Consider the following 72,089-nt stretch of genomic DNA (forward strand, 5'->3'; position numbering starts at 1 on the left):
CTCATTTAGTCTTAATTCTTACTAGTATGTAAATATCTATGTTTACATTTGCATATTTCCACCAGTGTAAGTTGATGGCATGCTACACCATTAGATAAAAGTAATTTCATTTTTATTCACTCAAAATTCTGTGATTTCATTGTAACTTACATTTAAATAATGAATGTTGCTGAGGTTTTCCTTATGACCCAGTATGTGTTCTACTTGTGATTTTCCTATGTACTTGAATGTAATGTGGCATCTCAGTTTGTTTCCTTGGTTTTACCCTACCTTTCTGGCATTCTTATGGATATTGGCATGTTTATTTCTTTGTCTATATCTTTTAACTTGTCTTTCATATTCATTAAACTCTTTGCTATTTGATGATTTCTGGGGGAGTCCCTCAACCTGATCTTTCAGTTTACTAATTGGGCTTTTATATGCATTCTGTTCTTGCACCAGACTATTACTTTCAGGTATTATTTATTTCAGACTGAGAATCTTTAACTGGCTCTTTTTTTATGACTGCTTGTTTCTGCTTTACAGTGAGATAATAAGTATCTCCCCTTTTCCCTCTCTAATGATGCGATAAACCTAATTCTTGTTTATCTTTTTTTCCCTTTCTTATGTAAAGGTTGTGTCTTCAGATGTCTCATTTTTCCTGTGATGTCACATTTCTTGGAGATTATCTGTTACTATCAACAGTAATATCTCCCTAGGAGAATAAGCCAAATTCTAAGCTGTAGCTTGTGCCCTTGGTGTGGCGAGTTTACAGAGATTCTTAGAAGGGTTCTTGAGGGCTAAGAGCCTATTTTGATATATCCTTCCCAATTTCCCGTCTGTCCCACAGACATAATGTGACAGTGATCTCAAGTGACATTGCTGTACCTCCACCCAAGCACAGTTTTTCCCAAGATCTCTCATCTTCTTGTGATCTAATCCTCTAAATCACAGCTTCTCAACCAAAAATGGTATTTGGAAATCTGTGAAGGAAATTTAGGGGTTTCTGTAATGACACCACGTTGCTAAAGCATTTAGGGCAAGGGGTTGGGAATACTAAACACGCTATACGCGTGAAGAAGTGCCACACAATAAAGTACTGTCCCAAATAAAACGATAATAGCATTCCCATGTGTGGCAGTAGGGGAGGAGTTAAAGTCTAGGACTAACTGATTCATTTGCCCGTGTAGGTTTCTCCTCTCTACCCTCAGGTTTCTCTACTGGTAACTGATGGTATTATACTACAAGTTAGGTAGTGAAAAATGCTGCTGCTTCTCCTCTGCAGTCGCAAGATAGCAATCACTGTTTAACCAGGGCATTAGAAGGAAATTCAAAGGATGCAGAATGCTTGCCTCAATCTTTTCCCTGTTGATGGCTACCAGCTTTCTCCTGTCCCGGCTTGGCTTCCTCTTCCTAAACCCTAACCTCCATCAGGTACATCAGAAGGCAATTATCTTGGACTTCCTAGGAATTTCTTAGAGCTTTTACTATTACCTGAAAGGTACCATCTTGTCACTTCCGGGGTATACCCAGTGTTGGGTCAAATGAAGGAACCAGCATCTTGTTAGTATTCCATCTTTCTGCCTTACTCTAGGCACACTGATTCCTAACAACATGTGAACAAAAAAGGCCATTGGGTAGCTAATTTGGAAAATTTAGAGCAACAAAAGTAGATGTACCACCCACTCCCCAGAAAATAAGATATACCAAGACATGTTATTTAAAAAAAAAAAAAAAGCAGTGTAGCTTTTATAGATGAAAAACATACCAAGCAAGATGAAGAGCCCTGAACTATACCATGTATAGATGGCAACTTGAAATGATGAAAGTGGTGGCACCAATCTGTGTGGACATGTTCAATTATTTGCTACATTTGTTTGGTAGATGATAGGGGGAAAATGAAACATTTCACAGAGAAATATATTACTTCTACCATTTAAGACAGTTTATAAATTTTTTTATTTGAAATAATTTTATAAGTATAGAAAGTTTCTAACATAGAGAGTTCTTATATAGGCCTCAGCCAACTTTACATAATAACAACTTGTATAATTTTTTTAAATTTTTTTAATGTTTATTTTTGAGAGAGAGAGAGCAAGAGAGCACAGTGAGGGAGGGACAGAGAGAGAGAGAGAGACAGAATCCAAAGTAGGCTCTAAGCTCTGAGCTGTGAGCACAGAGCCTGTCGCAGGGCTCAAACTCACGAACTGTGAGACCATGACCTGAGCCGAAGTCAGACAAACGACTGAGCCACCCAGGCACCCCACATCTTGTATAATTATTGTACAATGTACAAAACCAAGAAATTAACATTGGTACTTTAGTGACTATTACCTAAAGTGCAGACTTTATTTGAATTTCACCATTTTTTCCACTAATGTCCTTTTTCTGTTGCAGAACCCAAGACAGGATCCCACATTAAATTTAGTAATCATCTCTGTAATCTCTTCCAATCTCTGAAAGTTGCTTAGTCCTGCCCTGTTTTTCAGGATCACGTTTTTTTTTTTTTTTAATTCAAGTATAGTTGACATATACTGTTATATAAGTTTCAGATGTACAACATGGTGATTCAACAATTCTGTACATCACGCAAAGCTCACCATAATAGGTGTAGTCCCCATATGTTATTATTACAGTGTTATTGCCTATATTCTGTGTCGTGTACTTTCCATCTCTGACTTATATACTTCACACCTATTAAGTGTGTACTTCTTCATCTCCTTTACATATTTCACCTGTCTTCCCCTTTCCCTCTGGCAAACACCAGTTTGTTCTCTGTATTTATGAGTCTGTTTCTCTTTTTGGTTGGTCTGGTTGGTTGGTTGGGTTTTTAGACTCCACATATAAGTAAAATCCTAACACTTTGTCTTTCTGACTTATTTCACTTCTTGTAGTACCTCTATGTTCATCCATATTGATGCAAATGGCAAGAACTCATTCGTTTTATGGCTAATATTCTTCTGTGTGTGTGTGTGTGTATGTATGTCCATCCCATGTTCTTTATACATTCATCTCTTAATGGACACTTTGGTTGCTTCCTTATCTTGGCTATTATAAAGCTTCAATAAACATAGAGTTGCCTATCTCTTTTTGAAATAGTGTTTTTATTTTATTTTCTTTGGTTATTTACCCAGTAGTGGAATTACCAGATCATATGGTATTTCTGTTTTTAATTTTTTGAGGAGCCTCCATACTCTTTTACACAGAGATTATACCAATCACCTTCCCACTAACAGTACATATGTGTTTCCTTTTCTCCACATCCTCTCCAACATTTGTTATTCCTTGTCTTTTTGATACAACCATTCCCACTGCTATGAGGTGATATTTCATTGTATTTTGTTTTGCATTTCCCTGATGATTAGTAACGTGGGGCATGGGTTTGGCTTTTGGCTTTGTCCAGCAAAACTGAGGACAGCATAAAGGATTACTCAAGACTCCATTCAAGTCAAGAGAGGTGAGAGGAAGGCTGAGGGAAGTCTCTCAGAGCTGCTCTCAAGCTCCCATATTTATTAGGCATACATTAAAGGGAAAACATTGGACAATATGTCAGTGGCGATATGCCAGTAAGAACATACAGAAAGCATGAAAAAAAAAAAAAAAAAGAAAAACAAGGTGTTCCCAAGATTACAAAAGAGCAGATGCTGAAAGCAGGGTGGAGGACAAGATAAGATATTCCATAGATAACATGGTTTAAGGAATTAATGAGCACAGGCAGGACCCAACCCCTAAATATGCATTAATTAGATACCGGTCAGCTGTTTTCAGAAGGTTCAGAAAGCAGTGTAATAGGTTCCCTGTAATCTTCTTAACCAGGACATAACTATTTGATTTCCCACAGTTGAGCATGTTTTCATGTTCCTGTTGGCCATCTGTATGTCATCTTTGGAAAAATGTCTATTTAGGTCCTATGCCCATTTTTTTTATATTTTTAATTTTTTACAATTTTTTGGCATTGAGCTATATAAGTTCCTTATATATTTTAGATATTAATCCCTTATCAGATACATCATTTGCAAATAACTCCTCCAATCCAGTAGGTTACCTTTTCATTTTGTTAATTATTTCCTTTGCTGTGCAAAAGCTTTTTATTTTGATGTAGTAACAATAGTTCATTTGGGCTTTTGTTTTCCAGCCTGGGGAGATACATCTATAAATATGTTGTGAAGGCTAGTGTCCAAGAGGTTACTGCCCGTGTTTCCTTTTAAGAGTTTTATGGCTCTATGCCTCGCATTTAAGTCTTTAATCCATTTTAAGTTTATTTTTTCATAGAGTGTAAGAAAGTTGTCCAGTTTAATTCTTTTGCATATAGCTGTCCATGCAGCTACACTTATTGAAGAGATAGTTATTTCCCTATTGCATATTCTTGCCTCCATTGTCATAGATTAATTGACCATATAAGTATGGGCTCATTACTGGGCTCTCTATCTGTTCTGTTGATCTATGTATCTATTGTGCCAGTACCATACTGTTTTGATTACTTTAGCTTTGGAGTATATCATGAAATCTGGGATTGTGATACTTGCAGCTTTATTCCTCCTCTCCAGATTGCTTTGGCTATTCAGAATCTTTTGGTTCCATATAAATTCTAGGATTCTTTACTTTCATGTTTAGAAAAATACTACTGGTATTTTATAAGGATTGCATTGAATCAGTAGATTGCTTTTAGTTGCATAGATGTTTTAATAATATCAGTTCTTCTGATCCATGAGCATGGAATATTTTTCCACTTGTATCATCTTCCATTTCTTTCATCAATGTTCTCTAGTTTTCAGAGTAAACATCTTGGTTAAATTTACTCCTAGGAATTTACCCAAGGGATACAGGAGTACTGATGCATAGGGGCACTTGTACCCCAATGTTTATAGCAGCACTCTCAACAATAGCCAAATTGTGGAAAGAGCCTAAATGTCCATCAACTGATGAATGGATAAAGAAATTGTGGTTGTTTTTTTTTTTTTTGCAAAACTATTGTAGTTTATTTTTTTTTTAATATATGAAATTTATTGTCAAATTGGTTTCCATATAACACCCAGTGCTCATCCCAAAAGGTGCCCTCCTCAATACCCATCACCCACCCTCCCCTCCCTCCCACCCCCCACCAACCCTCAGTTTGTTCTCAGTTTTTAACAGTCTCTTATGCTTTGGCTCTCTCCCACTCTAACCTCTTTTTTTTTTTTTTTCCTTCCCCTCCCCCGTGGGTTTCTGTTACGTTTCTCAGGATCCACATAAGAGTGAAACCATATGGTATCTGTCTTTCTCTGTATGGCTTATTTCACTTAGCATCACACTCTCCAGTTCCATCCACGTTGCTACAAAAGGCCATATTTCATTTTTTCTCATTGCCACGTAGTATTCCATCGTGTATATAAACCACAATTTCTTTATCCATTCATCAGTTGATGGACATTTAGGCTTTCCATAATTTGGCTATTGTTGAGAGTGCTGCTATAAACATTGGGGTACAAGTGCCCCTATGCATCAGTACTCCTGTATCCCTTGGATAAATTCCTAGCAGTGCTATTGCTGGGTCATAGGGTAGGTCTATTTTTAATTTTCTGAGGAACCTCCACACTGCTTTCCAGAGCGGCTGCCCCAATTTGCATTCCCACCAACAGTGCAAGAGGGTTCCCGTTTCTCCACATCCTCTCCAGCATCTATAGTTTCCCGATTTGTTCATTTTGGCCACTCTGACTGGCGTGAGGTGATATCTGAGTGTGGTTTTGATTTGTATTTCCCTGATAAGGAGCGACGTTGAACATCTTTTCATGTGCCTGTTGGCCATCCGGATGTCTTCTTTAGAGAAGTGTCTATTCATGTCTTCTGCCCATTTCTTCACTGGGTTATTTGTTTTTCGGGTGTGGAGTTTGGTGAGCTCTTTATAGATTTTGGATACTAGCCCTTTGTCCGATATGTCATTTGCAAATATCTTTTCCCATTCCATTGGTTGCCTTTTAGTTTTGTTGGTTGTTTCCTTTGCTGTGCAGAAGCTTTTTATCTTCATAAGGTCCCAGTAGTTCATTTTTGCTTTTAGTTCCCTTGCCTTTGGGGATGTGTCAAGTAAGAAATTGCTACGGCTGAGGTCAGAGAGGTCTTTTCCTGCTTTCTCCTCTAGGGTTTTGATGGTTTCCTGTCTCACATTCAGGTCCTTTATCCATTTTGAGTTTATTTTTGTGAATGGTGTGAGAAAGTGGTCTAGTTTCAACCTTCTGCATGTTGCTGTCCAGTTCTCCCAGCACCATTTGTTAAAGAGACTGTCTTTTTTCCATTGGATGTTCTTTCCTGCTTTGTCAAAGATGAGTTGGCCATACGTTTGTGGGTCTAGTTCTGGGGTTTCTATTCTATTCCATTGGTCTATGTGTCTGTTTTTGTGCCAATACCATGCTGTCTTGATGATGACAGCTTTGTAGTAGAGGCTAAAGTCTGGGATTGTGATGCCTCCTGCTTTGGTCTTCTTCAAAATTACTTTGGCTATTCGGGGCCTTTTGTGGTTCCATATGAATTTTAGGATTGCTTGTTCTAGTTTCGAGAAGAATGCCGGTGCAATTTTGATTGGGATTGCATTGAATGTGTAGATAGCTTTGGGTAGTATTGACATTTTGACAATATTTATTCTTCCAATCCATGAGCAGGGAATGTCTTTCCATTTCTTTGTATCTTCTTCAATTACCTTCATAAGCTTTCTATAGTTTTCAGTATACAGATCTTTTACATCTTTGGTTAGATTTATTCCTAGGTATTTTATGCTTCTTGGTGCAATTGTGAATGGGATCAGTTTCTTTATTTGTCTTTCTGTTGCTTCATTGTTAGTGTATAAGAATGCAACTGATTTCTGTACATTGATTTTGTATCCTGCAACTTTGCTGAATTCATGTATCAGTTCTAGCAGACTTTTGGTGGAGTCTATCAGATTTTCCATGTATAATATCATGTCATCTGCAAAAAGCGAAAGCTTGACTTCATCTTTGCCAATTTTGATGCCTTTGATTTCCTTTTGTTGTCTGATTGCTGATGCTAGAACTTCCAGCACTATGTTAAACAACAGCGGTGAGAGTGGGCATCCCTGTCGTGTTCCTGATCTCAGGGAAAAAGCTCTCAGTTTTTCCCCATTGAGGATGATGTTAGCTGTGGGCTTTTCATAAATGGCTTTTATGATCTTTAAGTATGTTCCTTCTATCCCGACTTTCTCAAGGGTTTTTATTAAGAAAGGGTGCTGGATTTTGTCAAAGGCCTTTTCTACATCGATTGACAGGATCATATGGTTCTTCTCTTTTTTTTTGTTAATGTGATGTATCACGTTGATTGATTTGCGAATGTTGAACCAGCCCTGCATCCCAGGAATGAATCCCACTTGATCATGGTGAATAATTCTTTTTATATGCCATTGAATTCGATTTGCTAGTATCTTATTGAGAATTTTTGCATCCATATTCATCAGGGATATTGGCCTGTAGTTCTCTTTTTTTACTGGGTCTCTGTCTGGTTTAGGAATCAAAGTAATACTGGCTTCATAGAATGAGTCTGGAAGTTTTCCTTCCCTTTCTATTTCTTGGAATAGCTTGAGAAGGATAGGTATTATGTCTGCTTTAAACGTCTGGTAGAACTCCCCTGGGAAGCCATCTGGTCCTGGACTCTTATTTGTTGGGAGATTTTTGATAACCGATTCAACTTCTTCGCTGGTTATGGGTCTGTTCAAGCTTTCTATTTCCTCCTGATTGAGTTTTGGAAGAGTGTGGGTGTTTAGGAATTTGTCCATTTCTTCCAGGTTGTCCAATTTGTTGGCATATAATTTTTCATAGTATTCCCTGATAATTGTTTGTATCTCTGAGGGATTGGTTGTAATAATTCCATTTTCATTCATGATTTTATCTATTTGGGTCATCTCCCATCTCAGCCCAACTGGCTGCAATGACCCACTTCACCTGCTGTGGGTGTACAGGGCATGGGTTGTTCGTAACTGCTGAGTTGCCTGGCTGTAACTGCCATGGGCTTGCTGGTGGGTGCAACCAACCCTCAGCCTGGCTCTCTGTGTGCTGAAAGGCAGGGCTTGCACTCTGCACAGCCAGCTCAGAGCCAAGGCTGCAGGAACTACAGGTGTGCTGGTGTGTGGAGTTATTGCCATCCCTTCCCAGGGCAGGAGTCATTTTTGAGGGGTGCTGGTCCTAGATAGGGCTTCCTGCTGGGTGTGGCAGGGTAGTAATCACTTTGGATGAGTATGTACTAAGATGAGGGACTTGGGCAAGCAGGTCCATAAGGGAATCACCAGGGCAGGACACATGGTGAAAGCAAAGTAGATGGAGAGTGTTATTATGGTCTCCTAGAAGCATCCAGCATTCTGGGCTAGCAGAAGGCAAGAAAAAAGTACCTGCTAGCCCTTTTGTTCCTGGACAAATCACCTACAAATCCCTGCCCCTCTTGCACATGTCCTAAAATTAGTCAGTAAATCTCCTTCATGTACGCCCCCCTTTTCAACTGCTGCTTTTGTGTGGTGTCTCAGGCAAGGCTTTTTCACATGCTGACTCTTGAAGGGTGAGGACTCCACTTCTGTCACCCTCTGGCTCTCCTAATGTTAAGTCCCACTAATTTCTAAAGCTTCCAGATTTAAAGCTTACTGATTTTTAAAATATATGGCCAATAATCTTCAACAAAACAGGATAGAGTATCCAATAGAAAAAAGACAGTCTCTTCAACAAGTAGCGCTGGGAAAACTGGACAGAGACATGCAGAAGAATGAAACTGGACCACTTTCTTAAACCATACACAAAAATAAATTCGAAATGGATGAAAGACCTAACTATGAGAGGAAATCATCAAAATCCTAGAGAATAAAACAGGCAGCAACCTCTTTGACCTCAGCCGCAGAAACTTCTTTCTAGACATGTCTGTGGAGGTAAGGGAAATAAAAGCAAAAATGAACTATTGGGACCTCATCAAGATAAAAACCTTCTGCTGAGCAAAGGAAACATTGGATAAAACTAAAAGACAACTGACAGAATGGGAAAAGATATTTGCAAATGACATATTAGATATATTCAAAATCTATAAATAACTAATCACACTCAACCCCCCAAAAACAAATAATCCAGTGAAGAAATGGACAGAAGACATGAGCAGACAGTTTTCAAAAGAAGATAGATCTCCATAAGGCACTAGAACATGTTAGGGGGTCTGGGAGGGTTTTATCTTACCCCTAAAATTCTCAGACAGGATTCTAAAATGTGAGAAAGTGTCAAAATTTCATGAAGCTGGATTACACGTATTGCAAACACAAATGATTATATTGTTATTTACTAGCAGTGTGAAAGATGTTTCCTATGAAGGTAAAAGGAATTCTGAGTCTTTTTTTGCATTTTCTCTCATCCTTCCATGGATACTCAGATCCCACAGACAGGATCCCTCCTACTATCAGCACTGACACCTTGGCAATGAGGCACATCTTGTTTGATTGCTGGAGCCACAGCAGCCATTTCCCTGACTTGTGGCTCAGGCTCCAGTGACCGTTCCCTGGACATCTGTTCTTCACTTGGCTGATGCTGGCAATGTGCCCATTTTCCTTGGGCTCTTTTAGATCCTGGCCAGCACTACTCTTACCCTACTCATACCCCCCCCCCCCCCAAGAACTGATGATCTCCTTGCTTGTATTTTACTGTGCAAATACATGGCCCTTTTTTCCCCTGGCTGAGCTCTCATGTTTATATCCCTCATTTAGACCCATAAACATAGGGGAAAGGAAGCTACTCAATCAAAGATAATGACCAAGATACACACTAACTGCAAGGAGAGCACACATAAGGACCATTTATCTTGCTCACATGAGGCTTTTGAGTGGTTAAAGGGGGTGGGAGTCTTTTAAGCATAATGGACAATAAATATATGAACAACAAGGATCTACATGAACTTGGTTATACCATTCGTGTTGGAGTAATGCTGAGTGCTGGCAAGTGCTCTAAATCAGAGGTCAGAGTGACAGGAATCCTGATCTCAGCTCTGTTTGCAAGCATACTAGATAATCGGGACAAACCATTTAAATTCTCTTCTGTGCTCTCAGTTAAGTCCAGCATATCTGTTATTCTTGCTTCAAGAAGAAATGTCAGGTTGACACTAAATGTCAACATCAATATAACTAGAGCAAATTAAAATGCATAAATCTGTGTGTTAGAGTGGGTGGTAAACTTGGATGATTGCTAACATTAGTCTCCTAAGGAGCAACCAAACCAGAACTGTAAATCTTTATCTCTTAAAGGGTCCCTAGGGCAGAATTGAGCAATCCTGGACCCAGTCATACACATTAAGTTCAAACAGCTTCTCCAACTGTCCTCATGTGAAGACCTAAAGAAGTATTGTTAACGCCGGTTCAGTAAAGCATAATCAAAGATGTTGAAAGGATTATTATGTGCTTATGAAACAGATCTTGATTCTTAAATAGACAAACAGACATGTTTAAATATGCTTAACTTCCTGTGTGGGACAGCACAAATGAGACTGTGGAGGGATCCACAGTGTAATCAGCTACTGCTTTCTATGGGCACTGGTACAATTGCCTCGGGTACCTGCTCTTTCTGGCACCATTTCTATAAATTTAAGAATCCAAATCCCAGATGGATTCAAACTCATGACTGTAAGCTATTACGCTGTTGTTCTGAGAGTTAATATCATTATCTTGCCTACATTGTATTTGAGGTTCCATCAGTTCAATTCAAATTTTATTGAGTACCTACAATGTACAAGATAATATGCACTTGAATCCTGGCAACTGGGTCTTGATGACAAGGCTCAGATGGAAACTAGGCAGTTACAGTTTTTCAGGTGAAGAATCATTGAGTTAAATCCATTCTTTACTTCATCAGGTGTTTATTGTGTATGTACTATAACTAGACTAATAAAGTCTAAAGACATTAAAATTATTCGAAGAATTTCATTTTTCCTCCCCCATTCTGCATGAACTGATAACCACAGCTTGTGATTCAGACACCCCCTTAAGGTGGAGTTGGCATGCCTGATAGCTTTGCTGAAATAAGCAGAAGATTGTGTTTCCAAATTAAAAGCATGCAGGCAACTTTGCCTGTGTTTTCTTTTGGCACAGAGGAGATGCACCCCAGTTGTACTCTTGTGGCTTCAGAACAAAGCCTCAACACTCAGCTTATGGTAGTTCCTATGTATATTAAACACAATCTTTAAAGGTATGAAAACATTTTCACAACTGTGCAGGTGAGGGAAAAGGTAACATTTTTTCTTGGGTATCCAAACTTCTAATGTCTATGTATAAACTGGGAATCTGGGATAGGAGGTGTTTCTAGGGGAGAGTCATTTAAAAGATGGAAAATTTTAGAAAGGAAGCACTCGAGCAATCTTTTTTTTAATGCTTATTTATTTTTTAGAGAGCAAGAGCAGGAGTGGGGGAAGGGCAGAGGGAGATGGGAACAGAGGATCCGAAGTGAGTTCTGTGTTGACAGCAGAGAGCCCAGTGCAGGGCTCAAACTCATCAACCATGATATCATGACCTGAGCCAAAGTCAGCCGCCTAACCAAATGAGCTACCCAAGAACCACTAAGCAATATGCTTTTAAAATACAACTTGAAGTTCTTGCACAAAGACAGAAATTAAGATTTAACAATGGAAAAACATTGAAGTTTTTAAATAGAAGTTTTAAAATCTTTTCAATCTTCAGTGATACTAAAAAGGCTAATTAAGAATAAGGAACATAATAAAAATTATAATAAAGATGCTGGGAAAATCAAGTGATATTAAAAGGGCCCGGGGATAATGTGACGATCACGGTCAACATTTGCCGAGGTGTTCTGTGTCTACATTTTGTGTTTAAGGGAAGAGTATAATAAACCTGTTAGGTGAAAAACTAGCCAGGAGACTTGACCTCAACATTAGCAATCCTGCATCTTACCGGCCGTTAACAGCTCAGTTTCATAGAGTCCATGGTGGGCTCTCATGTCTCAGAATAGCGCTTCAGTTGAAGGGACAAGTTGATAGCCAAAGGTGGCCGTTGGTGGGATAGTAAGAGATGCTGGGGTGGGAGGGAGGCAGGGTTCTGTGCTGGTAGAAACTTAGGACAAAGGAATCAGGAGTTAGACATTTTTTATGTGTTTCTGCATTTCTTTTCTGCTGTGTGTGTGTTTGTTTTGTATTCTCTCTTGTGGGATCCTAATCATGACAAGTATGAAAAATCCTAAGTTACTGTTAGTACTGTTTATATTTGCCTCCTGGATCACGTTTACAGTTTTCCAACACTCCACAAAGGAATCTCTTTCTGTGTCTTACAGAAGTATGATTTTACTTCCTACCTCACTTGTTCTAGGAAAGTCCAAACAACCAGAGTTATACATCGTAGTACGGGAATTTGAAAAGCTTACACAACCTTGAAGAACTAACATGTTTGATAACCATTACGGAGCACAGGAGAGGATAATAGAGTGTGTGTGTGTGTGTGTGTGTGTGTGCGCGCGCGCACGCGTGCACACATTCTTCCTCTGTCACTTACATACACATCTGTGATGATTTTCTCCCCATGTGTAGCTTGTTTGTTCATTTCTTTAATGACATTTCTGCACAACACCTTTTCATGTTGATATAGTAAAATCCACCTTTTTAAACAGTTGATTCTTTTTGAGTATTAAGAAACCCTTCCCTATTTCGGTGTCAGATTATTTATCTAAATATTCTACTTAAACCTTTAAAGGTTGCTTTAGACATTTAATCCTGTGACGGATCTGAGTTTTTTCTTGCTGATTTTTGTTTCCTTATGGATGATCACCTTTTCCGTTCTTATTTTGTAGTAGTTTTCTTCACTGCTGATTTGTCATGACGTTTTTTGTCATATATCAAAATTTCTGATAAGTACAGATCCTCCTCCATTTGTACTGCTCCACTGACGAATGTATCTTCCCCATATCAATGCTGCATTGCTATAATTAATATAATAATAATTTGCTTCATAGTTACTCTTAAAAACTTGTAGGTCAAGTTACCTTTGCTTAACCTACTTCACAATGTTCCTGGCTGGTCTCAACCCTTTACTCTTTATATGTTTTACAGTCGGTCTGCCAAATTTGCTGGAAAAAATCTTACTTAAATTTTATGTGCATTATATTAACCATGTAGATCAACTTGGGAAAACTGACATGTTCATAACATTATTTTGGTCTTTAGCACCATGTAATCTCTCTCCATTTATTTAGGTCTTTAAGATCATTCAGTAAATTTTAATAAATTTTGCATATATGTCTTGTATATCTTTTATTAGATTTATAACTAGGCATTATTTTATAATTTTTTGTTGCTGTTGTAAATAGTGTTTTTTAAATACATTTTCTAATTCCTTGTTGCTGATGTAAAGGAATACAGTTGACTTTTGCATATTGAACAACAAGATTTTGTTTTCCATGGTCTCTGATTCATTAATTTATGGATGCAAAGATCACCTGGAATTTCTCTGCTGATAGAAATATACTTGCTTTAAAGTCTTGTTTTGCCTTTTCTGTGTCTATTACTTTGTTTTCTCTTTATTGAACTTAATACCTTTTCTTTCATGAGTTGGCTTTCATAAAAATTTCACTAATTCTTGGCTGGGTGTACATTCTTATACTTAAGATTCTGTGGTGGCCAGGCCTCTGAGTACTGTCACCTATTTTCTCCAGCATGTTTGTAGCTCAGCTGCAGAAAGTACTCAAGGCAATAAATGCTCTGCATTTGTCTAGGGTGTTGCCACACATGCAGGGTCCTACCCTGCACCCTCAAACTTAAATTTCTATAGCTTTTACTCACAGTAGAGTACAAAAGTTCCCATTTCTATCTGCCTGGCCGTGCACAAGGGGAAAAATAGGGAAGTATTAACCATCCCAATACTCTTCCTATGGGCCACTCCTTTACCACCTCTTAATCCAATCATCAATTTCCTCCAGGTTTGTAGTAGCCCTGAAGTGGTTTCCATCTTGTGCAGAACTCTCACTGACATGCATTTGGAGCCATGGTTTTCTTCATTGATCTAATCTCCTCTGCCTTTTACTTTTCCTGCATTTTACTGTTGACATTTCTTTGTTTGTTTGTTTGTTTCTTTCTAAGTAATCTCTCCACCCAAAGTGGGGCTTGAACTCACGATCCCCAAGATCAAGAGTCATGTATTCTACTGACTGAGCCAGCCAAGCCCTGCTCTTTTTCAGACTTCTCACAAATTCTGGTCTAATTAAGGTACCTCTTCCTATTTCCAAGAATACTTAGAAAGTTTTAAGTTTTTTACTTTTCTGTCTTTCATTTCTGTGGGAAATTGAGGATATAATATATCCCTTGTCCTCCTTCTTGAATCAGGAGTTTCCTATTTATTTTCACCAACAAGTTTTTTGCACGAAGTATAATTCTGTCATACTAAAAATTACTTAAATTTTTTATTTGAAGTTATAACAATTAAAAATTCTGAGAATTATCTGATAATATCTGATGATTAAGAAATTACTCTGATAATGTTCCTATCTTCTAGTTTATTATTTATTTCTTATCTAGTTCCTATAGCAACTAAAATAGGTTTTTAAGTTTCTAATTATTGTGAATTTCTTGATCTGTCTCTTGAATTCTGTCAATTTTTTTTCACATATAAATACATGGATGTGTAGGTACATACACATTTATGATTCCTATGTTTCTAGCAAATTGACTCTTAGCACTTGTAAATGTCCATCTTTATGTCTGGTAACATGTTTTGTCTTGAAGTCTGTTTTAATATTAGCTTTTTTATGCTTAAATGGTATATTAATTTCCATCCATTCACTTTCAGTCTGTAGATAACTTCATACTTAACCTACATTCTTGTTAGACAGCAAATAGAGACACTTGGCTGGCTTAGTCAATAGAGCACATGACTCTTGATCCTGGGGCTATGAGTCCAAACCCAAATTGTATGTAGAGATTACTTAAAAATAAAATTTAAAAAAATATGCTTAGTCAACTTACTGGTTTTTTAATGTTTATATTTATTTATTTTGAGAGAGAGAGAGAGAATATCCCAAGCAGACTCCATGCTGTAAGTGCAGAGCCTAATGTGGGGCTTGAAATCACTAACCATGAGATGATGAACTGAGCCAAAATCAAGAGTCAGACACTGAACTAACTGAGCCTCCCAGGTGCCCTAGGCAATTTACTGTTAATAAAATTATTCACTAGATTTAAATCCACCAACTTGCTGTTTGTTTTCTCTTTGGCCCTTCTGTTCCTCTTTTGGGATGAATTGAATTTTTTTAGAATTTCCTTTTAGTTTCTTTATTATTTTTACAGCTATAAGGGTTTTTTTTAAGTGTTTCTTGTAGGTATTATTATATACACTCTTTTATAGTTAATATCGTGCTACTTCATGTAATCTGTAATAACCTTTCAACTATTTACTTCCACTGACTCATCTCCCCATTCTTTATGTTGTAGTTTTCATATTATTACAAAATTGGTTTTTACTTTAAATAATTACATGCATTTTAGGGGTGCCTGGGTAGCTTAGCCAGTTGAGCATCCAACTTTGGCTCAGGTCATGAAGTTACAGTTTGTGAGGTCAGGCCCTGCATCAGGCTGGCTGCTGTCAGCATGGAGCCTGCTTTGGATCCTCTGTGCCCCTGTCTCTCCCCTGCTTGGGCTCTTTCTCTCTCAAAAATAAGCAAACATTTTAGGGCACTCAGTCAGTTAAGCATCTGACTCTTGGTTTCAGCTCAGGTCATGATCTGACGGTAGATGAGATGGATCCCCTCATCGGGCTATGTGCTGACAGTGCAGAGCCTGCTTGGGATTCCCTCTCTCTCCCTCTGCTGTGCTCGTGTTCTCTCTCTCTCAAAATAAATGAATAAACTTTAGAAAAAACTTTTAAAAAATAATAATAATTACATTCATTTTAAATTAGGAGACAAACATTTAGAATTTTATATTTATCCTTATTGTTACCATTTCTGGTGTTTTTCATTCCTTCCAGAATATCCATGTTTCTATTTGTTGAATTTCCCTTCTGTTTGAAGAACTTGAGTTAGCACCCCTTATAATGCAAGCCCAGTGCTGTTCCTTATTACAAGTTTCAACTTCCCTCCAGTGTCAAGCTGCTAGTGGTAACTCTCTAGCGCTATGGGAAGGATTTTCTTTATTTTTGGTTTATTGTTATCTGCAGAATTGGTCTAACACAAGTTATTCTGCCTTTATTGAAAATTGTGAGATATTACTATAATTACTATGATTATCATTTTGTTATTTGATATGTTGATACTTTTCTTTATAAAAGCATTTTTATCAAACACCAGGGATGGCAATACAAACACTTAGTGTGTACCAGGTACCATTCCCAATGTTTTTCATGTTAGTCCATTAATACAATAACATATAAGGTGTGTATCTTTATGACTCAGTTTTTTAGATGATGAAACTGACGAACAGAGAAGTTAACAAACTTAACCAAGATTGTGTAACTAGTGGGTGACAGACTTAGGTTTTAATCCAGGTAAATATCTCTAAAATTGAGCTAGCCAGTGTCGAAAGCATGTTGTAAGACTAGAATTCTCATTCACTTCTCCTTCAGGCACAAATTAGCACCACATTTCTGGAAAACTATTTGCCATCATGTGTTAAGAGCTTTAACAGTATTCACCACCTTGGACCAATAATTCTGTTTCTGAGTTCTCAGCAAATAACTTGGATTGCAAAGATTTATACCAAAAGTGTTCTTCACAGGATTGTAAAAGTTGAATGCAATAAAAATCCAAAGATGGAAATAGGTGAACTGTTAAGTTGTACCCATAGGCTGGAATACTATATGAGCCAGTGACATAAGGTGAAGTTTTTAACAATACTATTTTTAAATCAAAATTCATTGGTAATATTTAATTTGTTCATAATCATGTTAAATGGCATACAGAAAAATGAAAGAAAAATCACCATAAGATTAATAATAATTATCAATGGTTGGTATAATTATCACTGATTTATATCCCCTATACAGTTTCACATCTCCCATTTTTAATAATCAGTGTTATTTCAGGGGCACCTGGGTGGCTCAGTGGGCTAAGTTTCTGATCCTTGATTTCAGCTCAGGTCATGTTCTGTGAGTCAAGTCCCATGTTGGGCTCCACACTGACAGCCCAGAGCCTGCTTGGGATTTTCTCTCCTTGTCTCTTTCCTTCCCCTGTTCACATGTGTGCGCGCGCTCTCGCTCTCGCTCGCTCGCTGTCTCTCTCTCTCTCTCTCAAAATAAATAAACTCTTAAAAAAAAGCATTTTAATAATCAGTGGTATTTTATGATTAGAAAATAGATATTTTTATAAACCTATGTTGATTATCTCCTAACTAGAACAATCTGAAAAATACTAATAGCATAAAATGTTTAAGCAGAGTATAAAAGAACAGAAAAAAAAATCATATTTTACATAAAATCTCCATGCATCTTAAACATTTTCTTTTTTTAAAAAAATTTTTTTAACGTTTATTTTTGAGACAGAGAGAGACAGAGCATGAACGGGGGAGGGTCAGAGAGAGGGAGACACAGAATCCGAAGCAGGCTCCAGGCTCTGAGCTGTCAGCACAGAGCCCGACGCGGGGCTCGAACTCACGGACCGCGAGATCATGACCTGAGCCGAAGTCGGCCGCTTAACCGAATGAGCCACCCAGGCGCCCCTTAAACATTTTCTTAAGAATATTTTTAATGACTGAGTTCTAGCTTTAAGATTAAATAATAAAACAGCAATAAAAATTGTGTGCTATGCAGTTAAAAAAATTTTTTTCCTGTCTTCACAATTGCCCAGCAAAAGTGTATTTTTAAAAAAATTTTTTTAATGGTCATTTATTTTTGAGAGAGAGAGAGCAAGAGTGGGGGAGAGGCAGAGAAAGAGGGAAACACAGAATCTGAAGTAGGCTCCAGGCTCTGAGTTGTCAGCACAGAGCCTGAAGCGGGGCTTGAACTCACAAACTGTGAGATCATGACCTAGCTGAAGTCAGACGCTTAACCAACTGAACCACCCAGGTGCCCCAGTAAAAGTGTATTTTATCATCACCACTTTAGGGAAGAAGATCCTAGAACCCAAAATAGATTAGCTGGTGAAAAGTGCAGTTCCACCACCAAATTTGAGGAAACTTATTTTTCCCATGAAACATATATGATAATAAAATCTCCGTATCATTTTATTTCAGGTTTTGCATCTGCTCTTATTCTAAAAAGATCGAAGTTGGCTAGCCTACCAAAAATGATTATATTACATAAAGACATTGTCTATGTTCTTTATTGTATTCATTATCACCTCAGATATGGACTACACTTAAGACGCCCATCTCCCTCTATCACTGGAATTTTATCATGAAGCCTTCATGTCCTGAAGTACTACTGCATCCGGTAGTTTGATCAGCAGAGACTGAGCTGAGAATAAAGGGAATCATGGAGAAACTAGACCAGGTGATCCCACCCAGACCTTTCACCTACGTGAACACCACCACCAGTGCTGCACACAGCAGAGCCACCGTCCTTCACCCTCGAGATGCCTACTGCAGGGGGGATCAGCTAGACCTCCTTCTGGAGGTAAGGGGCCACTTGGGACACAGGAAGATGTATGGTGGGGATTTCCTGAGGCCGGGATGTCCTCCCCAGATCTGAAGGCAGGTGCTTCAGGAAAGGCGACAGACTTCAACAATGGCATCTTGTCAGCTTCGCCCTGGGAAGGCCGGGTATCTCTGTCTCTTCTGCTCATCCACCCCAGGGAAGGGATGTCAGCTCTCTGGAGGCAAGGAACCAAGGCTATGACAGGGCGATCTTCACAGGCCAGTTTTCCAGGGGCACCTCCCATGTCAATACTGATTGTGGCCTGGTTTTAAACTCAAGCACTGAGCTACGTGCATACCTGGATACGCAGGAGCAAGTAGCCTTCCACTGTGTGAGACCTCAGCACATGCCCTGGGCTGCACTCACTCACATGCATTCCAAAAACAAGGATGTTTCTTATCTCAGCAAACAAGAATGGAGACTCTTCGAAAGGTAAATAATTATAGTCTGGAGACTACCTGGGAAAATATGGTAATGATTTAGCCTACATGTTGATCTAGTGAAAGTGCTAGGTGTATGTCCATTTTGGGACTCTATAAAGAGCCATTTTAGAAAAGGTCTTTGAATTCATTTGGGGACAGTGTTTACTTTCCAGTAGTCCCCAATCCTTGTGAATATTTAACCCTTGTCATTGAAACAAAAAGTACATAAACAGAATAAAAACTTAAAAGGGAATCAGAAATATACATGTAAGTAAGTGCTCGAGTATATTCTTACTTCTGTAAATTACCTTGCACATCTTCTGGTTATCTGCACCCCCTGGACTAGTAAACAAAGAAAGGGAAATATAATCAGTGGCCTAGAACTGTGGGTACAGTAGTCAATTCGTAGAATTAAGAAGTAACCGAAGCAGTAGATAATTAATGACTTGTGCTTAATACTAAGCCCATTTATTTTTCAATATTTATTTATTTATTGTGTGAGAGAGAGAGAATATACAGGGGAGGGGCAGAGAGAGAGGAAGAGCGGGAATCCCAGACTCCATGCTGTCACAGAGTCCAATGTGAGGCTCATCCCATGGACAGCAAGATCATGACCTGAGCTGACATCAAAAAGTCAGACATTTAACCTACTGAGCTGCCCAGGTGCTAGTACTAAATCCATTTTTTTTTTAATTTTTTTTTTAATTTTTTTTAACGTTTTATTTTTGAGACAGAGACAGAGCATGAACGGGGGAGGGTCACAGAGAGAGGGAGACACAGAATCTGAAATAGGCTCCAGGCTCCGAGCTGTCAGCACAGAGTCCGACATGGGGCTCGAACCCACGGACCGTGAGATCATGACCTGAGCTGAAGTCGGACGCTTAACCGACCAAGCCACCCAGGCGCCCCACTAAATCCATTTAAAGTGTTTCTTTCTTCAGGTGACTTGTTCATTGTTATCAGTCCTGTTGGTACTCTGGGTATCAGGCTTCTCTGTGGTGGGCCAAGATATCAGTTACCCAAGTGAATGAATGATTGGAATCACTAGGCTATCGTAAACCTGTTTTAAGAAGTGGAACTCACCATTAATCTATTAATAGGCAACAAATTACCTGATCATCCAACACAGTCACCTTCAAATATCAAAATTCTCTCCCAATTTACACCTAGGTGTTTACCTCTCCACATCACCACCATCATCCCCTTCCCACATCACTAAGAACCTAAAAATAACCATCTAAAGGTTTGCAACCTACCATCTAAGAGTTAGTTCATTAAAACAAAGTTGGGGGAGGGTGCCTGGGCACCTTAGTCGGTTAAGGGTCCAATTCTTGATTTCAACTCAAGTCAGGATCTCACCATTCATGAGTTTTGAAACCCACATCAGGGTCTGCACTGATGGCACAAAGCCTGCTTGGGATTCTCTCTCCCTCTCTCTGCCCTTCCCCCACTTGTGTGTGTGCATGTGTGTGTGCTTACATTCTCTCTCTCTCAAAAATTAGAAAAAAAAAAAAAAGAGTTCATTACAGTTTCCCCTCTTGGTTTTTGCTTGCATATAAGTGAAATTATAGGGCATTTATTTGTCTTCTCCTGTCAGACTTATTTCACTTAGCATAGTACCCTGTAGGATCATCCCTGCTATTGTAAATGGCAAGATCTCATTCTTTTTTATGGTTCACTTGCATTCCATTGTGTGTGTGTGTATTTACAAAATGTATATGTGTGTGTATATATTTACATACACACCTTTTCTTTATACATTCACCTATTGGTAGGCCCTTAGCTTGCTTCTGTATCTTGGCTAGTGTAAATACTGCTGCAGTAAACATAGGGGTGCATATGAGTTTTCAAGTTAGTGTTCTTGTTTTTTTCAAATAAATACCCCAAAGTGGAATTAGTGATTCTTCTGCTATTTCTCCTTCTAATTTTTTTGAGAGGACTCCATACTGTTCTCCATAGTGGCTGCTTCAATTTACACTCCCACTAACACTGCACAGGGTTCCCTTTTCTCCACATCCTCATCAATCCTTGTTAGTTTTTGTATCTTTCATGATAACACTTCACAGCCATCAAATTGGCTCTCTCATTGTGGCTTTGATTTGCATTTGCCTATTGATTAATGATGTTGAGCATGTTATCATGTGTCTTTTAGACATCTCTATGTCTTCTGTGGAAAAACAAAATCTCTTCATGTCCTGTGCTCAATACCAGATTGTTGGGGGTAGGAGGAGTTACACTAAGTTGTATAAGTTCTTTATATATATTGGATATTAACTACTTACAGGATTATGATTCCATTCAGTAGGTTGTTGTGTTGTTTAGTTGGTTTACTTGACTGTGCAAAAGCTTTTTAGTTGGACGTGATCCCATTTGTATGTATGAGCTTTTGTTGCCCTCGTCTTAGGAAATTGTTCCCTGAAAGTATTGCTAAAACCAGGGTCAAATTAGTTATGCCTTCTAGGAGTTTTATGGTTTCAGGTCTTAAATTCAAGTCTTTTAATATATTTTGAATTTGTTTTTGGATATGGTATCAGATAATGATCCAGTTTCATTCTTTTACGTGTAGCTGTCCAGTTTTCCAAATGCCATCTATTTTTTTTTAGTTTTGTTTTTTTTAATTGATTTATTTATTTAAATTCAAGTTAGCTAACATACAGTGTACAATCAGTTTCAGGAGGAGAAACCAGTGATTCATCATTTCCATATAACACCCAGTGCTCATCCCAACAAGTGCCCTCCTTAATGCCCATTACCCATTTAGCCCATCCCCCCACCCATCTCCCCTCCAGCAACCTTCAGTTTGTTCTCTGTATTTGAGAGACTCTTATGGTTTCTCTCCTTCTCTGTTTTTATCTTATTTTCTCTTCCCTTCCCCTATGTCCATCTGTTTTGTTTCTTAAATTGCACATTTGAGTAAAATCGTGATATTTGTCTTTGACTTAGTTCACTTAGCATAATATACTCTAGTTTGATCAACATTGTTGCAAATTACAAAATTACATTCTTTCTGATTACCCAGTAATATTCCATTGTGTATATGCATATTTACCAATCTTCTTTATCCATTCATCACTTGATGGCCATTTGAGCTCTTTCCATAATTTGGCTCTTACTGATGGTTCTATAAACATTGGGGTGGATGTTCCCATTTGAATTAGTATTTTTGTATCCTTTGGATAAATACCTAGTAGTGCAATTTCTGGGTCACAGGGTAGTTAAATTTTTAATTTTTTGAGGAAACTCAACGCTGTCTTGAAGAGTGGTTGCAACATTGCATTTCCACCAACAGTGCAAAAGTGTTCCTCTTTCTCTGCATCCTCATCAACATTTGTTGTTTTCTGAGTTGTTCGTTTCAGCCATTCCAATTCTGGTGTGAGGTAGTATCTCATTGTGGTTTTGATTTGTATTTCCCTGATGATGAGTGATGTTAAGCATCTTTTCATGTGTCAGCCATCTGGATGTCTTCTTTGCAAAAGTGTCTGTTCTTGTCTTCTGTCCCTTTCTTCACTGGATTATTTGATTTTTGGGGTGTTGAGTTTGATAAGTTCTTTATAGAATTTGGATACTAAGCCTTTATCCGATAAGTCGTTTGTAAATATCTTCTATTCCGTCGGTTGCCTTTAGGTTTTCTTGATTGTTTCCTTTGTGGTATAGAAGCTTTTTATCTTAATGAGGTCCCAATAGTTCATTTTTGCTTTTATTTCCCTTGCCTCCACAGACATCTATAAAGAAGTTGCTGCAGCCAAAGTCAGAGAGGTTACTGCCTGTTTTTTCCTGTAGGGTTTTGATGGCTCCTGTCTCACATTTGTGTCTTTCATCCATTTTGAATTTATTTTTGTGTATAGTGTAAAAATTTGGTTCAGATTCATTCTTCATGCTGCTGTCTAATTTTCCCAGCACCGTTTGCTGAAGAGACTGTCTTTTTTCCATTGGGTACTCTTACCTGCTTTATGAAAGACTAGTTGGCCATATGTTTGTGGGTCCATTTCTGAGTTCTCTATTATGTTCCATTGATCTGTTTTTGTGCCAATACCATACTGCCTTAATGATTGCAGCTTTATAATCAAGCTTTGAAATCTGGAATTGTGATGCTTCTAGCTTTGATATAGAAACAAACAACCAAAACAAACAAAAAAACCCCTGTGGAACAGATCAATGAAACTAAATGCTGGTTCTTTATTTTTGTTTTTTTTTATGTTTGTTTATTTTTGAGAGAGAGAGGGTACATGAGCAGGGGAGGAGCAAAGCAAGAGGGAGACCCAGAATCTGAAGCAGGCTCCACATTCTGAGCTGCCAGCACAGAGCCTGACACGGGGTTCAAACCCACAAACCATGAGATCATGACCAAGCCAAAGTCAGATGCTTAATTGACTGAGCCACCCAGGCCTCCCAATGCTGGTTCTTTGAAAGAATAAACAAAATTAGTAACCCCTATCCAGACTTACCCAAAAGAAAAGAGAGAGTACCCAGATAGATCAAATCATGAATGAAAGAGATGTCACCACCAACACCACAGAAATGCAAACAATTATAAGAGAACACTATGAAAAATTATATTCCAACAAACTGGGCAATCTGGAAGAAATGGACAAATTCCTAGTGACTCACAAACCACCAAAACTGAAACAGGAATAATTAGAAAATTTGAACAGAGTCATGACCAGCAAGGAAATTGAAACAGTAATCAAAAATCTCCCAACAAACAAAAGTCCTGTGCCAGATGGGAATTCCCAGGGGAATTGTACCAGGCAGTTAAAGAGAAGAGTTAATACTTGTTCTTCTCAAACTGTTCCAAAAAATAGAAATGGTAGGAAAGCTTCCAAACTCAGTCTATGAAGACAGCATTACCTTGATTCCAAAACCAGAGACCCCACTAAAAAGGAGACTTACAGGTCAATATTCCTGATGAACCATTCTCAACAAGATCCTAGCAAATTGAATTCAACAGTACATTAAAAGAATTATTCACAGGGATGCCTGGGTGGCTCAGTTGGTTAAGCATCCACCTTCAGCTCAGATCATGATCTCACGGTTCATGAGTTCAAGCCCCGCATCAGGCTCTGTGCCAACAGCTCAGAGCCTGGAGCTTGCTTTGGATTCTGTGTCTCCCTCTCACTCTGCCTCTCTGCCTGCCCCTCTCTCTTTCTCTCTCTCTCTCTCTCTCTCTCTCTCTCTCTCTCTCTCTCTCTCTCAAAAATAAACATTAAAAAGAAAACTCACCATGATCAAGTGGGATTTATTCCTGGCCCGCAGGACTGGTTCAGTAGTCACAAATCAGTCAACATAATATACCACGTTAATAAAAAGAAAGGATGAGAATCATAGGATTCTGTCAACAGATGCAGAAAAAGCATTTGACAAAATACAGCATCCTTTCTTGATAAAAACTCTCAAGAGAGTAGGGATAGATGAAACACACTTCAACATGATAAAGGCCATATAAAAAAGACCCACAAGGTAATATCATCCTCAGTGGGGAAAAACTGAGAGCTTTCCCCCCAAGGTCAGGAACATGACAGGTAAGTCCACTATCACCACTGTTCAACATAGTACTGGAAGTCCTAGTATAATTGCCTCATACAAAAATAAAGAAATAAAACGCATACGAATTAGCAAGGAAGAAGTCGAACTTTAACTCTTTGCAGATGACATGATCCGCTACACAGAAAACCCAAAGACACCACCCCAAATCTGCTAGATCTGATGTATGAATTCAGCAAAGTTGCAAGATAGAAGATCAACATACAGAAATTGGTTACATTTCTATACACCAAACATGAAGCAGCAGAAAGAGAAATCAAGAAATTGATCCCATTTACAATTCCAAAAATAATTATATACCTAGGAATAAACCTAACCAGAGAGGTAAAAGATCTGTATGCTGAAAACTATGGAAAGCGTATGAAAGAAATTGAAGGAGACACAAAGAAATGGAGAACATTCCATACTCCTGGATAGGAAGAACAAATATTGTTAAAATGTCAATACTACCCAAAGCAATCTACACGTTCAATGAAATCCCTATCAAAATAACACAAGCATTCTTCACAGAGCTAGAACAAACAATTCTAAAATTTGTATGGAACCAGAAAAGACCCCGAAGAGCTAAAGTAATCTTAAAAAAGGAAACCTAGTACCATATATTGAAGAGACTGTGTTTTCCCCATTGCATATTCTTGGCTCTGTTCTCATACACGAACTGACCACATGAGTGTGGGTTTATTTCTGGTATCTCTATTCTACTCTATTGATCTATGTGTTGTTTTGTGCCAGTAACATACTGTTTTGATTACTACGGTTTTGTAGTATAGTTTGAAATCAGACTATGATACCTCCAGCTTTGGTCTTTTTTCTCAAGATTGCTTTCACAGTTCAGGGTCTTTTGTGGTAACAAACAAATTTTAGGAATATGTGTTCTGGTTCTTTAAAAACTATTCATATTTTGAGTAGTGTTGCATTGAATCTGTACATTGCCTTGAGTAGTATGGACGTTTTAACAATATTCTTCTATCGTGAGCATGCTATATTTTTCCATACGGTTTTGTCATCTTTAATTTCTTTTATCAGTTTCTTACGTTTTCAGTTGATAGGTTTTAAATCTCCTTTGTTAAATTTATTCTTAAGTATTTTATTCTTTTTGATGCAAGTATAATTGGAATTGTTTTCTTAATTTGTCTTTCTGGTACTTTGTTATTAGTGTATAGAAAGAACAGATTTCTGAATATTGATTATTTTGTAACTTTACTGAATTTATGTTAATTAAATCAGTTTGGTGAAGCTTTCATGGTTACCTGTGTATAGTATTATGTTATCTCCAAATAGTAATAGTTCTTACCAATTTGGATGACATTTATTTCTTGTTTGATTGCTGTACAAGGACTTCCAATACTATGTTGAATAAAAGTGATGAGAGTGGACATTATTGTCTTGTTCCTGATCTTAGAGGAAAAGCTTTCAGCTTTTCTCTTTTGAGTATGGTGTTAGCTGTGGGTTTGTCATATATTGCCTTTCTTACGTAGAGATCTGTTCTTTCTATATTCACTTTAAGAGTTCATGTCATAGATGTATATTGAGTTTGGTCAAAATGCATCTATTAAGGTGATCTTAGGATTTTTATCCTAGTTTGGTAATACAGTATATCACATTGATTAATTTGCAGATACTGAACTTTCCTTGAATTCCTGGAATAAATCCCAGTCACTTGTGCTATATGATCTTTTTAATGTATTGTTGAATTTTTTTCATCTAAGTTGATCATGAATATTGGCCTGTAATGGTGTGTGTGTGTGTGTGTGTGTGTGTGTGTGTGCGCGCGCGCGCGCGCAGTGTCTTTGCCTAGTTTTGCCATCAGGGTAGTGCTGGCCTCGTGAAATAGTTTGAAAGCATTGCTTTCTTTATAATTTCTTGGAATAATTTGGGAAAACTAGGTATTAACTTTTCTTTAGATGTTGATTAGAATTCACCTGTAAAGCTGTCTGGTCCTGGACCCTTGGTTTTTGAAAATTTTTAAATTACTGACTCACTTTCATTTCCTGTAATGGCCTATTCTGATTTTCTATTTCTTTATGATGCAGAGTTAGAAAGCTGTTCATTTCTTCTAGGTTTTCCAAATTTTTGGCATGTGACTGTTCATAGTAATCTCTTAGGATACTTTATATCTGTAGTATCATTTTGTAAGCTCTCCTCTTTCATTTCAGGATTTCATGTTCTCTTGTTTTTATTGATGAATCTGGCTTGACATTTATTGATTATCTTTTCAAAGAATGAGCTTTAATCCATTGATCTTTTCTATTTTTTTTTTCAGTCTGTTTCATTTATTTCCATTCTGACCTTTATTACATCTTTTCTTCTAACTTTAGGCTTTGTTCTTTTTCTCTAGTTTCTTCATGTATAAAGCTGGATTGTTAATTTGGGATTTTTGTTTGCTTGCTTGCTTACTTGCTATATTACTATAGCAATTACAATTACTCTCTTAGAGTAATATTACTATTACTCTCTTAGAATTGCTTTTGCTGTATCCCACAAATTTAGGAGAGTTGTGTTTCCATTTTCATTTGTCTCATGGTATTTTTATTTCCCCTTTGATTTTGTTTTAATCCATCGGTTGTTTAGTAAAATGTTTAATAAATGTGTTTAGTTTTTTCCAGGTCTTCTTGTAATCGATAACTAGTTTCATACTGTTGTGATTGGAAAAGATGCTTGTTTTGATGTCACTCTTCTTGAAGTTAATGAGACCTATCCTGGAGAATGTTCCATGTGCATCTTTAAAAAAATGGGTGTTCTGGAGTTTTTGAATGAGATGTTCTATGGATATCTATAATGTGTCATTTAAGGCCACTGTTCCTTATTGGTTTTCTGTCTGGATGTTCTACCCATCAATGAAAGTGTGGAGTATTTAAGTCTCCTACTGTTAGTCTATTACTATCAATTTCTCCCTATGTCTTTAAATATTTGCTTTATGTAGTTAGATGCTTCAATGTTGGGTTGCATGAATAGTACAAACATTATATCCCTTCCTTGGATTCACTCCTTTATCATTATGTGATACCTCCTTTGTCTTTTGTTACAGTTTCTGTTTTAAAGTCTGTTTTGTCTGATATGAGTATTTTATACTATCTTTTTATTTTCATTTGCATGGAATATCTTATTTTCCTTCACTTTCAGCCTGTGTGTCTTTAGATCTGAAGTGAGTTTTTGTAGGCAGCTTAAAAATGGTCTTATTTTTTATCTGTTTTGCCACCCTATGCCTTCTTTTTTCTTAGAAGTGTTTTATTTTAAATGTATTTAATATGAACATGACTATGCAGATTTTCCATTTCATCTTTTGTTGATTTGGTTTTATTTTTCAAAGAATTGATCCATTTCATCTAAGTTTTGAAAATTTCTGGCATACATTTTTATTGTAATATTGATTTGGTACTTTTTAAATGTCTGCAGAATCTTTGGTAAAATCTTATTTTTCATTTCTAACATTGGTAATTTGTGCTTTGTTTTTTCTCCATTGAAGCACTCCATTTAAATTTGAAGTAATTACTGGTAGGTATGTACTTATTGCTATTTTGTTCATTACTTTCTGGTTCTTTCTGTGTTTCCTCCATTCCTTTCTTCTTCTCTTCCCTTTTGGTTTATTTTCTTTTTTTTAATTATTATTTTTTGGCTTATTTTCTTTACAGTTATATTTGGATTCCTTTCTCTTTTGTGCATCTATTGTAGGTTTTTGGTTTATGGATATCATAGGTTCATACACACACACACACACACACACACACATATATATATTTAAGCTGTTAGTTCAAGTTCAAATGCATTCTAAAATACTACTTTTTTGTTCCCCCATCTGTTTTTTTTTTTTTGATGTCTTATTTTACATCTTTTTATCTTGTGTATCCCTTAAATGCTTATTGTAGTTATAGTGGCTTAACCTGTTTTTGTGTTTAACTTTCATACTAGTTCTTTAAGTGACTCTTTAGTACCTTTACTGCCTATTTGCCCTTACTAATGAAATTCTCTCTCTCTCTCTCTCTCTCTCTCTCTCTCTCTCACACACACACACACACACACACACACACAGATAGGACTTACCATTTTCTCTTTATCATTTCTTGTAAGTCCAGTCTAGTGGTGATTAACTTCTTCAGTTTTTGCTAGTCCAGGAAACTCCATATTTCCTCCAATTCTGAATGATAACCTTGTTAGGCAGAGTATCCTTATTGTAAGTTTTTCCTTTTAGCACTCCAACTATATCCTTCCACTCTCTTCTGGCCTACTAAGTTTCTGCTAAAAATCAGCTGATAACCTTATGGGGTTTCTATGTATATGGTTATCCTTCTCTTCCTGATTTAAGATCCTCTTTTTACCTTTAACTTTTGCCATTTGGATTGGCATACTATGTCTTGGTATGAATCTCTTTGGATTCAACTTGTTTGGGACTCTGTGCTTCCTGGACCTGGATGTCTATTTCCTTCTCCAGCTTAGGGAAGTTTTTAGCCATTAATTATTCAAATGAGTCTTTCTACCCATTTCCTTCTCTCTCTTCTTCTGGGATCCTTATAATGTAAATGTTAGTATGCTTAATGTTATCCCATGGCTACCTTAAATTATCCTTATATTTTTTATTTTTTTAATTTGTTTCAGTGTTTGTGTCATTCAGTTTGGGTGATTTTCACTATTCTGTCTTCCAGATTGCTATCCCATTCTTCTGTTGTATATACTCTACTGCTGATTTACTCTAGTTTATTTTCCATTTCAGTTTGTATTCTTTGGCTCTGCTTTTTTTATATTTTCTAACTCTTAAAGTTCTCCATTCTTCCATTTTGTTGATCATTATAACCATTACTTATCTCTGTTTTATTAAGGTTTTGGGGTAGGGGTTATTTTGTTTTTTCATTTGGGACATAATTCTCAGTTCCTCATTTTGCTTCACTCTTTTTTTTTTTTCTATGAAATAGGCAGAATAATCATGTCTCTCAGTCTTAACAGTGTGGCCTTGTGCAGGAGCATCCCCTGTGTAAACTGTGTGCCTGGTGGCTTTGGTAGAATGACTGGCGCTGGAGCAGGCATGGGTCATGAGGTTCTAGGGTGTACTGTGCTGGGGCCACCCTGGTAAGACAGCTGGACCTGGAGTGGGCCTGGGCCAGGACATCCTGTCACACACAATGCCTTACAAGGTGGCTGAGTCTGGAGTGGGTGCGTGCCAGGGGTTCCTGGTGTATATCATGCCAGGGCAGTCTAGGCCACCTTGGCAGGATGGCTGGGTAAAGCATGGCCTGGAGAAATCCTGTGGCGTGCCACTCTGGGGCCCCTTGGCAGGACAGTTGGAGCTGGGGAGGGCACAAACTGGGGGTTGCAGGGTGGGGTGGTTCTTCTAGGGGCAGCTGAAGCTGTTGTGAACCAGGGGCACAGGACTTGATTGGGGCAGCCCTAGTAAGCTGGCTAGAGCACTTGGACTCTGCTCCCATCAATGCTATTAAGATGGAAGGAGAATGCAAAAAATGGCACTCACCAGCATCTCCAGCCCCAGAAAGCGTTTCAGTAGCTCCTTGTCTATTTAGCAGATGATCTAGGATTAGTTAATGCATTTTCTTCACTTATAAACTAGTTGCCTTTTAAATAGCTGGTTTTTGCTGTGCCCTTAGATAGGGAAGTCTGTATGTGGGCCCCTCCATGAGGTTGTTGCATTGGGAATGAGGCTCCTATTGTTACCATGCTCCCATCTTTTTACCCTTCTCCATGTAGTCCCTCTATCATTTGTCATGCAGAAGCTGTTCAATCAGCCCTCACTTTTTCAGGAGGAATTGCTGTATATGTAATTGTAGATTTGGTGTGTCCATGGGAGAAGGTGAGTTCAGGGTCTTCCTATGCTGCCGTTCTGGACCCTCTGTTCAAAGAATTTAGTTTGATGATGGCATTTAAGGTGCTGTGACAGAATGTAGCAAACTTGGGGGTAAAGAGGGATAGAATGATAAAATAATTGAGTTTTTATTACTAAGCAAGAATTGGTAACTTTCATAGGCAAATAAATGCTTAAATTTTACCCAGAGTGTTCTTTTTCTTGGGGAGGCAGGGAAGGGGAGAAAACATGTTCTCTATAATGAACATTAATGGGCATCACTTAGAAAATTCATATCAGAAAAAAATTTTACTAAAAAAAAACTATGACATTTAAAGGATGATGTTTCAATAGGCTTTTTCCCCTCCCTCATGACCTATTAAGAGGATACTTAGAAAACATAATAGATTCTTAATAAATGCTGATGAATAAGGTGATATTTCGAAGATCCTATCTTGCTGATTCTTTGGCAGAAAAAACAGTTCAAATGAAAAAGAAATGTGAGTTTGGAATGGCATCCACAATCCCGGGTGGACATGTCTGGAAAGACACATGGAATCCTGTCTCTTGTAGTTTGGCTCCAATCAAAATGAAAGAATGCCTAAGAGGAAATTTTATATATCTAATGGGAGATTCCACAATCTGCCAGTGGATGGAATATTTCAAAAACAGTATCAGCAGTATGCCACAGTCTAAGCTACTATTTATATCTCTTAAAGAAATTACTTTTATTTCAAGGTAGCAATAAGAAATGCCTCTTCTTCATATTTCTTAATCACAACATACCCAAACTTTTCCAGACATCCTTCCCTTTCCTTTAAAACAATATGTTTATCTGACTGGAAGGGAGCAAGTATAGAAAAGGTTTATTACATTCCTATCCCTGCAGAATACATGCCTCAGTTTGTATCCAGCATGCTCAGAAAATTGTTAACAGAGCTGAAAATACCATAAGATATTGCCCATTTTCTACAGTTGGGATGATGCTTAAGAGTGTGGATTTTAGATCCTGTTGCCCTGGAAGCAAAATTTGACTTCTCCATGTCCTACCTGGATAATCTGGTGCAATTTACATAACTAGTGTCCCCCGCAGTTTCTTCATGTGTAAAATGCAGATGAAAATAGTACCCACCTGGTAAAATGAAGTATTATATACAATGCATTTAGAATTGTTTGTTACATAGTGAAGTTCTCTTTAGTATAAGCTATCATCACTGTATCATTACATGAAAAGAGAGATGCCAGGAGCAAGGTGATGACTTTGCATCAGTTAGAATTAGGCACAAAAAAAACACATGCTTTTAAGTATTATCATATATAAACTTTGCCTCTTAGGAGCCATGACCTTTGGCATGTTACTTATTGTCAGTGCGTCATTTTCCTCATCGATCAACTCCACATGATACTACCTGGTAGTTATAAATACTAAAAGAGATAATAGTTATAAAATTTTTAACACGTTGCAAGGCACACAGACACATAGAAAGTGCCTAGAAAACTTCAATGCAGTTATCTAACATCCAGGTTGGGGCTAGAATCCAGTGGCTAGAATCTTAGTCCCGGTCTCTATTTACTAAACCAAGGATGCACAAAAAGTAATTCAGAACTCACTAGTAGATCTTAGCACTCTTACCTATAAAACTGTCTGCCCATTGTGTCCTGGGTCCTGGCTGTCATCACTGGGGACAGTGCACCTCATGTGGCTCCATTATGGCCTTTCTGGAATGATGCCACTCTTGTGATCTCAAACTTAGAAGGCAAGCTTATCCTCCCATTATAAAATCAGTTAGGGCCTTGGCTCCAAGCAGTATGTAGAATTCCCACCAGAAGGGGAGAGTTTTAAATTGTGACCTCCGAACTCCTCCATACCTCAGTTTTGTGGTAATCTTTAAACAATTAAGGGTCTGGTGGTAATCTCTAGCATCACATTCAGTACCAGTGGATCTCTTAGGTTATAGAAAGTACTGAATTACTGAGTTACCTCCCTCTTTGTCTAATCTTTTAAATTGTAGCAAAATGTGTGTTACACATTTTGTTAAAAGTTAAATTTTACAGCATGCTTTGGGCAAGGATATTGAAGTAAATTAGCAGCAGAATGAAGACAATGATACTTCCATTTTCATTCAACTAATGCTCCAGTGTCTTCATTTTCAAACCCCCTGGGTTAAAACTTTAAATGTAGCCCTTTACTTCAAAGATGGCACTTGTTACAAAGCATTAATAATCCTCTTATATATATTTTCCTCAGAAGTTCTAACTACAAAGCAGCTGGCCCCGATAGTCTGATAAAGGTCTAATTTATGGGATGAAAAATTGAAGGACATCATTTTATTCTGTTCATATTACATTTTCATAGGTTCTAAGATTGGGTAGACTGTTTTCACAAGAATTGGGAGGAAGTTCAAATTCAAGTGCAGATTCTGTCACTAGCTGTATAATCTTGAGCAGGTCATTTCATCTCTTGGTTTTCTATAACATGGTAGTTGTGTGTGTGTGTGTGTGTGTGTGTGTGTGTAGACACAGTAGTTCCCCCCTCACCCCCTTTTATCTATGGTTTCACTTTCCACAGTTGGAGTTACTCACAATCACCTGTGGTCTGGAAGCAGAAGATAATTCTCCTGACATATTGTCAGAAGGTCAGTAGTAGCCAAAGGCCATGTCACAGCACTTACATCATTCGCCTCATTTCATCTCATCATGTAGGCGTTTTATCATCTCAAATCATCACAAGAAAAGAAAAAGGATGAGTGCAGTACAACAAGATCTTTTGAGAGAGATCACATTTATCTAACTTTATTCCAGTATATTATAATTATTCTCCTTTTTATTGTTCATCTCTTACTGTGCCTAATTTATAAATTGAACTTTGTCAAAGGAATGTATGTATAGGAAAAAACCTAGTATATATACGGTTCAGTGCTATCTGCAGTTTCAGGCACCCACTGTGGGTCTTGGAATGTATTCTTAATGGATAAGGGGGACATGTGTGTGGAAAGGAGGAGCACGCTTTGAGGTGAATGAATGTATAAATCCAAATAAGTGCTTTGTAAACTATGAAGCCCTTCACAAATGGATAGTAAAACCATTATTATAGATGACATGCTCAATCCCATTCTAAGAATAGGTAAAGGAAATGCAGAAGCAGAGAATATAATTCCAGTCTTAAGGAAACAGAGTATTAGGTTTATTTGGTTTTTGAAATGTATACTTCAATTAGTACTTTCTCTATCCTCAAAAAAGCTTAATCTACAGCTCACAAAATGTACAAAAATAATACCTTAAAAATTAACTACATCACACTCCAGTGAAGTTACTTGAATTTTTTCCATCCCCAATTTGCTTTTGCATGGCTCTACAAGGGAGCATGTATAATTTCTTATCTGCGTAGCACTTTTGATTCAAACAGTCTTCAAAGCTATTCTTTCAGTTGAACCAGTAATAAATCAGTCATGATTAACTTATGATAAACACCAAACCTTTTCTTCTGTCTTTATGATCTTTATAATTTTACACTTCTTTGATTTTGGGGATTACCTGTCATCAGCACTGAAGTCAATGGATCTGCCTGAGGCTGGAAAATTTCAACACTAACTTGCTGTGGACTTGGATGAGAATATCAACATTCAGTGGCAAAAACATGGTTATCCCTTGATTGGATCATTGGCCTATTCAGTGAAAGAAATTGAGTACATTGCCAGAGTCATTGACAGAACTGGAGGAGATAAACACACCGTCATTGTTATTTCTCTGGGCCAGCATTTCATACCCTTCCCCACTGATGTTTTTATCTGAAGGGCCCTCAATGTCCACCAAGCTGTTCAGCGTCATCTTCTGAGAAGCCCAGACACTATGGTTATCATCAAGGCAGAAAACATCAGGGAGATAAACACCGATGCGGAAAGATTTAGTGATTTTCATGGTTACATCCAATATCTTGCCATTAAGGACATTTTTCAAGATCTCTATGTGGGCATCATTGATGTCTGATATAACAATTGCATATAGCAAAATAGTGTCCACCCACCTCAATCTGTAGTCAGAAATCAAATTAATATATTGTTAAACTGTATTTGCTAGCTAACATCTCTGAAATTTATTCACTTAATTAAAAACATTTATGAAGTATTCGCTGTCCTGTCAGATGCTGTATTTGGCTCTGCACTCCCAATCAGCATGAAATAATCTACACTATGGCTAATCCATAAACCACCAATTCAACCAAATCAGTTCTTTCTAATTGGGCTTCTACTTAAGAGAAAAAAAATTTAATGCTCATGAAAGGGACCTACACTTCTTGATAAGAGTCCTGCCACTCTTCACAAATGGGAAGTCAATACTTCTAATGGTAAGAATGTGGAGAAATGGTTAAAATTTCTGATTCATGGACATTCAGTGCAATAAAGTCATAAAATATTTGGAGAAAGTCCCATTTTCTTCTTTCTACCGTGAAAGACCAACTCAAGATGATTGCCAAGTGGCAAGAGAAGTCTTGTGAGGTAATTCACCATGTCCTCAGTCCTAGAAGAGCAGAATTCCAAGTGAGGTCCCCTGGATACTAAAATCCTTTGACTTTTCTCTCCTTTTAAGAACTCCCACTGCTAGAAGCTAACCTGATTTGATAGAATTTATCCTCCAGGAATATAGAATAGCAGGTGAAAGCACAGTGCCCTAGCATTCAAGAAGCTGAGCTGCAGTCCTTTTGTCAACAGTAATTTTACAACTTTGGACAACTTCAGCTCTCTGGACCTATTTCCCAGATAAAGGAGTTGGTCCAAGATTTGTGATTTTCAAACCTTGCTCTGTACAAATCTGGGTGCTATGGGTGGTCCTTCAGGTACTGCTTGGAGGAACAGGACTTAGGTGCCTGGTGGGCAGAATACAAGTTCTGCTACGCCATTTCAGCCAGCATATCAGCCATGTTAACCTATATGTGTGCTGGACTTCTGGGAAGGTTTTGATTTGAAAAGGCTCCACTACTTAAAACTGTTTGAAAACCAATAATCAAAACACTGGTTTCTGTAACCTACACATGGAGGTTTAACATTTTAATCTCTCACTTGGATTTTAACAGACCTTCCCAAAACGTAATCATTTAAACATTTAAAATTTAAAATCATTTTAAAAAATAATGATTGATAGAATTTCAGTTGGAAGGGGAAGTATCATTATCATAAAAACAATCTCGCATCATATTCTTCCTTAATTTTTCACTCCAAACCATGCCCACATACTTCTGGGCCTCTGACCTACTCTTGCTACTTCTAGGAAAGAACAATTATAGTAGAAACAGCATAAATCTATTTATCCAGTTTCTTCTGGGTAAAGGATAATAAATATTTACTTATTTGCCCAGGAACAAGGGTTCACAGTTCAGTGCCCAGTACACATTCAGATGGTCAAAAATTTTATCCATCATGAGCCAGGAACTATTCTAGTCTGTAGTGATAAAGTGGTCACAAAGGCAAATGAATTCTCTGCCATGAAAGAATTTACATTATAAGAATAATGTAGATATAAAATAATTCCGACCTGTTAAAGTAGTATAAACAAAGTATATAATGTTATGTAATGCACAATGATGGCATGATGGTGATGGAGGTGACAAGTAGAGTTAGAGAAGACCTCTCAGGGGAAAGCACTTCAAATAAGATCAAAATACTGGAAATGAGGCATCCATGAGAGAAAGTAGGGACAGAAAAAATGACAATTGCAAAACCCAAGAGACATAATGGAGCTGGGTTTATTTAAGGAACAGGGATCATTATGCCTGGAGTATTGGCCATGCAGGAAATATGGAGGGAGAAGTTACAGAGGAAAGCAGGAACCCAATCATGTATGGCCTCTGTAGCCTTTGGCAAGGAGTTTGAATTTTATCCTGATTACAATTGGAAGGCAGTAGAGGGATGGAAAAATAGAAAGAAGGAGCAATAGAGCAAGAAAAGAGAATGTAAGGGAGGGAAGGACTGGTTACCTTAACTCGGGCATCACCATAGACTGTTCCAGTTGCTAAGGTCAGAATGAACAAGAGTTGTGAAACCATGGAAACCTGGAACAGCATGTGTTGTTTTCTATTAATAAAGTGATTTTCCACAATCACTCTTCAAGTGAAGGGAGAATGGATAAGAGGGCATGTTAAAGGGCAGATTTTTAAAGAGAACACACAGAGGGCTATAATTTTAGAACAGAGACTAAAAATTAGAATGAGACCTAGAGATTTCTTTTAAGAAAAGAAAGAGAAATATGTTTGTAACATATAAATCCTAAGAGAAATGTAAGCTCAGATAGGGCAATACATTCAGAACAGCTCTCAGAAGTTTGCACTTTTGGTTCTTCCAAAAACTGAATCATCATAAACATAGAAGTAACTGTTGCTATGCCTCCTTGACATTAGATGTGGTCATTTCCTGTCTGAGATGATTGCCAAGTATGTACCCAGAAATGCAAGTTGGTCTTCCAACGGGATGAAAAGGTAAAAATGGCACCCAGCCTTTTAGATAGAATGAATTGTTACACATGGAAAACTACTCCTGAAAGAAACAAAGAGGTGAATATTTCCAAGGGAAACCATTATCAAGGGGCAAGGGTGTTAAAGAATATACTGAGAAGAAACTGAGAAGGTAAGCGTTTTTTAATTACATATACGGGGACCTTTCCAAGGAAAATGTTTCAAAAACTGGTATTTTCTAAGTACCACTTAGTGCTGAATTCCTGTAGTTAGACTCTTTCGTTGTTGTGTAAGTTTGGATCCAATTAGAAGGTAGAAACGATACAGTGAACTAAACTGAGAAAGTCCCATCTAGAGAATTATCAAACTCTGGTAAAGGAGTGACTGTAACATATAAGGAAATCATATGGTACTCTTAGAGTAGAGGGAGGGAATCCAAGGAAAGAGCAACTTGGAAGGGAGCCTCCCATGGCTGAGGGTCAGACCTTGTTGGTGAAAGTAACAGAGATTGTTGGTTTTCCCAGACCACAGTTCATGGGCTGTTGCTAGGCAAGCAGAAAACACCTTCTGTATGTTTTCTGGGTACAGGTGATGGTGGGCAGGGTGCAGGTGAGTGGCAAGCAGAGGCATGGGCATGCAGAGCAGGTGGGGATCTGGAACACAGGGAAACTGTGCAGGAGACCTGCAGAAGTAATCAGTGCCCAGACAAGGAGGAGGTCTTTGGAGAGAGGAAGCTTTGTGGCATCATTTTCTGTGTAGGAAAGGCCAGGGTATATTATCACTAGTTCAGAACAAGTCTGCAAGGCAATCAAATGATGAATAGGTTCTGGGAGCAAGCCTGGGGAAGAGCTCCACCAGATGGTCCCACACCCAAAACACCAACCCACTGCGTAGCCACTGGAAATAGCAGGATAGCACCTTCCTCCTCTAATGTCTTTCCAGTGCCCTCTCTTGAGAAAGCTAAACAATGTGCTCATTGTACAGGAGGCATGCTTGAGAGAATTCTGTCCATTATTGAAGAGAGTATATTGAAGGGAATGTTTGGACATGAGAGAAAATAAATTGATAACTGTTACAGTCTTTAGTGTATTCCTTTTTTCCTTAGGAAAGAAGACCATGCTCTAATAATACTTCGCATCTTTAAAAAAATGAACAAAAATTTTAAAATCTATATATATAAATACATACATGTATGTGTATATCCATCCCTGAAATTACATTTCTCTTCAGTTACCATCACACATCTCTCTTCTTTGAACAAAGCCTGCTTCAAAATGTGATTGTTTATTCACTGTCCTCATGACTCATACTCTCTGTTACAACACATTCCATGTTGGCTTATGTTCTACACTGCTCGTCTTAAGGTCACCTTTGTGTTGTCAAATATAATGGCCACTTGTCTGTGTTCATACCATTGAAACTCTTGGTAGCATTCAAGTTGAATACACCTTCTTTATTCAGACCCTCGCTTTCCTTTGTGTAACATGATTTTCTGTGTTTTCTGCCTGCCTGCCTAGAGACTTTTTCCCCCTCTCGTTTGCCCATTCCACCTCTACTACTTGGCCTCTAAATTTGGAATACCCTGGAGTTCCATCCCCTTCACTGCTTTTCCCTATCTACACTTTCATTCTGGGTAATATCCACTCTGTGGTTTACATACTGCCTAAAATTTCAATGACTTCCAAATATTCGTCTCCAACTCTGATCTCTTGATTGAGTTTAGGAATTGCATAACCAATTGCCTACTTAACTCTATTATCTAGGAGGCATCTCAAACTCACCATGATCAAAGTAGAATCATTGATTTATATCCCAAAACACATTTGTCCAAGTCTTCTCCAATTCACAAAATGTTAGCAAGGCTCATATAATAGTCAGAAGCTATTCTTTATTCATCCATTTCTCTCACCTCAAAATCCTGTCATATTTTTTTAAACGTAGATAATCTATCTCTTCTCTACTTTCATTGCTATCATCCTGGCTCAGGCCACCTCTCTCCTGGAGTTAGGCAACAACTGGTCTTTCTCCTTATAATCTTGAAACTTCTTCAAGGCATTCTCTACACAGCAGTCAGATTGATTTTTTGAAACTGTGGATTGTGTTATTTCACTCCCTTAGATAAAATCTTTCAATGGATTCTAAATCCAGCTGCAGGGCAAGTGTCTCCTAAGAGATAATTTTTCCTGACCACACAAACTAGATGTAGGTCCCTCCGTCTATCGGTTATATTATCATGTTCCCTTTTTATGTGACTATCACTATCTAAGATGATCTTATTAAGTTAGGTTTATATGTGATTTCTACCTGTTCTACTCAATGCTAGATTCTAAGCTCCCTGACTATAAAGGCCTTGTGTTGCTCACTAGATGTTTTGTCCACAGCATCTAGAAAACACCCAGACTATATTGGTTCAATCTGTATGTGTTGAATAAAATAAAGACTCCTTTTACATTTGTCAGGGAGGAAGCTGGATGCCACAGTGACTAATAGTCACTTATTAGCTAATAGCTAATAATTATACAGCTATTTATAGAATGGCAGGTTATAAAGACATGTTCTCTTTCAGGAGGATATATCTAGATATTCCAGAAAGACTCCAAGATCCATCAAGTCTGCAAAAGCCCATGAGATGTGTATTATGAAATACTGTCAGGTTGTGAGTCAGAAATTTCAAATTTAGGAACAAAGGTTGTATTTTTCATGACTACCTATTGGTGACTGAAGCTTTAAAAGAGAAAGAAAAATATGAACATATGTTAACAGTTGTACCTTTGTGTTTGCCAGGAAAGATTTGCTCTTTTGGAACATGAACAATGATAATGCTCCAAGTGTCTCCTGGAAAGGGTTTGGCACACTTAGAAAAATAAGGAAGAATAAGATTTGGTCTCTGCCAGAAAGTATATGTAATCCAACTAAAGAGGTAAACTTGTATGGAAATAACTAAGAAATGAAACCAAGGATCTGCCAGCATAGCCTAAACTTCTATATCTCACACTAAATTAGCCTCTAAAAGTATCTCTTAAATGGGTTTCCCACTTCCAGAACTAGGTAAGGATCATAGTAAATATATGTTCCTGCCTTAAACCCATCGTCCAAGCTGTTCCTTTTTAATGGAAAGAAATTCCTTCATAGCATTCTCTAATTAAAGAGAACCATCAAACTTCAAGCCCCAGATCTATATAGGCATACTCAACCACTCCTTTCCTGTGCACTCATAGCACTATTTTCATATGGCTGTGATGTTATATATTAGAAATAATTCTGTATGTGTCTGATAACATACATAACACTGAAACTAAATTATATATTTCATGAGGGCAGGGAATATACCTTTATCATTTATAAACAATGCCTGACCTTTGGAGCTCAGAGACCATGCTTGGATTCCTAGTTATTTCCAAGTTTTCAACCGAGGGCATGCAATACATGTTTGGGACTGAATGAATGAATGCATGAATGAATGAACAACTCTTATGACTCATGTGAGGAATAGAACAAAGTTTCAGATAAAGCTTCCCTAAACAAAGAGTTAATGGTAGGAAATAGGACTCCCTCTCTTAGCTGCCTTCATCTGTATTGCCTCTTGTACTGCACATCTGTTGTTTCTTTCCTGACCAGTACTCCTCCTTCTAGTAACAGAGCCCCTGTTTTCCTAGAGAACTGCATTTACTCCACTTTATATCATACCAGTGGAACTCTCAAACATGTGGTTCTCCCTATTTTTGTATCCTACTCATCCATCAAAGCACTCTACCACCGCATAAGTGATCGGTCCCAATTGAGTCCATCAGAGTTCTTATTTGTGTTTTTTTCTGTGACACATAAATTCTGGAAGGATGTGGGCCCCTCTCATTGTGAAAGTTGAACACTGAAGCCCATGTGTGGCTTAAGCTTCTTGGGACTACAGTGTGAAATGAATCAGTCTGAGAATGGATTTAAGGAAAGAGAGGACAGGAGAGCCTAGAGGCTTAGAGAACTTGCTTACCTTATTTGAACCCCTGGATGACTCATTAAGTTCCCTTTTTTCTTTTTCCCTTAGCTGTCATGGAAACTACTAGCATGAGTTGGAAACTACAATTGAAAGAGTCCTGGATAGTGTGTTCCTGTAAGATCAACTTGCCTCTGGAGAGCAATAATAAAAGACTGCAGATGCAGTTGTTCAGGTCATTACAAACTCTAGGAAATTAACAGAATTAAACAGGCCGAGGACCTATGATTGATACCAAAGAGAATTTTCTGGATACCCTGATGGAAAACAGTTGAAATAATAGTATTTCTATCTTTTGCTATGAATCTTCTTAAGATAAACTCTTAATATCCCATCTTACTGATCACTAAATTCTGCCTACAGAGTAGAAAGTTAAGAACCTGTCCAAGATTCTCAACCCAGTCTAGGAGAAACTTTTATCAGATATTATACAAACAGGATCTAGTAATAAAAGATAAACAAGTGACTCACAATATAAAGAGATAACAAGATACTAACAGAAAGTAGGAAGCTGACAATAAATAAGAAAAACTGTCGAACTTACTCAAAATGGTGGACTTGGCACATGCTGTAGCCTTCCCTCTAAAATAAGTCCACAGAAATGTCTGGAAGGAGATTTATAAAACTTCCTTACCATGCCAGAAAACAAGAAGAATTTCTTTCAACAGAGTGTGAGAAAATCCAAAGACTGAAATCAAAAGAGAGGAGATTAAACTAGAAAACTACAGTCCAAAATGAATTCAGGACTGGATTGCCACAAAAGTTTCATATACTTGGCTCAGGAGAGAGCCCTGAGAAGATTGTAGTCTATTAAGTGTGCAATAGCATTATATCTAAAAAATAATGTTTAAACCTTAGCTTAAAAATAATTTATTGCTGGGGCACCTGGGTGGCTCAGTCGGTTAAGCACCCAACTTTGACTCAGGTCATGATCTCACAGTTCGTGAGTTTAAGCCCCATATCAGGCTCTCTGCTGTCAGTACTGAGCCTGCTTCAGATCCTCTGTCCCCCTCTCTCTCTGCCCCTCATCTGCTCTCTCTGTCTCAAAAATAAACATTTAAAAAATAATCTATTGGTAATTTTTCAATGTATCCTAATCATTGCTCATAGATCACCATAACAAATATAAGTTTGAAATAGTGCAAGAATTAGCAAAATGTGACTGACACAATGTGAGCAAATGCTGTTGAAAAAAATGGCATCAATAGATCGTTCAATGCAGGGTTGCCACAAACTTTCAATGTTGTTGTAAAACAAAACAAAAATGCAGTATCTGCAAAGCACGATTAAGTGAAACAGAATAAAATAAGGTATGTCTATACAGGGAAGCTACTAGTAGATCTTACATTCAAAGATGAATACTTAACCAAAATTACCAATCATTTGAAAAAGGTGAATACTTGAAAGAAAAGACATCAAGCACAACACAGAGAAGAGATTTGCACATTCAGGAAACCGTATAATTCATTTCTGGAGTGACCTGAGAAGATGTTGCAGCCATGCTTAAAGTTAGCTAGATGTTTTGCTAAACTAAACATAAGATAGATGAAATAAAAAAAACTTGAGGGACACACTGAAAATCGAAATGAAAACCATACACTGGTAAGGTGAAATATTAACTCAGTAATTCCTCCAGAATATAGAATACAAGGAAAATGAGATCAAAATTGTGAAAGGAAAGTTAGTAGATATTAGTTCTCAGATGTAAAGGGTCATGAGCCATTAAAACTACCAAGAAAGATAAGATAAAAGATTTGCATAAATTTCATAAAACCAAGGATGAAGAGAAAATTTTAAAAAGTTCCAGAAGGATATTAACATTGATATCTGATATCTCATCAGTCACATTAGATGCGAGAAGAAAATAGAACAGCATCTTCAAAGATACAAGACAAATATTTTTCATCTTTTCATCCTATACCAGATAGACTTAACTATTTGTGGATGCAAAGCAAAAACCTATTCAGTGTTGTGTTGGCCCTTTCCGAAAGCACTAAAAAATTTACAAGAGGAGAAATCAATTTAGTAGATAGGAGTAGATTTTTAGAAGTAATATCGGTTAGAGAAGCCAGTTACAAAACAATATTGCTATAATTGAGAACTATTATATGTAAAACTTAAGCATAAATATTAGTACAGGTGGTAATGACAGTAGTGGACAATAATTGCTGAGCTTAAACTAAGTACAAAACACTGTTCTAAATACCGTGTAAGTATTCATTTAATCTTCCTAACAATCCTGTCAGCTATATACCTATAACCCGATAATCCTGAGGCACAGAAAAGTTGAATAACTTGCCATTTGTCACAGAGCTAGTAAGTGATAGAGCCAGGATGTGAACCTAAAAATAACATTGAGATTCCAGATGATATTAAATGTATACTGAATTATGTCCCCCCACCAATTCATGTTGAATTCATGAATTCATGTTGAAGTCCCAAGCTCCAGGACTTCAGAATATAACCGTATTTGGAAATAATGTCTTTAAAGAGGTTATTAAGTTACAGTCAGGCACTTTGGGTAGGACCCTAATCCAGTAGCTCTGCTCCCTCATAGGAAAAGAAAGAGACACCAGGGAGGCACATGCACAGAAGAAAGACCACGTGAGGACACAGCAAGAAGGTGACAATCTGCAAGCCAAGGATAGGGGCCTCAGAAGATCTTGGACTTGGAGCCGCCAGAACTGTGAGAAAATAAATTTCTGTTGCTTACCCTGCTCAGTATGTAGCATTTTGTTATGGAAGTTCCAGCAAACTAATACTGGTTTGAGTGCTAACAATATAGCAATAGGAAATTTTTATGTGCTATCTAGATGCATCTTTTAAAGTATAAATTTAAGCCTATCGGTTTTTTTTAATTAAGAACAGCTCATAAAGAAGTATCTAATTTTAAGCCAGAAGAGGAAAAAATCTAACAAAGGAAATACATAAATGTTTTAAAGGAAACAATAATAAAGAAACCAAGCAAGACTTGGAAATTGGGTTTACAAAATAATGTAGAAATAAGTCTGCAGTGATCATATTATATATAAAAGAGTAAAATTCCTAGTTAAAAGACAGTTCAGGTTAGGGGGCCTGGGTGGCTCAGTTGGTTAAGCATCTGACTTCGGCTCAGGTCATGATCTCACAGTCCATGAGTTCAAGGCCTGCGTCAGGCTCTGTGCTAACAGCTCAGAGCCTGGAGCCTGGTTTGGATTCTGTGTCTGCCTCACTCTCTGCCCCTTCTCTGCTCATGCTCTGTGTCTCTCTGTCTCAAAAATAAATAATAAAACATTAAAAAAAAAAGTTGAAGTTAAAAGAAAATTAAGCATGTACTTAACACGCATCCCAGGAATTTCCCTTCTGGACATTTATCCCAGAGAAAGCAAGATTTATGTTGACCTAAAAACCTGTTCACAATTGTTGATATCAGCATTATTTGCCATACCCCAAACTTGGAAACAAATGTTCCTCAATAGGTGAATGGTCATGCGAACTGGGTACATCCATACAATAGAATGCTATTGGCAACACAAAAGAGCAAACTATTGGTAGGTGCAACAGCGTGGATGGATCTCTATGCTATATGCTAAGTGAAAAAGCCAATCTCAAAACACCATGTATAATTCCATTCATATAACATCCTTGAAATGACACAATTATAGAGACAGAATAGATTTGTGATTACCAGAAGTTAGGAATGGTACGGGAGAAGGAGGGTGTGACTACAAAAGGGTAGATCTTTGTGTTGAGGGAATAGTTCTATATCTTGGGTCATAGAGGTAGTAACACAAATTTACATGTGGGATGAAATTACTGAGAACTACATGCATGCATTGTACCAGTGACAGATTCTTGGTTTTGATCATGTGCCATGTAAATCATAACCATTGGGGAAAACTGGATGAAAGGCAGAGAGGATCTCTCTGTACAATCTTTGCAACTTCCTATGAATCTGAACATTAAGTTCAAGGCACTGTTTTAAATGCTGTCATGTATTAATTTAATCCTAATAGCAGCCTTATGAGATATATACCTGGAAACTGATGATAGTAAGGCACAGACAAATTGGGTTGTTTCTTTTCAAACATATGAACAATGCCTGACACTTGGCAAGCATGTAAAAAACATTTGTTCTATTAGACAGTTAAAATAATACTGAATAATTTGAGGAACTTAAAGAATTGAAATAAATACTAGATTAAATAATGTAATATAGAAGGAGAAAATGGGAGCTAAATATTTTATTGACTCTAACATACCATTTATTTAAAATACATCATTGTGTATGTACCACCGATACATTAAAATCCTGCAATTAAATTCATGTATAATGTGTTCTTATAGCTCAGAATTTTTTTAGATTTATTTATTTAAATTCAAGTTAGTTAACATACAGTGTACTGTTGGTTTCAGAAGTAGAATCCAGTGATTCAACACTTCCATATAATACCCAGTGCTCATCCCAACAAGTGCCCTCCTTAATGCCCATCATCCATTTAGCCCAATCCACACCACCCACTTCCCCTGCAGCAACCCCCAGTTTGTTCTCTGTATTTAAGAGTCTCTGATGTTTGCCTCCCACTCTGTTTTTAGCTTATTTTTCCTTCCCCTCCCCTATGTTCATCTGTTGTGTTTCTTAAATTCTACGTATGAGTGAAATCATGTGATAGCTGTCTTTTTTTTTTTTTTTTTTTTTTTTTTAAATTTTTTTTTTTTTAACGTTTATTTATTTTTGAGACAGAGAGAGACAGAACATGAACGGGGAAGGGGCAGAGAGAGAGAGGGAGACACGGAATCGGAAGCAGGCTCCAGGCTCTGAGCCATCAGCCCAGAGCCCGACGCGGGGCTCAAACTCATGGAGCGCGAGATCGTGACCTGAGCTGAAGTCGGACGCCTAACCGACTGAGCCACCCAGGCGCCCCGTGATAGCTGTCTTTCTCTGACTTACTGTGCTTAGCATAATAGACTCTAGTTCCATTCACATTTTTGCAAATGGCAAGATTTCATTCTTTTTGATTACCAAGTGATATTGCATTGTATATACACACCATATCACCTTTATCCATTCATCAGTTCATGAACATTGGGATCTTTCCATCTTGATGTCTCAGCAGTTCATTTTTGCTTTTATTTCCCTTGCCTCCACAGACATGTCTAGAAAGAAGTTGCTGCAGCTGAGGTCAAAGAGGTTGTTGCCTGTTTTCTCCTCTAGAATTTTGATGGTTTCCTGTCTCGCATTTGTGTCTTTCATCCATTTTGAACTTTTTTTTTGTATGGTGTAAGAAAATGGTCCAGGTTCATTCTTTTGCATGTCACTATCCAGTTTTCCCAACACCATTTGCTGAAGAGACTTTTTTCCTTTGGATACTCTTCCCTGCTTTGTTGAAGATTAGTTGGCTATATATTTATGGGCCCATTTCTGGGTTCTCCATTCCATTCCATTGATCTATGTATCTGTTTTTGTGCCAGTATTATACTGTCTTGATGATTACAGCTTTATAATACAGCTTGACGTCCAGAATTGTGGTCCCTATTGGGGGTCGTTTCTGGTTCCATACAAATTTTAGGATTGTTTGATCTGGTTCTGTGAAAAACGCTAGTGTCATTTTGATAGGGATTGCATTGAATGTGTAGATCACTTTGGGTAGTATCAACATTTAAACAATATTTGTTCTTCCAACCCATGAGCATGGAATGTTTTTCCATTTCTTTGTGTCTTCTTTAATTTCTTTTATAAGTGTTCTGTAGTTTTCAGTATATAGACCTTTTATCTCTTTGGTTAGGTTTATTCCTAGGTATCTTAGAGGGTTTTTTTTTTTGGGGGTGCAATTGTAAATGGGATCAGTTCCTTGTGTTCTCTTTATGCCGCTTCATGATTGGTGTATAGGAATGCAACCAATTTCTGTTCATTGATTTTATATTCTGCGACCTTGTTGGATTCATGTATCAGTTCTAGCAGTTTCTTGGTAGGGTCTTTTGGATTTTCTGTGTAGAGTATCATGTCATCTGTGACAGTGAAAGTTTGATTCCTTCCTTGACAATGTGGATGCCTTTTACTTATTTTTGTTGTCTGATTGCTGAGGCTAGAACTTGCAGCTATTGAACAACAGTGGTGAGAGTGGACATACCTGTCATGTTCCTGACCTTAGGGGGAAAGCTCTCATTTTTTTTTCCCATTGAGGATGATAATAGCTGTGCATCTTTTGTATATGGGTTTTATTATGTTGAGGTATGTTCCATCTATCCCTACTTTCTTGAGGGTTTTTATCAAGAAAAATGCTATATTTTGTTAAATGCTTTTTCTGCATCTTGACAGAACCATATGGTTCTTAGCCTTTCTTTTATTAATGTGGTTGACTGAAATGTGACTATCGAACCAGCCCTGCAGCCCAGGAATAAATCCCACTTAATCATGGGAATAATTATTTTAATTACTAAGAGTGGTTGAGAATGGTTCATCAGGAATATTGACCTGCAATTCTCCTTTTTAGTGAGGTCTCTATCTGGTTTTGGAATCAAGATAATGCTGTCTTCATAGAATGAGTTTGGTAGCTTTCCTTCCATTTCTATTTTTTTGTAACAGTTTCAGAAGAATAGGTATTAACTCTTATTTAAATGTCTGGTAGAATTCCCCTGGGAGGCCATCTGCCGCAGGCCTCTTGTTTTTGTGGGGAGATTTTTGATAACTGATTTAATTTTTTTTTTACTGGTTATGGGCCTATTCATATTTTTTATTCCTGTTTCAGTTTTGGTAGTTTATGAGTTTTTAAGAAATTGTCCATTTCTTCCAGATTTTTCATAGAATTCTCTTAAAATTATTTGTATTTCTGTGGTGGTGGTGATCTCTCCTCTTTGATTTGTGATTTTATCTATTTGGGTCCTCTCCCTTTTCTTTTTGGTAAGTCTGGCTAGGGGGTTATCAATTTTGTTTATTCTTTCAAAACTCCAGCATTTAGTTCCATTGATCTGTTGTACTGGGTTTGTTTATCATTTATTTGCTCTTATCTTTATTATATACCTTTTTCCTGGCTTTAGGCTTTATTTGCTAAAACTGCTCCTTTTCTAGTTCCTTTATGTGTAAGGCCAGTTTGTGTATGTGGGACCTTTCTTGCTTTTTTTTTTTTAATATGAAATTTATTGTCAAATTGGTTTCCATACAACACCCAGTGCTCATTCCAACAAGTGCCCTCCTCAATGCCCATCACCCACCGCCTCTCCCTTCCACACCCCATCAACCCTCAGTTTATTCTCAGTTTTTAAGAGTCTCTTTCAGTTTGGCTCCCTCCCCGACCTTTCTTGCTTCTTGAGATAGGCATAAATTGCAATATACTTGCCACTTAGGGGACCGCCTTTGCTGCATCTCAAAGGGTTTGGACTGTCAAGTTTTCATTTGCTTCCACGTGCTTTTTAAATTTCGTCCTTAATTTCCTGGTTAACTCATTCATTCTTTAGTAGGATTTCTTTAACCTCCATGTATCCGATGGCTTTCCAAATTTTTTCTTGTGGTTGATTTCAAGTTTCATAGCATTGTGATCTGAAAATATGCATGGTATGATGTCCATCTTTTTGTGTGTTGAGGGCTGATTTGTGACCCACTATGTCATCTATTCTGGAGAATGTTCCATGTGCACTTGAGAAGAATATGTATTCTGCTTTAGGATAAAATGTTGTGAATAGATCTGTTAAGTCCCTCTGGTCCATTGTGTCATTAAAAGCCATTGTTTCCTTGTCGATTTTCTGCTTAGACAATCTGTCCATTGCTTTAAGTGAGTTATTAAAGTCTTCTACTATTATGGTATTATTATCAATAAATTTCTTTATGATTGTTTTTAATTGATTTATTTATTTGGCTGTTCTAAGTGGGGGCATCAATTGGCAGATGGATAGACCCCTTAATTATGACATAATGCCCTTCTTCGTCTCTTGCTATCATCTTTGTTTTAAAACCTGGTTTGTCTGATGTAAGTGTGGCTATTCTGGCTTTCTTTTGAGGTCCATTAGCGTGATAGATATTTCTCCATTCCCTCACTTTCAATCTGCAGGTGTCTTTAGGTCTAAAATGAGTCCCTTGTAGGCAGCATATAAATGGATTTTGGGTTTTGTGGGGGTTTTTTAATCCATTCTCATACCCTATATCTTTTGATTGGAACATTTAGTCCATTTACATTCAGAGTGATTATTGAAAGATATGAATTTAGCGCAATTGTGTTCACTGTAGGGGTAGTGTTTCTGGTGATGTTCTCTGGTTCTTTCTAGTCTTTGTTGCTTTGGTCTTTTTTTTTTTCTTCACTCAGAGAGTCCCCCTTAAAATTTTTTGCAGGGCTGGTTTAGTGGTCGTGAACTCCTTTACTTTTTGTTTCAGAAATTCTTTATCTCTCCTTTATTCTTTGTCCTTCTGAATGACAGCCTTGCTGAATAAAGAATTCTTGGGTGCATATTTTTCCCATTCAGCACATTGAATTTTTTCTGCCATTCCCTTCTGGCCTGCCAAGTCTTCATGGACCAGTCCACTACTAACCTTATGTATCTACCCTTGTAGGTTAAGGACCTTTTGTGCCTACCTGCTTTCAAAATTCTCTTTTTGTATTTCTCAAGTTTCACTAAGATATGTCATGGTGTTGACCTGTTTTTGTTGATCTGGAGGAGAGTTCTCTGTGCTTTGTCTTAAATGCCTGTTTCTTTTCCCAGATTAGGGAAGTTCTCAGCTATAATTTGTTCAAATAAACCTTCTGCCCTTTTTCCCTACTTTTCTTCTCCTGGGATTCCTAGGATATGGGTATTGTTTCATTTCATAGAATCATTTAGTTCTCTAAGTCTCCCCCCATGACCTAATAATGTTCATAATTTTATCTTCTATTTCACCTATTTTCTCCTCTGCTTCTTTGATCCTGTCACTGTATCCAATTTGTTTTGCATCTCAGTTATAGCATTTTTCATTTCATCCTGACTAGTTCTTAGGTCTTTGATCTCTGAAGAAAGGGTTTTTCCTGGTGTCTTCTATGCTTTTTTTCAAGCCCAGCTAGTAGTCTTATGACTGTATTTCTAAATTCTTGTTCAGATATTCCTTATATCTGTTTTGAAAAAGTTGTAGCCTGTGATTCCTTCTTGACCTTTCTTTTGGGGAGAACTTCTCCATCCCGTTATTTTGGCTAAGTCTCTGTCTTTTGTGTGTTTTAAAAGTTTATTATGTTTCCTACACCTGAGAGTACGGCTATCTTAAAAAGGGGTCATACCCTGTCCAGGACATGGCACTTCAGGAAGTGTCTCTGCTGTATGCCATGTGCCCTCTGCTGTTGCATTTTGGCTGCTCTTTGCCACTGGTCAGTCCTCTGCAGAGCTCCTCCTTGCTTGCAGTGGCGGCGTGTTTGGACCTTTAACTAGGTGTACTTTGATTTATTTTGTTGAAGTAAGCCTGAAAAGGGGGGGGGGGGGGGGGGAAGAGCCTGATACCCCCCAAAAAGAAAAGGGGACCAAAAAAAACAAAGAATCAAAAAACTATAAGGCTGACTCAAAAGAAAAAGAAAGGAAAAAAAAAGAAAAAAAGGAAGAAAAGAAAAAATAATTAAAAAGCCTGATCCAGGGGCGCCTGGGTGGCGCAGTCGGTTAAGCGTCTGACTTCAGCCAGGTCACGATCTCGCGGTCCGTGAGTTCGAGCCCCGCGTCAGGCTCTGGGCTGATGGCTCAGAGCCTGGAGCCTGTTTCTGATTCTGTGTCTCCCTCTCTCTCTGCCCCTCCCCCGTTCATGCTCTGTCTCTGTCCCAAAAATAAAAATAAAAAAAACGTTGAAGAAAAAAAAAAAAAATTAAAAAAAAAAAAAAAAAAAGCCTGATCCAGTGAAAGAGAAAAGGAAATTAAAAATCAAATAAGAAACTATGAGCCTGATTCCAAAGGAAAGAAGAAGAAAGAAAAAAAGGAAAAACTGGTGTTTTGAAGCACCTGGTTTCATTGCACTTGGTGCATGGTTGGGGGCTGGCTCTGCTGGTCTTCTGGAGGAAAGGCCTACTGCATTGGCTCAGAGTCATTCTTGCCCCAGTAAATAAGCAGTTGCCAGGCATGGGATGGGGTTTGGTGTAAGTGGGTCCTGTCTTTCCTGGGGCCTGCTGTGTTGCTTTCTGAAGCTACACCCTGTTGGTGTTGGGGGGGAAATGGCACCACCCCAATCTCTCATCCCCTGACTGGGGATCTCACCCCTGCCCCACCGTTCAGGCAGCCCTCACGGAAGAACAAGGGCAGTCAGCTAGCCCTGCTCCACAACTCTCCTACATTTTTTTCCTTTGGTGCATAACTGGGATTCAAAATTAGAAGTTTTAAAGGACCTGGAACCGTGCAGAACCACCCCCACCCCTGCTCTGGAGTACAGCCTCTCCACCCAGCTGATGAAAGATCTTTGGCTGGTACCTGAAGAGGCTTCTGGCCTTGGGAAGGTAAGAAACCCTCTTCCAAAAGTACTGCAAGAAGGGAAATGTTCTCTCCCAGTGCACCTCGGATTATCTCTACACCACAATTTTCATTCCAGGGCCAGCTCCCTCCTTCCGAGGAGCGCAAGCCACAGTTCCACTCCAAGAAAGTCACAGGCTTCCAAAACCTCAGACTTTGAGCTCCAAACTTGATTTGAAAAAAATAACTGGGACATTCACTACTTCTCACTCCCCAGTCTATGGTCCAGAGAGGTTTTCCTCTTGTGCAAAGTTGATATCACTCAACTCCTCTTTCTCTCCCTTTCTCTCCCTTTTGTCTCTCCACAGAAAGGATTCCTTCCCCTCCACAGCACCACTGTTTTTCTCTCCCCCAATTCACTTCGACCCACCCTGCACCTGCCAAGTTGTTTCCTTCCAATTCTGGAGATCCCTCTGCCACTCTGCAATTGATTTCCTGGGTGTTCCAAGTGATCTGACCTCAGTACAGCTGTGTTTGAGGGTTGAGGAAAGCCCAGAGTCCCCCTACTTCTCTGCCATCTTAACACCTCCCTAGCCAAGTATTTCTTTGCATAAGAGGAGCAAAAGATACAGATTGATTTTAAAGTTTGTTAAATATGCATACTAAAATCTTTTAATTCACTAATGAGATATATATATATATATATATACACACACGTGTGTGTGTGTGTGTGTGTATGTATATATATATCATATAGATATCTATGATCCATATCTATGATATATATAGTAAAACTTGTAAAACTCTAAAGGGAGGTGAAGGATAAAATGTAATCATCAAAATATAAGATGACAAGCCACAGAGTGGCAGAAAAGATTTGCAAAAGACATATATGATAAGACTGTTTTCTAAAATATACAAATCTTAAAATTCAACAATAATTTAAAAATGGGCAAAAGACTTAAACATTTGCTTCATTAAAAATAGAGATGGCAAATAAGCATATGAAGAGATGCTCATCCTCATGTTATTAGGAAATTGAAAATTGTAACAAGAATTAGATATCATAACACACTATTAGGCCAAAATCCAAAACATTAACTACACCAAATGCTGGGCAGAGGGTGGAGCAACAGGAACTCTGATTCATTGCTGGTCAGAATGCAAAACGGCACAGCACTTTGGGATAGAGTTCCATACTTTCTTAGAAAATTAAACATCTTCTTAAAATATCCAGCAATTACACTCATTGGTATTTCCCCAAATGATCTGAAAACTTATGTCCACATAAAAACCTGCACAGAGATGTTTGTAGTAGCTCTATTCATAATTGCCAAAAACTGGAAAAAAAAAAAAAAACATGTCCTTCAGTAGGTGAATGGATAAACTGTGGTACATCCAGACAAGAGAATTTTATTTAGAGCTAAAAAGAAATGAGCTACCAAATCATGACAAGACATGGAGTAAACTTAAATGTACACTTTTAAGTAAAAGAAGGAATCTGAAAAAAACTACATATTATATGATACCAAATATATGACATTCTGGAAGAGACATAACTATGGGACAGTAAAAAAAATCATTGGTTACTAGGAGTTAGGAAGGAATGAATAGGTGAAGCACAGAGGATTTTTAAGGCAGCGACACTATTTTGTGTAATAGGGTAATCATGAATACACATCGTTATACATTTGTCAAAACCCATAGAATATATGACACCCAAAGTGAATCTAACATAAACTATGGACTTTGGGGAATAATGATGTGCCAATGTAGGTTCATCAGTTGTAACAAATGTACCACTCCACTGCATAGTGTTGATAGTAGAAGACACAGTGAAGGGGGGAAGGGGTGGATGAGGCATATGGGAAATCTCTGTACTTTCCACTCAGTTTTGTGAATCTAAAAACGCTCTTAAAGTCTATTGTTTAAGTAATTATTCCAGTTAAGAGGAAAGGAAAGAAAAGGGGGTGAGGGGGAAGAACATGGTAATAGAAAGCAAAAAAAGAAAAAGGTAGAAATAAATTCAAATGTACCCCAAATCACACTAACTTTAAGTGGGCCAAATTCTCCTTAATGTTCAATGTCAGTGAGTTTATAAATTAGAATTAAATAAAATCCCTTTTTAAGCTGTTCAAAAGATACATCTAAAACATAATGACACCAAAATGTTGAAGGTCAAGAAATCGGAAAATATTAAATAGAAACAAAGGGGATGCTATAATATCTGTTTTAACATACAGAACTCTTGGGAGAACATAATGACTAATATTTCTATTCTCTGACCACATCTTCCACTTAGACCACATTCCTGGACCAAGAGCCAAGAGTAGTACATCTCCATTCTGGATCTGGCACCTGAAACTTGAGTCACTAGAATGGTATATTGTCTTCAGGGAATGTCTAGACACAGGAATATCTGTGAGGCAAATAAAACTCTGGGTAGGATGGGCTGTTCTAGGAATATGTTGTTAATGCCATAAAAGATTAAAACCTTGGGATAACTAGATTATGATATTCTTAAGATGAAGGATAATGTTTTATTATTCATATCTGAATCACTAGCACCTAAAACATTATAGGTATCAAGTTAATGTTGGACAAATAAATGAGTGAATTAATGTATGTACATGGTATAGTACAATGGTTTAGTTCTTCATTGTCATACACATAAACGAATTTATCAATACAGTAAATATTGCTGTACTTTCTCTATGTCAAAGGCCTAAAATGTGTAAAGGGGATATAGGGATATGAGAATGCTTAGATAAACCCTGCCTTGTCTTCTCATGCTCCCTAGCAAAGACTTTTCTACTGTGATGTCTTGTCTTGGAGGGTGTTTCTACCACCTCTCTTCTCTCACAGCCTTTCTTTTACAGCAGTGATTCTCAAATTACGGTCCACAGACAGAAACATACAGTCCATGTGCCAGCCCACGGAATGCTTCTACTGGTCCTCATCAAGATCCATATGGAAACTGAGGGTAAGTATTTGAAACTTTCTAAACAGTTTCAATTGCCATGACATCTATGCAGATTTTAAGACTTTTTTCAAAAGTCACAGTAGCTGACAGTTTGGAAATAAGTAACTTGTCTTTCACCACAGGTAGTTTGAAAGGTTTTGTGCCAAGGATGTTGGCTGAATATATATCACTTACAATCTTCAGGACCAAATCTTAGGAATTGGTACGGGGTTTTAGGCATCCAGGCATAAAAAGACAGATGAAGTCGGAGTTAGGTTTCAGAGCTAAAGTAATAGTCACATGATAAAACTGAAAGTATTAGGTGGGGAAGAGCGTGAAGTATGGAAGAGCCCCCCCCCCAGCAGAAATATGAATTGCTCTTACAGAGCAAATAGTTCTTCCTATTTATTAGATCCTTTTCAGACCCAGGACAGAAATAGCTCAACCACCCACCATGTCTCTGCATGGTGTTCACTGACAATGTGTCCTCTTATGTGGAGTTATCTTCAGACTCCAGGTTTTCAGAGGAAATTCTACCATGCACTAGAGCCGCGGGGTATTGTTACACTATGGCCACAAGGACTTAGGTGTCTTAAAACTAAGAAATTTCTATTCCCAAGGGCTTCTGGTAACATATGGGGATAGATACAGGAATCTCAAAGAATTTCTGAAACATATCCAGTTAGCAGAACCTGTGGAATTATATCACCATCTAACTGCGTATTCTTTATTGTCTCTTCAAATTTATGCCCTGGGTTAATCATAAACCAAGTGACAGTGAATACACATGGATGAAAACAAACGTCTTCATGGACAAGAAAAAAATAAGTTTTGTACAGCCACAAGAGACAGTTAAGAACTCAGGTACTTTTCCAACTACCCAGATGAAGAAGTCATTAAAACAGGTGAGTAAGCAAAACTATAGAGACTTCATTACCTCTAATCTTGCCTGTGGTCAGTAGCGGAGAGGAAAAAGCAAAGAAAAAGGAATTAGAAAGATGATGTTATGCCAAAATCTTTTTTCAAGGAAGAGAAAGGAAGAAAAAGGGAAAGTTTGGAAGAAAAAATGTGGTAAACAAAAATGATTACAAGAGCCTCTCTTCATAACAAGGACAGGCTAGTTTTCCTGACATGGCATGAAAATAATGTATTTTTCTAATAACCAATGATCCAAAGTACCCAGTGCTCCATGGGGAGCAAGCATATATACAGTCATTCAACCTAACATCTAGTTGGAGAAATAAGTATGTCAAAAATACCTGCTTCCAGCTGATTCTTTTTTTTTTTTTTTTAACCTTGTTTCATGTAAGACATTGGGTGGAAAATGTGTAAATATGCCACAGGAATTTGGAATGTGGGAGAGAGAAATGTGGTATCGAATTACTCTGGAAAGATTTCTATAAAGATGGGTCCTAAGCTGGGGATTGACTGCCCATCAAGTTTGGATTGGTGCAGGGCAAGCCATCCCAAAGTAAGACGTGTCATAAAGTCACAAAAGCAGGAATATTTTTTGATTTGCGCCTTTGAATATAGGAGTATGCTTATATTGTATTTTGTGTGTATGTTTTAATTTACATAAATAACTTTGTGATAAATATTCATAATACTTCTTTCTTCACTTAGCAATGTGTTGAGCAACCCTCTATGTTGTACTAAAATGTAGTAGGTTGCTTCTAACTGCAATGTAGTGTCTCACATTACACATCCACTGCATATTTCTTAACCATTTCGTAGTAATACAAATTAAAGTCCATCTAAGGCCCTATAGAAACACACACATAGATACACAGGAAACTGAAACCAAATTCTGAAAGTGATTGTTTTATGGACGTGACTGAAACGTCCTCTGATTTACTCAAATTGGATTGCGTAGACTTGGGACATAAGTATACACAATTTCACGGGGAAAAAATGCTATCATATTGCGCTGTATGTTAACTAAATAAAATTTAAATTAAAAAATTATTATACTTGTTTTTATACTCACCAAGAATACAACAGACTTATGTATAAAAATGCAATATATATTATGACTCAGTTGGGTTTAAGCGCCAGCAAGGTAGGGTGGTTTCGCTTTAGAAAACATTTAAAAATAAAGGAGAGAAATCATATAACCACCTCTATAATCAGAAAGAAAGCCTTTGAGAATAATTCACCTCCCACTAATTTAACTTGCATTAAACACTTAGCTGTTGTCCAGAAGATAGATTCCTTTTTTGTTGAAGTATACATGACATACAATGTTATATTAATTTCATATGTACAACATAGTGCTTTAACAATCCCATACGTTACACAGTGCTTCCCACAATAAGTATAGTTAACCATTTGTCACCCAAAGTTATTACCACATTACTGATAGTCCCTATGCTGTATTCAACACCTTTGTGACTTGTTCATTTTATAACTGGAAGTTTGGACTTCTTAGACCCATTCATCTATTTCACCCATTCCCCACCCCACCTGCCATGTTCCTCCCTTCTGGCAACCACCAGTTTCTCCTCTGTATTTATAATTCTTTTTCTTTTGTTTGTTCCTATATTTTGTTTTTTAGATTCCACATATAAGTGCAAATACATGGTATTTGTCTTTGTCTGACTTATTTTATTTAGCATAATATTCTAGGTTTATCTTTGTTGTCATGATTGGCAAGATCTCCTTCTTTTTTTTAGTCAAATAATATTCCATTGTGTGTACGTGTACCACATCATCTTTATCCATTCATCTGTCATTGGATGATTTGGTTGCTTCCATATTCTGGCTATTGTAAATAATGCTGCAGTAAACCTACAGGCACATGTATCTTTTCGAATTAGTGTTTTCATTTTCTTTAAGTTCTGCTACCCAGTAACAGAATTACTGGATCTTGTGGTATTTTTATTTTTAATTTTTGAGGAACCTCCATACTGTTTTTTGTAGAGTGGCTGCACCAATTTACCTTCCTGCCAACAGTGCATGAGGTTTCTCTCTTCTCCACATCCTCTCCAACAGTTGTTATTTCTTGTTGATAGTACCAATTCTGACAGGTGTAAGGTAATACCTCATTGTGGTTTTGATACGCATTTTCCTCATGATTAGTGATGTTGAGTATCTTTTCATGTGTCTCTTGCACATCTGTATGTCTTCTTTGGAAAAAATGTCTATTCAGGTCCTCTGCCTATTTTTAATAAGATTATTGAAGGGGGGTTGGTGTTGTAAGAGATCTTTATATATTTTGTATATTAACTCCTTATTAGATATATTATTTGCAAATGTCTTCTCACATCCAATAGGTTGCCATTTTTATTTTGTTGATGGTTTCTTTCAATGTGAAAAAGTTCTGTATTTTGGTGTAGTCCCAATAGTTTAGTTTTGTTTTCATTTCCCTTGCTTGGAAGACATATCTAGAAAAATGTTGCTAAAGCCAGTGTCCAAGAGATTAATGCCTATGTCTTCTGTTTTATGGGTTCAGATGTGTTTTTAATCCATTTGGACTTTATTTTTGTATATGGTATAAGAAAGTGGTCCAGTGTCGGGGTGCCTGGGAGGCTCAGTCAGTTGGGTGTCTAACTTTGGCTCAGGTCATGATCTCGCGGTTTGTGAGTTCGAGCCCTACATCAGGCTCTGTGCTGACAGCTCAGAGCCTGGAGCCTGCTTTGGATTCTGTGTCTCCCTCTTTCTCTCTGCCCCTCCCCCACTTGTGCTCTGTCTCTCTGTCTATCAAAAATAAATAAAATGTAAAACAGAAATTTTTTTAATAAGTAAAATAATAATAAAAAAAAGAAAGTGGTCCACTGTCATTCTTTTGCTCATAACTATCCAGTTATTGAAGAGATGTCTTTTTCTCATTGTAAATTCTCACCTCCTTTGTCATAGATTAACTGACCATGTAAGAGTGGGTTTATTTCTTGGCTTTCTGTTCCATTGATCTATGTATCTATTTTTGTGTCAGTAACATATAGTGTTTTGGTTACTATACCATTATCGTATGGCTTGAATCTGGGATTGTGATACCTCAGGCTTTGTTGTTCAAGATTGCTTTGGCTATTCAGGGTCTTCTGTGGTTCCATAAAAATTCTATTATTTGTTCCAGTTCTGTGAAGAATACTATTGGTGCTTTGATAGGAACTGCATTGAATCTGTAAAATGCTTTGGGTAGTATGTACATTTTAATATTAATTTTTCCAATCTATGAGCATGGTATATCGTTTCATTTGGCTGTGTCATATTCAATGTCTTTTATTAATGTCTTATAGTTTTCAGAATACAGGTCTTTCACCTCCTTGGGTAAATATTCCTAGGCATTTTATTCTTTGTGATGCAAGGATAAATGAAATTGCTTCAGTTTCTTTTTCTGCTAATTCATTATTAGTATATAAAAACACAACAGATTTCTGTATATAATTTTGTATCCTGAAACTTTACTGAATTCACTTATTGGACTTTTTAGGGTTTTCTCTATATAGTATCTTGTCATCTGCAAATAGTGACAGTTTTAATTCTTCTGAGAAGACAGCTTTCTTAATCCAGTAGAAAGCACTAAAAACAGCAAATATCCTACACCAAACATTATACATTTAATCAAATATGGGGAAGTATGAAAATAACAATGAGAACAAGTCAGAGATTCCCAGTATGGCCACTTCTGATCGTCTTTGTTGTGGATGTATACAGAAAGAAAAACACTATAAAAATAGCAAAGCACAGTAGGTGGGAGCAAGGAGGGGGCAGAGTTGACTGGGAAATGGCACAAGGGAACTTGATGGGGTAATGGTAATACTTCATATGTTGATTCTATACGAATGTATACATGTGTTAATGCTCATAAAACTGTTCACTTAGAATGAACGTGTTGTATACAAGTTATATCACAAAAAAAGCTACAAAAAAAAAAAAAAACCTCTGTTACAATTCCTAAGCAATACCTCAGCAATAGTACTGATGGAAAAAAGACTTAAAATTGAGGAGATACTTAGTAGATGTAGGCAGGTTGAACTGCTGGGGGAAAAAAAACTCCCAAAATATGATAACTCAAACTGGACAGGGGTTTGTTTCTCACTCATGTAACTGTTCAGGCAGGTTCTGATCCTTGAGGTCATCTAGGAAGCCAGGCATCCATCATGGAAGCTGTTATCCACTGCCAGTGGTCTTAACCTAAGACCAATGGAGACCCAAATCGTCCTACAGACAGAATTTAGTTAATTTTTAAACTTGAATGGGGAAAAAAATTACATCTTTATATTCACTAGCTTCTAAATGAAGTTGAGTCATCTCTTTAATTTTAAATAGTGACAACAAATCACAGTAGCATTGACAGTCCCTGTGACCCAGTCACCAATGGAAATCACAGATATTTTCATATCACAATTCAGTTATTACAGAATCTGGAAATATCACTCACACCTAACATCACTCTTAAATTATCATAAATTATTCTCAGCTGCTAAATATTTAATGTGTTTATAACTATATAATTAAGTCATTTAAAATGTTGATAACTGTACTTCAACATAATTAACTTTTGTTACAATCCTCTACATTTCATGTGTTTAAAAACATTATGTGCAGAAGAGATCCAAGGGCTTCACCAGACTGCCAAAAGGGACCATGTTACAAAGAAGTTTTAAGAACTGTGTTAGGATTTTGTCACCCCCATGGTCAAAGCCAGGCTGCTGCCCTATTTAGTTTGGATCAAGTAGGAAGAGAAAAGAGAGCATGAAGGAACTATATTATGGCCTTGAGGGAAAGGCCAGGATATGGCACACATCACCCTTTGTCTATATTCCACTTCAGAGAACTCAGTCCCATGGCCACACCCAAACACAATGGACGCTGGGAAATACTGTGTTTCTCAGGTGTTGGGGAGGAAAGGTTTTCCTCAACTCTCTTTAGGTCACTGGTTTAGTCTGAAAATTAAACTGACAGTAACAAGAGAAAGGCACACAAATTTTTTTGAATTTTTACATGTACATGGGTGTCTTCACAAGAGAATGAATACCCAAAAAAGTAACCGAAACAGAAAGCGTTGGCATCTTTTAGACAAACAATAAATTTGTGAAGAATTGGCAAGACATGGGTTGGGCTAGTGCCAGCTGAACTATGGCTAGGTAGTTGCTATCTTCCTTAAGTAGTTAATTTCCTTAACTTTCTAATTAAGATAGATAAGGGTTAGTTTACCAGGGTTTGTTTGCAGATTCCTCTGACGCCATCTCTGAGCTGATAAGTCTATCTCCAATAAAATCAGGGGTTTATTTGTTTGCATTTACTGTTTCTTAATTGCCTGCAGCTCAAAATAATTTTTACATCAAAGAGGCAAATTTGGGGGTGACATGTTCTAGTTTCCTTCATAGGTACCGTGATAGGGCACTAGGCATACCACCCTAAGATAAACACTATTCCATTACCTAGCTACATTTCTGTTACTAGCAACAGACTATAGTCTGCACATTGACTCACTCATGTCTAAGGATAATTGGATATAAACATACGGGGATGACATGAGTCAAAGAGAGTGGTTAGTTTTCTGATTAGTGATACCATCACAAAGAAAGGTAAAGGAAGAAGCAAAAGAATAGAAAACATTCCACTTGGACAAGTTGACTTTGAGATTCCTATAAGCAGTAGTGCACTAATAAACTTGCTTTCTGAGGGGTAAGGGGTAGGAGAAAAACCTGTTTGCAGGAATTGCTGCTTCCCATAATGTAAATCTATCCCTCATGGTCACTTTCAGGCTATCAAGATCATGTCATGGCACAGGAATTGGGAAAAGATGAGCACAATAAGCTCTCACAAGCTCGTATGAGCCTGCACGCCCCTGCTGGTGAAGGTGAGGATTTCCACGTGGAAACATTCTGATGAAATTCGCATATGCAGAGCTCAAGTTCAGGAGTAGAATCTGGGTGAGTCATTGATTTTTGGAATCAATGAAATTATCTACGAACAAGTTTCTTTTTCTTTTTAAAAAACAAAAATGACATTGGGCCCAAAATGGAATCGTTTATGCTAAGCCCTATGTCACCAAACCCAGACTTAAAGCTTCAGCTCTCCCAGAAATGGAATCTTAAATAAATCAATTAGTAATTCCCTCATCAGCTCAATTTTGGTAATCTGCCTGATAGACCCTTGCTATCCCTGAAAGAAAAGTAACCTTGCAAAAACCAATCTTCTTTTTTGTCTACTATAGTAACTTCCTTATTCCCACTCCTTTCTGCCTATAAAAGTTTTTCATTTTATACAGTTCCTCGGAGCCCTTTTCTGTCTGCTACATTGGATACTGCCAGATTCAAATTAATTTTTGGCTCAGATAAACTCTCAAGTATTGTAATATGCCTCAGTTTACTTTTAACAGTGCTAGTGTCAGAAGAAGCAACTGAATGAGACCTCTGAGAGCCCTCAGGAGCAAACAAGCAAAAGTACCCACTGAGCCCCTGGGACCCACTGCCTTCTTGCTGCCACTAGTGGTTGTAGGTAAGTCCCTTTCTTATCCTAGTTCTGCAGTTATTTATGAACTTTCAGACTTTATTTGAGCATTTCTTTCCCCACTGGTTACAGAAACAGGCTGGATTTGGACCGGCTCTGACTTAGAAACTGAACTTGGGGCTGGGGCTAGACTGGGTCTAGCATGAGGTCTTAGGTGAATACAATTTTAAGGCTGAACCAACAAGTTAACCTTATCAAAAATAATCACAAATTACAGTAGCCACGGTGGAGAACTTCTAAGGTAGATAAACATTTAGAAGCTACCCTAGGAAAAAAGGAGTCTCAGGGAAGCACTTACCATAAAGGGTAGAAGGAAAATTATTTTTCCTCTTCTAAGTTTCTGGTGCCCAGAATGACACCTGCTGGGACAACCTTACTCACTCCAGAGTCTGCATATGGGATCCTGCGAAAACTGGCAGAAGCCTGCAAAGAGTAATTCTTACCAAAGTCAGCTCTGCCAGATCTCTACCGATAGTGCCTGATTGAGAGAGAATGGTCACATTTCACATGATCTCTTCTTTTCCAAATTCAGATTTGCAGGTAAAAAATATTTGGAAGAATTAGATCTTGAGTTGGGACTTAGGAATTTGCTTTTTGGTACCCACTGGTTGTATACATTTTCTGCTTCAGAGACAGCTATTGCCTTCTTGTTTGTCTCATTTTATGTCCTGAGGATTTAGCTTGACAACCATCAGGTTGAGGGGCCCACAGATATGGATGGATGGAAATGTGGGTCACACCCCACTTCCAGCTAGATATGGCTGAACAGAGATTTGGGCTGTACTCCATTTGCTGGTAGGTTCCTACCAGCTGTTGAAGCTCGAAGGTGGAACTGACTGTCTTTCTTTTGGTTATCTTTGGTCTTGGGAGAGTAGTATATTTTACACCCTCTTTGGGGACACTTCTCATGTCTATGAAGTTATTTAACACTGCCAGGAATATTTACTGTTGCAGTGGCTGAAACCTTGAAAGATATTCAAAAGGATTTCTCTTCAGTAGCTTTCTGGTCAAAAGTTGGCCAAACTGGCAGCTGATAGGACCTGATAGGAACTTTTTTTTTAAAGGCCTTCTCCCCTCAGCCAAGATGAAGCTGTGACCCCAGAGGGAAATAACAATACTCTGAAACCTTTGTGGGAGGACTTATGAAAACATTCCCCAAACAGCCCTAAATCTAGAACATAGGAATCTTTTGATTTCCATCTTATCATTCAGGTTGCAACCCAGTTCTTTGAGGAATTAAAAATAACTGTCCTAAAAATTGAGGACAACTTGTACAACTTGTCTTACAAATTGAGTCTTTACAAGAACACACACAAAAAAAGCCTACCTGTCCTTTTCACCGGCCCCCAAACTTCCCCTATTTATCTCAAAAGGCTTGTAGATACTGTAAAAGTTCTGGTCTTAGGAAACAAAAGTCCTTCTTGGAGGAACTTTCATTCTTTTTTGTGTGCCTTTGAGATATAAATATTCTACCCTGCTTTCTGTCAGAAATGAGGGCCAACGCTTTGAAATGCAGACTTCAGAGAAGTAATTTTTATCAGAAGGAAAAGAAAGGGAAGGAAAGGGAAGGCTATTGGGAAAGTAAGCAAATAAAAATCTTAAAAATCTTCAACACAAATAGTGAAAAGTTTAAGCCATCTGAGCAATTAACCTGAACTTATTCCATCTGCCAGAAACATAATTTAGATACAACTGTTATGTTTTTTTTTTAAATAAACTAGTTAACTTCCCATGATTATACCTGTCTCATGCATGGCTAAAATTTTAAAACAAAAGCTATAAGACCTATGTTGGTATCTCTATGTTTAGGTATGTCTGTTAAATACACATATCAATGTATGTTACATAGTCATATGACTTTTTTTTTTTTTTTTACCTCTGGATGATACTGCCAAAATTGATTTGTGAACTCTATTTGATTGGCTTAAATTAAATATTCTCTCAGGAACATAGAAACTACCCAAATGTTGTTCAAGTTCATGTGATCCAGGATAATCTTCAATAAATAAAGGCTAGTTTAAGTTTGTTGGTTTCATCAAAATAGGTGTGTCTTTAGAGTTATCAGCATTAAATATAATGCAGACATACAGCTTCTACTTAAGTTTACTAATGATTAAATTACTTCATGATCTCTGTTAGGGAACTTATCAACAAGAAAAATAACTTAAGATGATGATTAGCTGTTTAATATCTCATAAATCTTGCAGTAACGTAAACATTATTGTTAAGAATAAGTAAATAGATGTAAGTAAGATAAAAGTTTATGTGAAATTTTCAACAATGGTTAGGTTTTATGGTACGTCTACCTATAAATAGTTTCCAAATCTTTTTAGTAACTTGAAATTTTTAAGTTACATGGAGGTAAGTTAAATGATATAGTCATTAAATACCTAGATCATTTCCAAATACAAGATATTGAAATATCACTGAAGATAGGTTTGTCCACTTTGGCTTCCTTTTACAGAAGAACTACAGATATTTGGGTCTGTTAGGAAACATTTTTGTGCCACATTAAAAAATGTAGTATGAGGAAGAATTTATTTCTAGATATTAGAAAATGTATTTATAAATTTACCCGTCCACAGAATGCGGTGTAATAGTCCACATTTACTTCTTAGTTTGAACCGGGAATTAAGCATTCTAAGGGTTAAGAATGCTAATTAATATATGTAACTGAAACTATTTAGAAATAATAAGGGCGTGGGACTCCTGGGTGGCTCAATCTGTTAAGTGTCTGACTTCAGCTCAGGTCATGACCTCATAGTTTTTGGGTTCGAGCCTTGCATGGGGCTCTGTGCTCACACTGCAAAACCTGCTTTGGATTCTTTCTTTCTTCCTTTCTTACATTCATTCTTTTTTTCTTTCTTTCTTTCTGTCTCTGTCTCTCTCAAATAAACACTAAAAAAAAAAGAAATAATATGGGTGAAGGGAAACAACTGTGTATGAAAAATAGGTAAGATAAGTAAAATTGATTGTTCCAGAATTATAAAAAGGAAAAAGACAAGACAAATTATGAATGGATCTAAAAAGTTGTGTAAGTTTTGTAGAAAAAGAATCTTGGAAAAGGAGTGTTATATGTGGTCAAGCTGGCTAAGATTAGAATGGACTTAAAGTTTTTTTTTTTTAAGTGAGTTTTAGTGTCAATATGCTAGTGCAAAATTAGGATTTGTTTTATTCTCTGTTAATAGCACAAAGTTTTCTTGGCCTGTTGGTCTAATCTAGATAAGATATTGGAAAAGTTGTGTGTGTTTTTTAAACCTTTTGGGTAATCTTCTTGGAAAGCAATGATTTTGGTCTTACCAAAATAATTTACTGTGCTTTGTGTTGTTTTTATCACGGCTTTGATTACTTAAGAAAACTCAGTCTTTACGGTATTAAAAGAGCTAACTTTGGTTCACTACTGTGTAACCTTCTGTATCTGTCTTTAAAATCTATTTTCACATGAATTAAATAGATAATTATCTATTATTTTATAATGTTCTTTGATCCTGTTAGCCAAATGTCCTAATCTTTTGACATTTTGACAGCTTTCCCAAATTAAATTCTAAATGCAGTCTTTTTGACCTCAGAGTAACTTTGGGATTTCCACAGAGTCCCTGAACAATCTCAAAAGATTTATATTTCACATTATAAAAGAGATGTTAAATTATTTAGGTTTATTTGTTACGTGAAGCTACATGAGAAGCATTGTCAAACGAGTGGTGATAAACACTTAGGTTATATTTGTATGGATGCATGTTATAATAGTTCTAAAAATTGTGTGAAATACCTAAAAATCTGATATGCCTGGTATAATGTTATCACTCATAATTCGAGTTATTACCTTAAAATGTTGTATGTCACAGAAATAACCAAATTTCCTTGTCAATTCCATTATAATGAAGTTTTATCAGGTCTTTCACCATAGACACGTTTACGTCTTGTCATTTACAAACAGTTTTGCTTTATTCTGATGCTTTTGCAAAAGTGAGATTCACGGAAAGGACCCTACCAAGTATTTTTGACCACTGACAATGCTGCTAAATTACAATGTGTTAAACTTTATGTGCATATTTCACAACTGAAGAATGCTCTTCCTGATATCTGGTCCTGTGCAAATGGTGGAGACCTCAAAAATCACATTGACTAGGAAAAGAAATAGTCGACACTGAAGTAGACAGCCTCCTCCCATGATGTGATATCAAAATGCTTCTTTTCATTCCTTCTTCACTCTCTAACCACCGTTTTCCAAATTCTAACACCATGAAGATCTTTATAATTCTTTTGTCCACATTTAACATCTCTCAGGCCATTGCAAGGGGGTAAGTTAATCTCCAAATAACTGTTGGATTTGCCACAATGCTGTTGATCCTGTAGTTCTGCCTGTCACAGATGTCTCCCTGATTTTCAAAAACCTTGTTTCTCTGGAACAAACTCAGCCCTCTATCCACCATGTTAGGTTCCCTAAACCTTGAGATTAATTTCCCTGTCACTGGTTAACAACCCAAACACAGAGAAACTTGCATCAAGGCTCTGTACATAAGGGCTATAAGGCCAGGATGACCAGAATAAAACCATCTACGTAGTCTACATCTCCTAAAGTTTTACTGGCCCCACAGCTGTCACCTTTTTAATCTCAAGCCACAGATTCAAATGGGAATTACCAGGAGGCATTTGTAATTCAAAATGTGCTTCCTTTGGCAAATATGTATGCCCCTCACTAGGAGTAAGTGCAAATGAGGCTATGATCCTTAATTCTTTTAATTCTTTTAATTAAGGCTTTTCCTTAATTCTTAAAGATACTGCAGAACCTGTTGCTAAAGCAACAGCTGCCCAACAAAATCCTTGGACTCTATGGGCAAGGTTGCTCATGATTCTTTTTTCATTGAGCAAGTTTTTACTATGCCAATACCACTTGCAGTATGTGGATTTATACTTCTAGGCTAAGGAAAGAAATAAAGGGTCTGGGAATTATGTCAAAAAAAGTATATTTGGGAGTGGCATATTCTCATACTCTTTATTCCCATCTTTGAAGCTTTCAAGAATTTTCACAGTTCAGAAGATGAGTTGGCAGACTGCTCCCTACCTCATTGAATCAGTCTCTAACTCCTGAGAACAGGTCATTTCAATAGTCGTGAGAATAGGTCAGTTCAGTTACAGGGCTTTATCTCATTAGAAAGTGGTGATGCAAGTGGGCTCCCAAAGTTAGGCCTATATGGTGCCAGCAAATAGTATTTAAAAAGAGGCATTTCTCTGAGAACAAGAGAAAAACAATGCTTAATGGTTGGAGCAGACTATAAATCTATTCTGAGTACAGAGGAAAGCTAGTCAGTAAGATTTCTAGATGTTGGGCTGAAAGCCTCTTCAAATGAAATGAAGGCAGGCAGTGACAATTGGAGAGATTTTCTTGGTTTGCAGTTTGAATGTCTCTGGTGATCTTTGTGAGTGTCTCACACTGCAAAAGCACAAAAATTCCCCATACATGAGCTGCTGTGGTGATTTCACTGAAGTTTATATAAAGTTGTCCAGTTTCTCCTTGCAGGGAAAAAAAGCAGTCTTTGTTCTTAGTGACCTCAAGTCAGATGGGTAGGGAAAAAATTGAAAATGTTGGTTTGGAGAGATGTTGCCAGATATTTGAAGAAGCTAGAAGAATTTAGGGTCCAGTCCAGCTTATGGATGGATAAGAAAATCTTAAAAACAATGAATAGGTCTAGAATCTAATTACAGAGTTCTGTAAATTCTTATCCAGTTCAGTAGTACAATTGGAAAGTTATCAGAGCAATGTACTTGTTAGAGACCTTTCCATGAATCTCCTGGAAAAAAATATCAGAGTAAAACAAATCTGTCTTTAATGCCAAAAGAAAAAAAAAAATGGGCATGGCTAAACTCCCACAAGACTATCAGCTGATTTTTCAGCAGAAGCTTTGTAGGCCAGAAGGCATTGACATGACATCAAAGTGCCGAAAGGGAAAAACCTATAACCAAGAATACTCTGCCCAGCAAGAATATCACAATATTGAAGGGGAAAGATTTTCCCAAATGAAAGCTAAAGGAGTTCATCACCACTAAACCAGACTGAAAAGAAAAGGAGTTTTTTTTAAGGGGAAAAAAATAATTACAAGTAAGAAAATTATTTTTAAAAATTTTATGAGTAAAGCAAACATAAAGATACTAGATCAATCACTTGTAAAGCTGATATGAAGGTTAAGAGACAAAAGTAAAATTAATTATATCAGAAAACAGATAAGAGGACTCAATAAAAAGATACAAAATATGACAACACAAATAAGGAAGGGAGGTTAAAATGTAGTTCTTTTACGATGTGTTCTAATTTAAGTGACCATCAACTTAAAATAGACTGGAATATATGCAAGATGTTAAATATAAACCTCATGGTAAACCACAAACCAAATCTCAGAATAGATATACAAAAATGATAATAGTAAAGAAAAATGAATCCAAACATAACACTATATACGGTCATCTATCGCAAAGAAACTGGGCAAAACAAAAAGAAACAGCAAAATGGAAATAAGTACATAACTATCATTAATTACTTTAAATGGTCTAAATGCTCTAATCAAGACATAGAGTGACCAAATGGATTAAAACAAAACTGCTAAGAGACTCACTTCAGACTTAAAGATACTTACAGACCAAAAATGAAGGGATGGAAAAAGATATTTCACCCAAATGGAAGTAAAATTTTAAAAATTCCAGGGTAGCAATACCTATAACAGATAATGCATACTTTGAAAGACAGACTGTAGCAAGAGATAAGGGCACTACATAATGATAAAGGGATTAATCCAACAAGGGCATGTAATAGTTATAAATATCTTTGTATCCAACACAAGAGCACCTAAACACATAAACCAAATATTAGCAGACATAAAGGGAGAGAGAAATTGACATTAATATGATAATAGTAGGAAACTTTAACACCCAACTTACATCAATGAAAAGATTACACACATAGAAAACCAATAAGGAAACAATGGCTTTGAACAACACATTAGACCAGATAAACTTAAAAAATACACATATGCACACACACACACACACACACAGAACACTGCATCCAAAAACATCAGAATACACAATCTTTTCAAGTACACATGAAACATTCTCCAAGACAGATCATATATTAGGCGACAAGACAGATCTTGATAAATTTAAGAAGACTGAAATGATACCAAATACTCTCTGAACACAATGTTTGAAGGTAGAAATCAATTATAAGAATAAAACTGGAAAAAAACACAAACACATGGAGGCTAAACAACATGCTACATAAGCAATGAGTCAATGAAGAAGTCAAGAGGAAAAATTCATGAAGACAAAAACACAACAGTCCAAAATCTTTGAGATACAGCAAAAGCATTTCTAAGTGGGAAGTTTAGAGTGATATGGGCCTATCTCAAGAAACAAAAAAGAAATCTCAATCTGACTTTACACTCAAGGGAACTAGAAAAATAACAAACAACCCCAAAGTTATTAAATGGAAGACAGTAATAAAGATCAAAGCAGAAATGAATGAAAGTAAAAAAAAAAAAAAAAAAAAAAAAAACACAGAAAAAATGAAACCAAGAACTAGTTTGAAAAAAGAAATAAAATAGACACTTGTTAACATTTAGCCAGACTCATCAATAAAAACAGAGAGGACTCAAATATAATGAGAAATGAAAAAGGAAAAGTAACAACTGACATCACAGAAATAGAAAGGATTACAGGAGATTATTATGAAAAATTGTATGTTAACATATTGGACAACCTACAAGTACTGGATACATTTTTAGAAACATACGATCTTCCAAAACTGAATAAGGAGGAAATAGAAAATCTGAACAGACCAATTACTAGTAACAATATTAAATCGGTGATCAAAAAACTCCTAACAGACAAACATACAAAAGCAGGACCAAACAGATTCACAGGTGAATTCTACCAACATTTAAAGAAGAGTTAATACTTAGTTTTTCACATTTCAAAAAAATGGAAGAGGAAAGAAGAGTTTCAAATTCATTTTATGTTACCATTACCATGCTATGAAAACAAAAGACACTGCAAAAAAAAAAATGGAGGCTAATATTCCTAGTTAACATAGATGCAAAAATACTCAACAAAGTATTAACAAACTGAATTCAATAATACATTAAAAGAACCATTCACCACAATCGAGATTTTCTTCCCATTTGACAAAATACAACAATTATGATAAAAACTCTCACCAAAGTAGTTTTAGAGAGAACACACCTTAACATAATAAAAGCTATATATGAACCACCACAGTTAACATCATACTCAATGGTGATAAACTAATAGCCTTTCCTCTAAGATCAGAAACAAAACAAGGATGTCCACCATTACCACTTTTGTTCAACATAGTACTGGAAGTCCTAACCACAACAATCAGATAAGAAAAAGAAATAAAAGGCATCCAAACTGATAAGAAACAAGTTAAACTGCACTATTTACAGATGACATGATACTATATAGAGAAAACCTTAAGAATCCACCAAAAAACTATTAGAACTAATAAATGAATTCGGTAAATTTGCAGGACACGAAATTAATATATGGACATCTGTGGCATTTGTATACTGTAATGAAGTAGCAAAAATAAAGATAATCCAATTTACAATTACAACAAAAACAATAAAATACAGAACTAGCACAAATAGTCCTAAAATTTCTTTGGAACCACAAAAGTACCTGAGTTGCTAAAGCAGTCATGAAAAATAAAAACAAAGCTGAAGGTACCACAATTCCAGATTTCAAGATACACTCCAAAGCTATAGTATTCAAAACAGTATGGTACTGGCATAAACACAGACACACATATAAATGGAACAGAATAGCCCAGAAATAAACCTATGCTTACACTGGCAATTAATCTATAATAAAGGTGGGAAAATATACAATAGAGAAATGACAGTCTTTTAAAAACTGGTGTTGGAAAAACTAAGTATCTACATGCAAAACACTGAAATTGGACCACTTTTTTACACTATACACAAAAGTAAATACAAAATGGATTTAACACCTAAATGTGAGACCTCAAACCATAATATTCCTTAATGGTAACATAGGTAGGAATCTCTTGGACGTCAGCATTAGAAATCTTTTTTCTAGATATGTGTCCTCAAGCCAAGGAAACAAAATCAAAAACTTACTGGGACTAAACCAAAATAAAAGGCTTTGGCACAATGAAGGAAGCCATCAACAAAAAGAAGAGGCAATCTACTGAATGGGAGATGATATTTGCAAATAATATGTCAAAGGGGTAATTTCCAAAATATATAAAGAACTCATACTACCTAATATATGATTTTTTAAATGGGCAGAGGCATTGAATAGACACTTTACCAAAGATATACACGTGGCCAGCAGACAGATGAAAAGATGCTCAACATCACTAATCATCAGGGAAATACAAATCAAAACCACAATGAGATACTACGTCTCACCCGTCCAAATGCCTAGTATCAAAAAGACAATAAGTGTTGGCAAGGATGTGGAGAAAGACTCTTCACATACTTTTGGTAGGAATATAAGTTTGTACATCCACTACATAAAAGAGTTCTTCAAAAATTAAAAATAGAAATACCATATCTGATAATCCATTGCTGGGTATTTACCTAAGGAAAACGAAAACACTAATTTAAAAAGATATATGCACCCCTATATTTTGCAGCATTATCTTCAATAGCCAAGATATGGAAGCAACCCAAGTGTCCGTTAATAAAGAAGATGTGATGTGATATATATATACAAACACATGCAGGAATATTACCCAGCCATTAATGAGATCTTGCCATTTGAAACAACATGGATGGACTTAGAGGGTATTATACTAAGCAAAATAAATCAAAGACAAATACCATATGTTTACACCTATGTGGAATCTAACACACACACACACACAAAGGAGTATTAGAAAAAAGTATGGGGTCTTGCCATTTCCAAAAACTTAGATGAACCTAAGTTTATCTCTTATGCTACATGAAATCAGTCACACAAGGAAAGACAAATAACCTATGTTATCTCTTAACTGTGGAAATCTAAAAACAAAACGAATGAACCAATGAGCAAACCAGAAACAGAATTATAAATACAGAGAAAAATGGCACAAAAACAGACATTCAGATCAATGGAACAGAATAGAGAACCCACAAATGGACCCACAAACATATGACCAACTTATCTTTGACAAAGCAGGAAAGAATATCCAATGGAATAAAGACAGTCTCTTCAGCAAGTGGTGCTGGGAAAACCGGCCAGCGACATGCAGAAGAATGAACTTGGACCACTTTCTTACACCATACACAAAAATAAACTCAAAATGGATGAAAGACCTCAATGTAAGGAAGCCATCAAAATCTTCAAGGAGAAAGCAGGCAAAACCTCTTTGTCCTTGGCTGCAGCAACTTCTTACTCAACACATGTCAGGAGGCAAGGGAAACAAAAGCAAAAATGAAGTATTGGGACCTCATCAAAATAAAAAGCTTCTGCACAGCAAAGGAAACAATGAGCAAAACTAAAAGGCAACTGAGGTAATGGGAGAAGATATTTGCAAACAACATATCTGATAAAGGGTTAGTATCCAAAA

At 37.1% G+C, this 72,089-nt stretch overlaps 1 protein-coding gene and 1 long non-coding RNA gene across 2 annotated transcripts; both read left to right on the plus strand.

Moving 5' to 3' along the window:
- Window positions 1-9,837: 9,837 nt before the first annotated feature.
- NXPE4 (neurexophilin and PC-esterase domain family member 4) lies at window positions 9,838-31,028 on the plus strand. Its single transcript, XM_078433924.1, is given in 5 exon segments — window positions 9,838-9,936; window positions 18,245-18,566; window positions 18,569-18,715; window positions 18,718-18,967; window positions 30,734-31,028. Coding segments are annotated over 5 exon segments (1,113 nt in total).
- Window positions 31,029-36,394: 5,366 nt separating this feature from the next.
- On the plus strand, window positions 36,395-43,412 carry LOC132662288 (uncharacterized). The gene is made up of 4 exons (XR_009602561.3): window positions 36,395-36,903; window positions 39,516-39,651; window positions 40,771-40,894; window positions 43,277-43,412. It is a non-coding gene; the product is annotated as an uncharacterized LOC132662288 (long non-coding RNA).
- The last annotated feature ends 28,677 nt before the right edge of the window (window positions 43,413-72,089 follow it).

Source organism: Panthera onca, chromosome D1 (assembly GCF_046562875.1).
Source record: "Panthera onca isolate mPanOnc1 chromosome D1, mPanOnc1 haplotype 2, whole genome shotgun sequence".
NCBI classification, from domain to species: domain Eukaryota; kingdom Metazoa; phylum Chordata; class Mammalia; order Carnivora; family Felidae; genus Panthera; species Panthera onca.